Consider the following 72,089-nt stretch of genomic DNA (forward strand, 5'->3'; position numbering starts at 1 on the left):
CTGAGGCTAAGGCTTCGCCAAAAACGTAGGTGAATTTTTAAATCCTTGGGGAAACCTAGTCCAAGCAAATTGCCTCTTTTGACCTGTTACTGGATCTTCCCACACCAAAGCAAACAGTTTTTGGCTGTCTCTATGTATTTGAGATGGTGAAGAAGGTGTAGGCGGACAGACATGGCTAGAGGCTTTACTTGTATAATTATTGGTGCATGATGAGATGCATGGCCTGGTGGATTATTTTCTGCCCACAACTGGAGTACCTCGAACTCCTTCCAGGTATTGGGGATCTGGTTTTCTTGAACCACCATTACTCGCCATATCTCATCTGGGAGATTCCTCATCATTAGGGCCATTTTATCTTCCTCAAAGGACAGTGTAGCTCCTATTTTGCATAGGATATTATGACCCAAAAGAGGAACTTGGCATTCAGTATGTGCAGGAACTAATGTTCTATATTTCTTCCATTTAGGGAACATTTCAAAGGCTTCAACACAGGGCAGCTGTTTGTCAGACCATCAACCCCTTGGATATTTAGTACATTATTGGAAAAGGGAGCCATGGGTTTTGTAATTACTGATCTAGATGCCCCTAGAGTCATATTATTACCCCCTATCTGGTCCCCTTCAGTCTTCAGATCTCTCGATTCAATTGACCTCTGTCCTCTTCCTTGTCCCCTTATTCTGACTTCAAGTCTCTTGGGACATTCTTGTAGCCAGTGGCCTTTTTCCTTACTCCAATTACATCGACCTCTGCTTTGGGCTTTGGAATTATTTGACAACGCAACTGTCAGCAATTCAGCTTTACATTGCATCCTGTCATCTTTCTTTCTTTCTTCTACTTTTCACAAAGACCTTTCATGCAATTTCCATTAATTGTCTGGGGCACTCTGAGATATGAAAGCCATGGCTAGCATGCGGGCATTTTTGGAATCCAGGGGATTGATTGGGGTGTAGATTTTATATGCTTCAACCAGCCTTTGGAAGAAGGCTTCGGGACTCTCATCCATTTTTTGGTTTACAAGAGAAGGCTTGGACTTTTTCACTGGAGGTTTTGTAGCCTCTCTAAACCCTTAAGAATTAGTGCCTGATAGTCCCAGAGGGGGGTCATGTCTCCACAGAGATCCCATTGTGGATCTTATCTTGGAAACCATAAATTTAACACAGCCTGAAGGCTTCCTGTCTGTGGGCTTTAGGATTTTTCCAATGGCACTACATAATCTTTCTTTTTCTTCTCCATTAAGGAGAGTAGTAATTAACTGTTCCAATCCTGCCAGGTTGGATTATGGGTTTTGATAATAACCCTGTTGTTTCCCATTTGTAGTGGTGAACAGGACGTATTGAAATAGAGGCCAAATTTCTGCCTGTCCCTGTCCATCTATAACTCTTTGATTCATTTGGCGAAGTGGAGCTAGGAACTGACTTCTGGTTCGGGCAGCAATGGGAGAAGTCAGTTGGGTTGCAGGAGAGGGAGGTCTGCTAAAAGGACATTCCACTTTTTGCTTTTCCCTTTGGTCACTTTGTCCTACTTCTACTATTATGTAGCTGTCTTGTATGATGAGGAGCATATGGAGGGGGACCTTCCTCTTCATAGGGCGCGGTCTTTAGGAGAGGCTTTTTTCGGGATGACTCTTTTTGACCTTACATTTGCCATTTCCTTTTATTCAAGCCACACAGACCTTCATGGCTTCCTTTTTGCTAACTGGAGGGCTCTTTCTCTGACTAGGTGTGGGATTCTAACTACTGGCCCTTCCTCGACAATTCTTCTGGCAGTTCCCCTGGCCTCCCATTTTTCCCTGTCTAAGGGCCTCGGCGAGAAAAATTACATTTCTTCTTGCCCTTTGAAGTTTCTTCTTCTCTGAGATTTTGAGCCCACTTAATATACATTTTCTATGCTCGTTCCACAAGTTCAGAGATGCCTTTCCTGGCCCTCTTTTTTTGTCTTTTGTAATTTTTTTTTACCCTAATGATATCTGCAGAGTGACCAATGAAGATCATATTGACCATTCTCTTATTTTCTTCAACCTCAGGATCTAATGTGGTATATTGCCTAAAAGTTTGATAAATGCATTCTAGGAATTCCCCTGGATTTTCATCCTGTTTCTGTTGAATTTAATAGACCTTCCCTAAATTCTTAATTTTTGTTTGAATCCTAACAAAACTAAGGTACAATAGTTTTGCAGCTGAATGGACTAGGTTCCCAATCTGGTTCCACCAGTAACCAGTCCAGTCTGGATCTTTTGCATGATCCTTCTGCAAAGGCTTATTCACGGTTACCTTCACCAGTCTTCTTTACTCTGGGGTTAATAAAATTTCCATCAGACTTTGTATGTCAGCCCAAGTAGACTGGTGAGTTCAGAAAAATGGATGCAAAAAGGACATGCATCTCATCTGGATTTTCTCTATAAGCAGGAATTTGATTTTTCCAATTATATAAATCAGCCATTGAGAATGGAGCATATATCCACACCTTATGTAGCTCCCCCTCAGCTTCTGGAAATAAAATTCCCTTAGGGGCAATTTGAGTTTTTATCTCAACTGCTCCCTTGGACCAGGTTTGTGGTCCACTTGATCGATCCCTTCAATAACCTTTTTGGTTTTCTTCCTAACCAATATCTGATTCAACCATTTGTCTTCCTTGGTCTCCTACTTCTTCAGTGTCAACCATTTCATGTACACAGATACACAGGTGGAGGGCACTGATGTCATAAACTCTCTCTTTTCTTTCTTTTTAACAAAACAAAAAACACTTAAACAGATCATCAAGGACAACCATGCTAAACCAAGTTAAAACAGCACAGGAACTAAATGTTTCTTTCAGACTCTTTTTCTTTTTCTTTCCTCCTTGAGGTTTGTACAATGGGGGTGAGGATAATTTCTCTGCCAGAGACTTTACTAAAACTTTCTTAAAGTTTTTTTCACATGCATTGGAGGGGCATACGAGGAACGCTCCCTCCCCCTCCCATGTTCTATTTCTAACACACTTTCTGCTGACCTGGGTCATGGTCACCAATAGGAACTGCAGCAGATTAACCTCCCACACAAACCTAGAGCCTCATTAGGATACACCGGTTCTGTTTGGAAGGGACACTATCCCGGGCTCAGGGGGGTGATCGGGCCCCCTCTTCTACTCTTAACCAAGTGGGTCTACAATTTCCACAATACTTGCCTGCAGGCGTTTTCTTTCTCAGTCGGCATAATTTTATTAACTCGTCCTGATCCTGGTCAGATTCTTGGATCGGTGGTGTTCTCCGGATGCCCGAGAGAGGTTCATCAGCCCTCTTCTGGAGAAAGGTCTCCGTCGGCACCTGAAGACAGTCAAGATGGTCTCGATGGGGCACCAGTCGGTCCATTCTGTCCTCAGCGAAATATCGCTCTAAGTCCTGCTGCAGTCGCCAGAATTGTTGCAGAAAATGACAGGCTTAGACTTCTCAAAATACAGGAAGAGTTTATTTGGCAGCCAGGTTCAGAAAGCTAACACTTAGCTAGCATTGGAAATTCTGAACAACCTTCATTATCGGAGCACGCGTTCTTATACATTCTCAAAAGCGGCGCAACACGGAAATACTTAACTCATTTCTTATTGGTTATTTTGGGGGGAAAGCCTTATAAGTAGATGGGGGTCTTACTTCTCTTTTTGTTCTTGGGACACAGGTATGGACTACATTTCTTTAGCAAACTTTAATTGAACCTTGTGGTTTGGACTTTTGACGTAGGGATGTTGGCTGGAACATCTTTTGGTTAGAGGTTGATGACATTTCCCTGTCCCTTTAAGCAAGCTTCTAACTGTCCCTTTTATGCCATGTCTTCATTCATATTTTAATTCATATTTTATTCTACTTTAAAATAGTTACACATAACTGATTAGAGGATTCCTTTTATATTGATTTATTACACTTAAACTTGATATAGTTTCAATTCTTGGTTGCATCTTATAAGAATTTCTCCTCTAATTTAACTTGTATTTGCTTTATTTCATGGAGCTCTTATACATCTAGAAATGTTACATCTGTTCTCAAACAAATCCAATTCATCTTTCTGTATGTAGGTTCTATAGCTGTTCTCCTCCTACATAATTCAATTATCAGCCTCCTCCAGTACTTTATCTTCCTAGCTCCATAGAAATAGAAGTCTTGTGAATTACTTTCTACTCCTTCCTCCATCTGCATATTCCCCCAAAACCACTCCTTGATACTCCAAAACAGCCATTTTCTCAAAAGCTTAGGAAAAAAGTACTGCACAATTTCCCCAGGTCAGCTATGTGTACTTTAGGGTGATTGATCTCTAAGTGTAATGGCTATGCATCCAGAGACAATCTAGAAAGGTCCTCAAAATAACTCTACCATACCATCAGAATATTGCAGTTGGGTCAGTGAGATGTTATTTGCTCATGAGTCATGATTTACGAATTGCATCTCAAAATGCTTTGCACAATTTTAGTACTCCCCTTACATTTCACGAGTGACTGAAAAGGACACATTGGTTAGAATTATGATACAAGGTAGATGATGCCAATATTTTTTGGATTCTATTTCATTGAATTTTTGAGGCAATGTGGGACTTTTTATTTTTCTTTCTTGAACTACTTTAAGGCTTATACTATTTTTTTGCTTCTCATCCCAAAATTATATGTAATAATGTGATCAATTTTCAGCCACTGTAATTAGATATATCACCCAGAGTGCCAGAGTGCAAACAAAATAGATCTGGGAATTGTACATTCTTTGACATCCCCACTTTGGAACCTCAGATTGTTACCTTTGCATTATAGCATTATGTCCTTCCTACTGCTATTAATTTAATTATCATTGCTGTTCTTATAATATAAGGTCACTGAAACAGCATATCTTGTAATTCTTCATAGCACATATTGGTAACTTGCCTTTCTCATCAGCATATTCACCTGAATCTGAACACAGACTGTCCTGGCAAGCTTCAGAGAATGCAATTTGATGTCCCTGAGTGAAAAGTGATGTCTCTGTCATTGATTCTGCAACATGTGCAAATTACAATGTAAAGAGGAAAACCAGATGCAACAAGAATTATTCTATGTGCTATCCTCATCATTTAAATCATTCCCAATTAGCTGGACATGAGAAGCTATGTATGTATCACATATTTTCTTGGTGTTCATGCATTGGAACAGGGGTGGGTTTCAACCGGTTCGCAGCGGTCCCCGCAAACCGGTTGGTCAGCGAACCCGGAAGTAAGTAACTTCCGGGAACGGCGAAGGGCCCACCTGCCCGCCCGTGCTCCTTACCGGTCTTTGAAGGCTTCTGCGCTTCCACGCAGGGGCATGGCACATACAGCGCCTGCGCGAGTCTCCGCGAGCAGCTGGAGCATCGTGCAGGCGCTAAGACGCATGCGTGAACTGTGCGCGTGCACGAGGACGCCGCCGGCCCCATTCCAACCGAACCGGTTGGAACGGGATTAGCAACCCATCCCTGCATTGGAAATATATATAAAGATAGGAATGAAACATAAAAATACAAGGAATATCCTGCTGGATTGAACCCCTAGCCCACCTAGTTTGTTGTATACTACAAGCAAGCCCATAAGTCTATCAATTGGGCTTCAGAGGCAGTGATAGTGTCATTAAGGCTAATAATCATTGATTCTCATGACCACCATGATTTAGCCCAGCTTTTTTTTTCAACTAATACCACATATCATGATAGTTAATTTCAAAGTATGATTACATGTTCTGTAAAAACATGGTGCCTTTTTTTTTAAATTATTTTTATTTTTTTATTACACAGACAACAATGGGAAAAGGAGAAGATAGGGAAAGAAAGAAAAAGGGGGGGAGGGGAAACCCATCTTCACATACAATATGTCATTTGATCACAGGTGCATATACATCCCGTATCTCTCTGTTGTATATTTAATAAACACCACAATAAACTAGGGTTAAAAAAAAAAGGGTGGGGGGGGGAGGCCAAAAAGGCCAAAAAAAGAAAAAGAAAAAAAATCCAAAAAGGGGGGGGGGAAGAAAAAAAAACCATCATCACATGCAGCATGTCGTTTGGTTACGGTTGTTTTAACATCTACATCTTCAAATAATATTTACCATCTCAGATATTTCCTCTAATGTAACTAAAGGCCTCATTTTCCTTCTACAACATATATTCAGTTAACATTAGCATTGTTTTCCCCCAGAGAATATACTTCTATTCATTGTTAACCTTGCATTTCATACCTTCAAACAGAGATCTTATTCCTTCATTGTTCAACAAGTCATCGCTGCCTATATATACCAGTTTTCATTTGTTCCCCTATTAGAGTTGCCTTATCCGCAGCGTAATATCATTATAGTAAGTTCTTAACCTTATACATTATATCACCAGACCTTATATTAGTACTTCCTTATATCATTGTTAAATTATTTCACAGCATAATTATATCATCATTTACTTTTTCCAACTAAGGCATAAGTGTATCATTTTTCATTTCCAAAGTTTTGTTTTTTTCCCTTAGCCATTGATAAAACAAGTCCCATATCTTATAAAATTGTTCATGCTCTTGCTCTCTAATTTCAAATGTCAATTTACTCATTTCGGCACAGTCCATTATTTTTCGAATAACTTCTTCCTCTTTTGGTATTGTTTCATTTTTCCAGTTTTTTGCAAATACAATTCTGGCTGCTGTTAACACGTTTACAATCAAATATTTTAAGTCTTTGTTGTAGGTTTCTGGTAAAATTCCCAATAAAAAGACTGGTTTAAAGTCTATTTGTTTGTGTATCATTTTCTCCAACCACATGTGGATTTTAGTCCAGTATCTTTTGGCTTCAGTGCAAGTCCACCACATGTGGTAGTATGAGCCAGGTATCTGGTGACATTTCCAACACTTTTCTGATTTATTCTTGAACATTCTTGCGATTCTGGTCGGGGGTAGATGCCACCTGTAAAACATCTTATACAAGTTTTCTCTATATGCAGTAGACATTGTCATTTTGTAATTTTGAGACCACAATTTCTGCCAATTCTCTAAATCAATCCCATACTTAAAAAATTTTCCCCAAGCAATCATAGTTTCTTTAACTTGTTCTTCATGCAATTTAAACTCCAATAAATATCCATATAGTTTTTTAATTACTTTTTCATCAGTACCTGTTAGAATTTTGTCTAGCTCAGTCATTTTATTATAGAGACCTTTAGTTTTTCTATCTTCATTATATCTAGATTGTATCTGTACATATGAATACCAGTTCATTTCCATCCCTTCTTGCTTCAACTCTTGGCTAGATTTGAGCTCACCCTTTATATTCAATAATTCTGTATATCTAACTGTTTGTTCCTTTTTATGTATTATCGGATACGAAAATGCTTCAATTGTTGATGTCCAGACTGGAATTTTTGAATAATGTAATTTTTTAATCTTTTCCCAATTTAACAACAACGCCTCCCTTATATAATGTCTTCTAAAGTAACCATGTGGTTTAGTTCCCTTATACCATAAGAAAGCATGCCATCCCAACAGCAAATCGTGACCTTCTACGTTCAGTAATCTAGAGTTTTTTAATAATATCCACTCCTTAATCCACATCAGATTTGCTGCCTGATAGTATAACTCCCAATCGGGTAACCCAAAACCTCCTCTTAGTCTAACATCTTGTAGTAATTTAAGTTTTATTCTAGCTTTTTTCCCTTGCCAAATAAATTTCAAAACTATTTTATTTAAATCTAGAAAAAAATCCTTACCCAGTCTGATTGGGATTGTCTGAAACAGATATAGAATTCTAGGTAAAATATTCATTTTAATTGTGGAAATTCTTCCCATCATTGATAAATGCAAGTTTTCCCATTTCTCCAAATCGATTGCTATTTGTCGTTTTAATCTGATATAATTATCCTCTTTAAGAGTGCTACATCTAGGTGATAGATGTATCCCCAAATATTTAATCTTACTTGTGTTTTGAATCTGCAACATTTCTGACAACTGTTCCTTTTGTGTAGCTGGAATATTCTTTGTCATGATCTTTGTTTTATCTTTGTTTATTTTCAAGCCTGCTACTTCTCCATATTCCTCTATTCTTTCTAACAATTTGAGTGCGGTTTCTAATGGATCTTCAAGAATAAAAACTAAGTCGTCTGCGAACGCTTGCAATTTATACTCTTCTCTCTTAATTTTCATTCCTCCTATTTCTTCTTCTTCTCTGATCTTTCTATTTAAGACCTCTAGTGTTAGGACAAAGAGTAACAGTGATAATGGGCAGCCTTGTCTTGTACCTCTCTTTATTTCCATCGGTTCTGTTAGTTCTCCATTTACCATTATCTTTGCTGCTTGTTTCTGGTATATCATTCGTATAGTTTGGGTGAATTTCTTGCCAAAGTTCATCTGCTCCAGTTGCAAAAACATAAACTGTCAATTCACATTATCAAAGGCCTTCTGCGCATCGAGGAACATCAGTGCCAATTGTTTTTCTGGGTGGGCCTCATAGTATTCCAAGGTATTCAAAATTATTCTCATATTGTCTTTGATTTGTCTTTTAGGTAAAAAGCCATTTTGATCTGAATGGATGAAGCCATTTAAGTATTTTTTAAGTCTCTCAGCTAGTATAGATGCAAATAGCTTGTAATCTGAATTTAATAAAGAAATTGGTCTATAATTCTTGATTTGTGTTAAATCAGTCTCTTCCTTGGGTAGTAATGTGATATACGCTTCTGACCATGACTTCGGTATTTGGTTCTCAGTCATCACTTCATTCATGACTTGTAGGAGTGGGAGGGTCAATATTTCTTCAAATGTTCTGTAGAATTCCACGGGTAGGCCATCTGGTCCTGGGGCTTTCCCATTATTTTGTTTTTTAAGTGCCTCTGTTAACTCCATCATTGTTATTTTACTTTCTAACATTGTTCTAGTTTCATCTGGTACCTGGGGAAGATTGGCATCTTGTAGATACTTTTTGACTCGTCCCTCCTCCACCTTCTCTTGTTCATAGAGTTTAACGTAGTAGTCGTGTATAATATTTTTTTTCCCGGTATTTCCATACTGAATTTCTCCTTGTTTATCTCTTAGTTGAAGTATTTTCTTTGTTTCTCTCTCTTTTTTCAACTTACATGCCAACCACCTGCCTGGTTTGTTCGCATTTTCAAAATAATTCTGTTTGGCACCTCTAATTTTTTGTGCCAGTTCTTCCTTTTCTAATAGGTCCATTTTGTGTTTAATTATGTCCATTTTTATTTTAACATCTTTTTTTTGTGGTGCTCTCTGTAGATCTCTTTCAAGTATTTTATAGTCATTGTCTAGAGCTTTATGCATTTGTCTTTTCTTTGAGTTTCTCTTCCTTGTATAGTCTATTGTCAAACCTCTGATAACAGCCTTCATTGTATCCCAGAGATTCTGCAACGACGTATCTTCTTTCCTATTTTCTTTAAGGAAAATATTTTGTACAAACTCCATTTTTTGTACAAACTCTTTTTCTTTCAATATAGTGTTATTTAGTGTCCATCTAGATCTTGCCCTTTGGCCTTTCCATTTAGTTAAAATTGGATTGTGGTCCGCCCAGGTACTTGCTTCAATCTCAATTTCTTTTATATTGGAGCTCAACTCCGCTGAGACCCATATCATATCTATTCTGGAGAACGAAGAATGTCTATTTGAGTAGAAGGTATATTGTTCTTTTTTAGCATTTCTTTCTCTCCACATATCTTTTAGATTTAGTTCATCTGTCATCCTAAAAAAAGATTTCGGCAGGAGCTTCCTATTTGATTTTTTTGTTTTATGTGTTTTATAGTCCATATTTTGATTCACAATGCCATTAAAGTCTCCCATCATACAAATATCAGCATAGTCTAGTTCCAAAACTTTTTTGTGTAGTTTTTTTGTAAAATTCATCTTGTTTTTCATTGGGGGCATAGATTCCAATTAGGAGTGTCTTTTTGGTATCCATAATTTCCACCATCAAAATTCTCCCCTCTTCCTCTGCATAGACTACTTTTGTTGGGATATTGCCTTTAATATAAAAGACCACTCCTCTTTTCTTACAATTTGCCAATGATGAAAACATTTTCCCAAGCTTTGGTTGAGTTAGTAAATGTTCATATTTCTTTTGAATATGTACTTCTTGCAGACAGATTATATCAAGTTGTAATTTCTCTAATTTATGGAATACTTTCTTCCTTTTAGTTGCCGAATTAAGTCCATTAATGTTAATTGTGATCATTTTTCTTTCTTCCATGTTTATACTTTATATACAGGATTTATCGCTCTAGTAGATCTATGTTCTCATTTTTCTTTGCAGCTCCCATTCCCTGTCTCCCCTTCTTTCTCACTTCCACCTACTGCTCCTTCTATTTTTTCAGTCGCGGTTGCAGGTGGTTCCAGTATTTGTATCACTGCATCGTCTTTCCCTGCTTTCTCCGCCGTTTCTCTAAAGTATTCTTCGTAGAAAGCTTCTGCCTTCTCAGTTGTATCTATCCTGTATCTTTGTCCTTGACAAGTACATAGTAAACCTTCCGGTATGAGCCATCTGTAGTTAACACCTTTTTTTATCAATACTTTAGTCAGAAATTGATATTCTCTTCTCCTCTCTCTCACCTCTCTTGGAATTTGTTTGAGTACTACAATCTCCTTACCTTTATATTCTAATTTTCTATCTCTCATTTTCTGTAAGATTTGTGATTTAATTGTTTTCTTAGTAAATCTTACATGTACTTCCCTTGGAAGAGCATTTCTCATTGCATATCTTGTGTATACCCTAAAAGTCTCATCAATTGTTTCTTTTATTTGGTCCTGGGACATCCCCAGAACATCTATCAAAATATTTGAAATTATCTGAACTAAGTCCTCTCCTTTTTCTTCTTCTATGTTTTGAAATCTTAAAAAAAATTCAGACCTGTCCATCTCCCATCTTAGTATTCCACTGCTCTCTCTTTCTACATCACTTAGTCTGATCTCTAGCTTTTCAGTTTTCTTCTCTCCTTCTTGAATCTTATTTTCAATTTTTTGAATCCTATTTTCGTATTTCAGCATCCAGTTGTGTATACTTTCTACTTTTCCTTCCATATTATCAACTTTTTGCACTATGCTTTGGTTTTGTTGTTCCATTGCCTCCATTTTTTTTACAAGGGTATCGTTTCCTGCTTGCATCTTCTGCATCATTTGTATAAGTGTTTCAAAGTTGGCTTCCTTCTCTTTTTCCTGATGGGACATCGTCTGTGTTGTCCTCTGGCCTCCCGCAGGTGAGGGGGCAGGGGTTGATGTAAAGCCAGAGGCAGCTGCTTTTCTACTCATAGCCAATTAGTATTAAAGGATGGAGAGTTATAAGTATGGTGGATTAAGTACGTAAAGTACACAGAGAAGGGGGGGAGATAGGAAAAGGGGGGAGAAGAGAAAGGGAAGGAAAAGGGAGAAGGGAGAGAAAAGGAAGGAAAGAAAAAGGAACTTTTTTTGTTTCAAAGATGAAAGGAATGCAGTAAGAGTACAATAGAATATATATATATAAATAAAAGAATATGAAATAGTAAAAAAGAAAAAAAAGACACCCCCCCCTCCAAAAAGGGAAGAAGAGGTGCTTCAGCTACAAGTGAGAAAAGAAAAAAGCAGAAAAAATGTAAATAGTCAAGAGGTGATCCAAAGGTTAAAAAGAATAATCAAAACAGAAAAGAAAAAAAAATGTAAAAGATCAAAAGGTCGATGGTGATGCTCAAAAAAGAAAAACTCAATGTCGATGTCTCCACAGCAGATAATATGAAAATGGTGTTGGGAGATGAAAGGATGCCAACAAGCTAAAACAAATGATTCCGGACTCTTTCCCCCCCCCCCCTAAGATAAGAGTCTCTCCAAGGTCACACTCAGCTTGCTGTTTTATCTAACAGGTTCCCAGCTGCGTAAATACGTAAATCAAATGCATTACAGGGGGGATTTTAATAACAAAGTTCAAGTCCACAAGATGGCAGTGTTGGCTTGTAATTTGTAGTTTATAGCTTGTTTTACCGTTCCGTGGCGTTTGTTAATTACTAATTGTTAAAAAAAAAACATCAAAAGGGCTAGGAGGCAATGAAGAAAAACAAACAAAAAAAGAAACCAGATCTTCAAAGCACTTTAAGTTTAAAATTTAGTGCCCCATTAGATTCGAAGTTAAAGGTATCGACAACAAAAAGAAGGAATGCAAAAAGCCGATTTAAATTACAGGAAAGTCCAGCCCGGCTTCCAGGAATTAAAAAAAAGGAACAGAAAAATAAACTTCCAAATGGCAAACATTTATCACCACCGCTTTTCTCACTTATCAGCCTTATTTTAAACTAAGTTTCCAAATTTAGAGTGTTCTCTTTCCAACAAGAAAAAAGGATTTAAAATTCATACCAAACGACATGTCCATATCCAGCTCTCTGTCTGGGCTATTGCAGTTGTAGTCAGCCGAGCTGATCCGGAAGTCACTGGATTAGGAAGGCTTTCCTTAGGTTCCCAGAGATTTTGCAAACATCTCTGGGACCACTGGAGTTCCTCCCATGTCACTGTCTCTACGGGACAGCTTAGATTCAAACGAATCGTCCAAAAAAGACCCTGGTATAGATGGTCATTCAGGAATAGCCTGAAGGTCCGTCTTCTCACTGCTAAGCCCCGCCTTCTTTCCCAAAATATGGTGCCTTTTGTCTGCCTTAATGCTTTCAGGATTTAATGTCACTGGGTGATTTCTGGTTCTTATTTTTTTTTTTTAAAAAAAAAAGAATATACCTTTTCCTTGTCCACACCATGTATAATTTTTTACACCAAATCAAAGTATCCTTTCATTTGCCTACTTTCTACATTAAAAAAACCCCTAGATGTTGGCAACCTTTCCTCATATGGAAGCTGTTTCAGAAACGTGACCATCTTGGTAGCATTCTTCTGCACCATCACCATATCCTTTATTAAGTATGGTGACTAGAAGTACACAGGATATATTAGTCATACTATAAAAGCACTATGAAGTTGGTCTCTGAATTTTTAATTCCAACTATTATCCCTAACATGCTGGTTTTTTTTAATGGTGCTCACTCAGTATGTTGAAATCTTTATCAAATTGTTTAACATTATTCTAAGATCCCGTGATCCTATTGCTCTGTATGAATACTTAGGATTTTTAGTTTCAATGCACATCATTTTGCACTTATATTTTCAGTTTTGTGTTGAAAGATGGGACATGGGAAACATTTGTAGTTCACTGCCAGTAGACAGAATTGAAAGATTTACCAAGTATTGTTCTGAAACATTTTACAGAAAAAAATATGAAGAATAAAAGGAATAAAGCAACAGAATTTACTTAGAAGTAATGGAAGCTCTTGCACAATGTGAAAGATGAGAAGTTGCAGGCATCCTGACAAGTATTCATTGCTGCTTTGTTGCTTTTTTCCTGTTGTAGTTTTTGGACTGTCCCTTTCTATATACATCACCAATCTGCTTTCAAAAATCCACAAAAAAACCCTGACATTTCTCCAAAAGATGATTGAAACTAACTTTATATAATATTTACATTTCAATTTTTTGATCAGTTGTCTCAAAGGTAATTCTGAATAACCATAGGTTGACAACTACTGCTGCATTAGACTCAAGCCAAACTAAAAGTCCTGGATAGGAAAATGAGAAAAATAATGGTAATTAGTTTTGTCCCTCACCCATGCAGCAACATTGACATACTCTATTTACCAGTAGTGGGTTTCCAGTTTTTTTACTCCTGGTTCGTTTGTGCGGTTGCTTGCGCAACACTTCTGCGCATGCACAGAAGGGTCCAGACGGGTGGGTGGAGTCTCCCGCCGCTGCCACTACTGGTTCGCTCAATCTGGGCTGACCAGCAGAAACCCACCTCTGCTATTTACCAAGGAGAATAAGTGTGTAAGGAATGTGGCAAGTACACCAGACAGTGGACGAACAAAAGACTATTGGAAAGATGATGAGAAAGATGCATTAAAGCCAAATATACCATGAAGGGTTACCAAATGTCAAAGAGATCAAATAGGCCTATAAGGAAAACCAAATGAAAGAAAAAAAGACCAATATATTAAAAACCTAGCAGATAAACCAGTTAGCTATGGCTAAGAGCAAAAAAATTAAAGAGACAGAAGGGCTAATTCTGACCGCATAGAAGACCAAGCCTTAAAGGCCTTGGGTGAAAATAAGGGAAAAAGAAATGAAATTATAGAGAAAGAAGAACAAGATAAACTTGATCAGATCATCAAATAAAATATTTCACAGAGCTCACTAACAAGCTGAAGGCAAGTGTAAAAAAATAGAAGGGAGAGCTTGTGACTTCAGAATGCCAGCAGATAGCCAAATCTATAAGGATGGAAACAAAAAGGTTAAGGTTTAAAATAAGCTAAGACTTGCAACAATGCCAAAAATAACAGAAAAGTTTATTTCAATATTTAAGAAGCAAAGAAAAGTCAAGGAAAATGTTAGTCTTTTAGTGGGAGAAGATGATAAGAAGATGATGGGGAGCAAGGATAAAGTGGAACTGCTTAACTTATTTTTGGAATCTATCTTTACGAAAAAGGAGAAAATAGTTCAACCTTTCATCAGCTCAGAAGATTTCATTCAGTAGTTCATTTTTGGACATAAGAGAATACAGGTCAAAATAGGTGAGGAATTGGTTAGAGAACCAAGGTCAAAGAAACACCAAATGAAATTTGGAGATAGGGGAATGGAGCTGATGAATTAGAGTTCCTGGAACATAGGAGACTGAGCTGATGTGGTTCCAATATTTAAAAGGGGGGGGGGAATGAACACAGGCAATTACTGATGGATCAATTTGATAAGGAAAATCCTGGAAAAGTCAATTAAGCAGTACATTTGTAAGCACTTAGGAAGGACTAGAAGCCAACATGAGTGTGTGTGTGGGGGGGGGGTTCCTGCCTGTTCTAACCGGTTCACTAGAGGAGGTTCCAGAAATCTAGAGAGCCGTTTAGAACCAGTTCCACCAGTGAAACCAGCCCCGCCCCTTGCTCGCTTACCCCCACCTGTCCAGAGGCCACTCGTTCACTCGCTCACCACCGCCCATCTGGAAGCTGCTCCATCACTCACTCCCCCCACTTATCTGCACTCTGCTAGTCCCGCCCACCGCTCATTGATTGGCTGGCTCACCAATCGCCCCACCCGCCTCTAAGAGCCCTATCTAAACCCACTTACCTTTTTTCCTGCTTGGCTCTCTATTGCTGCCTGCTGACTCCGAGGAGGTAAGTAAGCTGCAACTAAGCAAGGGGTGGTGGTGGCAGGCCAGCTGCACTATAAGTGAGTCCCGTGACCTTTTGCGGCCTTGCAAGGATCCCGGGCTTGCTTATAGTGCAGGGCCACATGGCCGCCAGGAAGCACGGGCGTAGGGGTGGGGATGGTAGCAGCAGCTTTTTTTTTTTTATGGTTAAAATGTTTTTATTTTCCATTTTTCATTTTCATACACTCACATATATACTGTGCATAGCCGGGGCCATACAACATTAAACAATAATCACAGCAATTCCTCTTGTCAACAATACCCCCCAAAATGGAAACCCAATATACCCCTTCCATACACCTCTTTCTTCCGCCCCCCTCCAACTTTCTATCTTCCCTCCATCATTCCCCTCTACCCTACTTCCCCACCCCCTCTATCACTCCTCTCTCCCAGTCCACTCCCTCCCTTCCTTCTCACCCTCCCTCCCATCCTCTCTCCCACCCTCTCTACCCATCTTTCTTCTATCCCACTCCTCCTCCCCTTGGTGTATTTCTACTATATGTCTATATACTCAACTTGTCCTATTTTTACAGAGAAATTAAAGAGAAACAGTATACATGTGAAGTCGCATTACATTGAAATCTAACACATGGTATATATCCCCCTCCCCCACCCTCCCCCCCAACACTCCACCTCCCTCCCCTCTGACTTCCCAGAGCCCGTACACGGTATAGATTTTTAACAAACACAGTCTAAAATATATTGCAAAAAAAGAAATAGAAAAAAAGAGGTTAATAACATCTCTACATTGATCTTAGCTTCTTCTTGCTACACTAACTTTGAACAGTTTAAATCATTCCTGATCTTAAACATAGGCTATCTGGAATTTCTTAGTCCTGTATTTATTTTGTATATAGTCAATCCATTTTTTCCAGTCTCGTTTATATCTCTCATTTGAATGATCTTTGAGATATGCTGATATTTTAGCCATCTCGGCTAAGTTTGTAACTTTCAATGTCCATTCTTGAGTTGTAGGCAAGTCTTCCTTCTTCCAGTATTGCGCCACCAACAGTCTTGCTGCCGTTATTAGGTGCAGAATCAAGTTAGTCTCTACCACTGTAAAGTCAGTACATATACCTAGTAAGAATAACTGAGGAGTAAACTTTATCCTTCTTTTAAAGATATTTTGCATAATCCACCATGTTTTTTTCCAAAATGCCTTAACCTTTTGGCAGGTCCACCATATATGAAAATATGTAGCATCGAGAGAACCACACCTCCAACATTTAGGCTGTACATTCGGATACATAGAAGCCAGCTTTTTAGAATCTAAATGCCATCTATAGAACATCTTATAAAAAATCTCTCTCAGGTTTTGAGCTTGTGTAAATTTCACATTTCTTACCCATATTCTTTCCCATGTATCCAACATTATTGGTTCTTCAATATTTTGAGCCCACTTTATCATACAATCTTTAATTCTGTTTCCGAATCCATCTGTATTAATACATTATATATCCTCTTTATATGCATTAAGCTTTGATCTCTTATTTGTTTAAATAAATTATCTTCAACTTGGATAAAACCAATTTTTGATCTATTTTCCACCTGGCCTGTAATTGCCCATACTGGAACCATGTTTGAACTACCTTCCCCTCTTTTAATACCTCTAAAGATTTTAGTTGTAGTACCCCCCTTTCCAAAATGAGAAGCTGTCTGTAGGTAGTTCTATCCTGTTTTTGTGCTATGTTCATATTTTCAATTGCATGTCTAGGAATTGCCCACATGGGTATCTTGTCATTTAATTTATATTGGTATTTTTTCCAGACCCGCAGTAAAGCATTTCTTAAAATATGACTTTTAAAATTCTTATCCAATTTTTTGTTGAATAACAGGTAAGCATGCCAACCATATACCAGATCCAGGGGTGGGTTTCAACCGGTTCGCAGCGGTCCCCGCGAACCGGTTGGTCGGCGAACCCGGAAGTAAGTAACTTCCAGGAACGGCGAAGGGCCCACCTACCCGCCCGTTTTCCTTACTGGTCTTTGAAGGCTTCTGCGCTTCCACGCAGGGGCATGGCACATACAGTGCCTGCGCGAGTCTCCGCGAGCAGCTGGAGCATCGCGCAGGCGCTAAGACGCATGCATGAACTGTGCACGTGCACGAGGACGCCGCCGGCCCCGTTCCAACCAAACCGGTTGGAACGGGATTAGCAACCCATCCCTGACCAGATCGTATCCCTTGATATTCAGTATTCTATCATTAGTTAAATGAGTCCAATACTAATTACAGATAGTGCCACTGCATCATAATATAGTTTTAGGTTAGGTAATTTCAAGCCTCCTCTCTCCCGTACATCTTGCATTATTTTCATCTTTACCCTCGGCTTCTTTCCTGCCCATACAAATTTGTTGATACCCTTCTGCCATTCTAAAAGATTCGCATCTTTTTAAAGTATAGGTAACATTTGGAAGAGAAATAAAATTTTTGGTAAGATGTTCATTTTCACTGCCGCTATCCTACCCAGCAAAGATAAGTGCAATTTCTCCCATTTTTTCATCTCTATCTGTATACTATGCCAAAGCGGTTCATAATTATGCTTATATAATTTCCCGTTTGAGGTTAAAATATTAACTCCAAGATATTTGACTTTTTTGACTACCTCACATCCTAGCATCCCTCCTAGTTCTTCCTTTTGTTTAGTATTCATAATATTTTTGTTTTTCCTAAATTTATTTTAAAACCAGACACTTGACCATATTGATTAATCATATTCATTAAAACCATACTGGATTCCTGCGGTTGTTCCAATATTATGACCAGATCATCCGCAAAAGCATGCACTCTGTATTCTTGCTGCCTAATCTTGATCCCTTTTAGACCATCCAAACCCCGTATTTTATTCAACAATATTTCCAAAGTTATAATAAACAATAGTGGGGACAAAGGACAGCCCTGTCTTGTACCTTTTCCAATTTGAAAAGAGTCTGTTAAACTTCCCATTGACTATGATTTGTGCTGTTTGCTGTTGGTATATTACTTTAATTGACTGTAAAAAGCTATCTCCTATCTGCATTTTTTGCAATATCTTCAACAGAAATTGCCAGTTAACTCGATCAAAGGCCTTCTCAGCATCCAAAAATATGAATGCAGTAGAAATTTGGTTGTTCTTTCCCAAATATTCTAATGCATTAATAATTAATCTAACATTACTTTTCATCTGTCTTCCTTGTATAAAACCTGTTTGGTCGGTGTGTATCAATTGTTGAATAACCAGCATTAACCTATTTGCTAGTATTTTAGTAAAAATTTTATAATCTACATTAAGTAATGAGGTAAGTCTATAATTTTTTGGTTGGGTAGTATCTTGATCTTCTTTGGGTATCAAAGATATAAACGCTGTCTTCCAAGATGGAGGCACCTTACCTTCCGTTTGAATCTTATTAAATAATTCTCTAAGAGGTTCTACTATTTCTAGCTGTAAATTTTTATAGCAAACCGCTGTCAAACCATCTGTACCTGGTGCTTTCCCTGACTTTAGTTGCTTAATTACCTGCAAGATTTCCCCCAAGGTTATTGGTTGGTTCAATTTTTGCCTGTGCTCTTCACTAACTGAGGGTATTTTCTCTTTATCTAGATATTTGTCTATATCTAAACCATTAATTTTGTCCCCTTTATACAATTCTGTAAAAAATTCCCGAAATGCCTTTTGAATCTCCTCCTGTTGAAACACCTCCTTCCCTCTATAAATCAGTTTAGATATATTTCGAGTTTTCCTTTTTTTCCTAATCTGATAAGCTAACCATCTGCCAGGTTTGTTTGCGTTACAAAAAGTATTGTGTTTTGCATATAATAAACTAGTTGCTACCTGGTCAGAGATCAACATGTCAAATTGAGATTTTAATATGGTAATAGCTTCCTTAACCTTTGTATCACCTGGATTCATTGTTAACTCCAACTCTTTCCTCTTAATTTCCTCTTCCAATTCTATTCGTTTTAGCCCTTGCTTATGTCTATGTGTTTTATTTATATTCATCAGCACTCCTCTCAAATACGCTTTGCTTGCATCCCATACGAATTCCATAGGTGTACCCTTATTCATATTGAAAACAAAGTATTCAGATAACAATTTTTTACAATCATTAATGTACTTTTCATCTCTGAATAAGTTTTCATTCAGTCTCCAAGACCTTCTTGCCTGCACTGCCCTTCCCAATTCCATCCAAACTGGGTTATGATCTGAAAGGACCCTAGCTGCAATCTTTGTCTTCTTCACCCTAGAAAGCAAATCATTAGTGATTAGTATAAAATCAATCCTTGAAAGAGATTGATGTCTATCAGAAAAGAAAGTGAAATCATATTCCTCTGCGTTTCTTTCTCGCCAAATATCTCTCAATTCAAAGTCATCCATCATGTCAAAAAAAGGTTTGGGTAGCTTAGCTCGCATTTTAGTATTTGGGCGAGAAGTCTTCTTATCTCTTTTAGTATCTATCACACCATTCCAGTCACCCAATAGTATACAAGACTTATAGTCCCACTGTACTAATTTAGCATGAATATTTCTATAGAATCTGTCTTGCTGTTGATTAGGAGCATAAATTCCCCAAAGTAACATCTTTTTCCCTTCTAAGATTAGATCTAATGCGATATTATCTTCCAAAGGGATCTGCTTCAATTAGTTCAGCTTTGATGTGTTTTCTTAAGTATACGACTATACCATTTTTCTTTTCCTTAGCAGAAGTTACAAAATGTTGACCAAGTTTTGGGTTAAGCAAATATTTTTGATCAGTTGATTTGATATGAGTTTCTTGCAAACAAATTATATCATTCTTAAACTGTTTAAGATAGTGAAATATTTTCTTTCTCTTCTGTGGAGAATTCAGTCCATTGACATTCCATGTTAGAATCTTAGTTGTCATCTTTGGTTACCTGAAGCTTTTTTAGAGCCTCCTGCATGGCCTGTTTAACCTTTGGCCTAGCTCCTCCCACGGCTTCTGAGCTTGTTGCTGTAACTCCTTGATCGATGGCCGATAATTGTTGAGGTTGTTGCCTTTTAGCTTGTTTTTCCATTCGTCTAGTAGTCATACGGCTAGGTGTTTGTTCCATAACACCTTGCCCTTCCAGGGAGGAGAGATGGCACATCTTGTCTGGTAGTTGTGTGGTTTGCTGTCTGTCTTGTCCTTCTTGTGGTCTTTCTCCAGATCCAGATGGTGCAGAGTGTCCCGCCTTCAGAATATTGTGATAAAAATCTCGAGCTTTCCATACGGAGTTGAGACGATATCTTTGCCTGTCAAATGTAAATATAATACCAAATGATGCATCCCATCTGTACTGTATCTGATGGTTTCTGAGTTCTTCCACTAAAAAAGCATAGTCTCTCCTGGCTCTTAGCATTTGAGGTGGTATTTCTTTCAAAACAATCAAATCCTGGCCCCCAATTTGAAGCCTAGTGTTATAGGACTCTTGTAGTATCATGTTTCTGAGCTCTCTTGTGAAGTATATAACTACGTCTCGGGGAAGTTGCTTCTGTTTTGCCACCCAAGAATTTGCGCGATAAGCTTTATCGATCTGCCAGTCAAAGTTGGACCCCGGTCTTCCCACCAGACAATCAAAAGCTTCTGAAAATATCTGTTTCAAGTTCTCCTGTTTATCCTCACGCAACCCCCTGACTCTTAATGCCAGCTCCATCTATCTGTACTGTATCATAATAATTTGTTTTTCAGCGTTTTCAACTTTTTGTTGCACCACCTCAGTTTTGGATGTCAAATTGGTATTAGCTTTGTTAAGTTCCTCTAGGTTATCTTCAATTCCAGAAACATGTTCTGTCAATACAGTTACAAGTCCCAGCATATCATCTTTCACTTTAGTAATCCTAGTATCAATTTTATCATATAGATCCGCCTTAAGCTCTTTTATCTCCTCCTTTATCTCCTCTCTAAGTTCTCTAAAAGTTTCTAAATTCTCCTCTCTAAATTCTCTAAAAGTTTCCAAAAAAAGTTCTTTCGTTAGCAAATCTCCAGTAGGGGGCATAGAGGGTGGAGGCTGCAACTTTGTGCCAGGTATTGGAGATGTACTTCTAGGAGGAGGTTTCAGCCCAGGATTTAGTTTTGAGGCTATTATAGGTCTTATCTTCAAGCAATTAATCAAACTCTACTGGCCCGCTGTGCAGCTACAAAAAAGGTATTAAATCACCTAAGCTCCTTAGGACTTTTCAGAAGGTTTCAGAAAAAAAAAGCATTGTAACGAAGCAGCTCAGCATATTCAGCGCCATTTTGGACTTCTCTATATCAGAAATATATATTAGCAAAGTGATAACAGGAAAGTCTTGTAGAATCTTGTAGAAATAAAACTAATTAATAAGAAGCTGCTGGCCGGCTGTTCCCTCTCTTTGAAGTTTTATATCTGTTCTTTGCAAAAAGATTAGGGAGATGAGCATTGTTCCGGAGAATACACAATCACCATTTTAGGAGCTTTTTTTTTTTTTAGATAACCAAATTAACGAAGGAAGCTCTTGTAGGAAAATGAAGCTAGGATTTAAATAAGCAAATGAGGTTCTCAGGTACGGGCTCTGGTAGCAGGAGCTTATGCGGTGCAGCTGGCATCTTTGGCAAGTTTGGGGACCTTGCAAAGCCTTTGCAAGGTCCCCGGACTTGCCTAAGATGCCTGGCCACCAGCAAGCATGGGCGCGGGGGTGGGGATGGCAGCGGGAGCTTACACAGCGCGGCTGATCTCTTAGGACTTCCTAGGTGCCAGCTGTGCATTGCAAACTACCATCCATCTCCCCGTGCTCAGAAAAGCAAGTGCAGAGAGGTCCTTTGGTGGCGGGCAGGCATCCCAGAAGCTGCCCGCCAACAAAGGAATTACACAGACTTGCTTTTCTGAGCACGGAGAGACAGATGGTTGTTTGCGTCGGGCGCATCACGCAAACTATCACCCATTGCCCCATGCTCAGAAAGCAACCTCATAAAGTAATGAGGAAAGATCTGCATTTAAAGATAGGAGCCTTAATCACCACCGAGGCCTGCTGCTCGAAGAAGCGAGCAGAGGAAGCAATCGCTTCTTCTTCCAGTTCGGTTTGGCTGCAGTGCTTACACAGTTTCCCACCCATTAGGCTTTTGCCAGGCTCCATTTTTGCAATAAACCTGCAAAGTTGACCAGTTTCCACGTGTGTAGGTGGCCTTGGGTCTTGGGTCTAACATGGAGGAGGAAGCAGCTTGGGAGGATTTTCCACACAGGGCAGTCGACAGTGGCTCTCGTGGTGGGGATCAATCATTGACCACTATACAGTCATATAAGGTCCATATGAGTGAGGGATACCATCGTGGTAGCGACGGTGAGGGGCGCTGTCCACCAGGTTTGGCAGAAAGTCTTGCAGAACAGGGGGTTTTGCAAAATGGGGAGTTTCCCCTTAAGGCTCCACTGTTTTCCCACATTCTGTATCTGGATGGGTTCACCAGTTCGCTCCTTGCCTTGTTCGGGGCCTGTAGTGTACACGCAGTGGGTGAAAGGAGTGAGGGGGGAGGGATACTGGACAGGGAAATCCATTGGAGTTGGCTGGCTAATAAATTCAAATAGGTAAATAATTAAAAAAGAAACTTTGGGGGCTACTGAACTTGGGATCCTGGGATCAATCGATAGATTGCAAATTGTGTTTCCGGGGTTTACTCAACCAGCAAATTGGGGTTTACTCAACCAGAACCCAATCAACCCTATTGTGGTTTAGTGGGACAGATGAAAACCAGGACTAATGCTAAGATTGTTTAACTCTTGCATGACTCGTACTCCTGCAAGTGACGATCGGCATCTTTTGCAAATTCAGAGTGTTAAAAGGGTCTTTATCAGAAGGAACCTAAATGTACTTGCAAGTAAAGTAAAAGCCAGATTATATGCAAAGACAACATCCCCACCAGTGTTTTTAAAAAATAAATATTCTTGAAAGGGTAACTGATAGCTTAACTGATTCAGGACAGCTTACAATGTCATAAAAGCTAATAGACAAGCATTAAAATTAATAATTAAATGAAGGCTAAAAATCCATGAGGATGAAACATTGCAGGGATGATCTTTTTATGTTTGTCTCTTAGGGACAGCACCACACTCCATATTTTCTCTCAGCCCCTGCTTTGATTTATTTATTTGATCAAATTTTGAAACCAACCATCTCTCTCACAAAGGGACTCCGGGCAGTATACAAATAAAACATTAAAATATTTTTAAAAGCCTATAAAATTTGAAAGAGGCAAAGAAGGAGAAGGAGAAAGAAGAGGTGGAGGATAGTGGGATCCTTACTGCTCTTTGAGCTTGGTGGTTTTCTTACAGAAATTTCATTACCAAACTAAATAACATAATCAGTGCTAGAAGAGAATGGGGTTGTGGGGAAAGGAGGAGGAGGAGAAGTAAGACAAAAAGGAAAAAGTTAAGGAGGGAGAGGACTGTGGGGTCCTTTGGTATTCTCTGAACTTGATGGTTTTCTTGCAGGCATCTCATTACCCAACTAGGTGTCATCATCAGTGCTAGAAAAAATGGGGTACACAGGGAGGAGGAGGAGGAGGAGGAGGAGGAGGAGGAGGAGGAGGAGGAGGAGGGTGACTACTGTGTAGTCCTTGGTGCTCTCTGAGCTTGGTTGTTTTCTTGCAGATGTTTCATTACTCAAACTAGGTATTATCATCATCATCAGTGCTAGAAAGAATAGGATATCTTGAGAGGAGGAAGAGGAGTGTGGGGGAGGAAGGAGATGACATAGGGGTCTTGGTATTCCCTGAGCTTGGTGGTTTTCTTGCAGACATTTCATGACCCAGCTAGGTATCTCATAGCAATCACAATAAAACATCTGCAAGCAAACCATCGAGACCACAGGGCATTTATTTCTTCATTTATTAAATTTATATGCTTCCTGCCTCGTGGTCATCACGAACTCCTCATCAGGACCATCCACAATGACCGGCCTCAGAATTACATCTCCACAATCACAAATTGTATTTATTGTGTATAGAATATTTTAATGGTTTTATTTTAATTTATTGTTTATAGAATATTTTTTAAATTATTTTTAGGGAATTTGTATTTATTTATTGTTTATAGAATATGTTTATTACAAGAAATGTTATTCTATTTGGCAAATGGTTTATTTGTGATGCAATATGTTGCTTTTAAGTGTGCAGGTTGGTGCATGGTTTATGTGTCTCAAAATGGCTGCTTTTCTATGGGCAGGACAGGTTGGTGGAAGGCAGCTTTGCCAGATTTTGTGTGTTTCTGTGTGATACCTGGTTGTTTAGGTAATTGGGAGGTGATTGCTGGTTCTGTGAGCTTCCTGACACTGTCCTTTATAATTTCCCACAATGTCTTGATGGTTTTATTCCAGTGGCTTTGTCTTTCCTGTCCTTAGGGTTGGGGAAAAAAACTGGTTTCATCTGCAGTCTTTTGGGGGGGAAATTGTTATTTTTTTGGTGTTTTCCTGGCACTGTCATAGTTTGTGGGCGTGGGTGTAATAGCAATAGCAATAGCAGTAGACTTATATACCGCTTCATAGGCCTTTCAGGCCTCTCTAAGCGGTTTACAGAGAGTCAGCATATTGCCCCCAACAATCTGGGTCCTCATTTTACCCACCTCGGAAGGATGGAAGGCTGAGTCAACCCTGAGCCGGTGAGATTTGAACCGCTGACCTGCTGATCTAGCAGTAGCCTGCAGTGCTGCATTTAACCACTGCGCCACCTTGGCTCTTAGCTGTATAATGTATAATGTATAATCTTGGCTCTTGGCTGTATAATGTCCCGCAGTTATCTACACATTAATAATGATCAAGTACTAATAATATTTTAGTGATCTTTCCTTACATGGTGCAGTGGTTAGGGTGCAGTACTGGAGGCCACTTCAGCTGACTGTTATCTGCAGTTCAGCAGTTCTAATCTCACCGGCTCAAGGTTGACTCAGCCTTTCATCCTTCCGAGGTGGGTGAAATGAGGACCCAGACTGTGGGGGCAATATGCTGACTCTGTAAACCGCTTAGAGAGGGCTGAAAGCCCTATGAAGCGGTATATAAGTCTAACTGCTATTGCTATTGCTAATTGGTGTTTTCTTTCATACTTTTAGATTTCTAATTTCTGTTTCTGCAATTGATAAAACATTCCCTCGAAGCCTTCTTGATTTTAATTGTCAATTTATTCATTCTTGCACATTCTAATATTTATTCATTTTCATATCTTTGTTTTTCCACTGTTGTGCAAACAGAATTCCAGCAGCTGTTAACATGTGTAAAATTAAATATGCATTATGTTCCCTTTGAAATACATAGGTCCACCATAAATGGTAATATGTTCCGTGTATTGATTCGCATTTCCAACATTTTGGGGAGGTATTTGTTAAGATTTTAGCTAACCTTATTGGTGCCAGGTGCCATCTGTAAAACATTTTGTACTGGTTTTCCTTGTATGCAACTGATAGTGTCATTATATCTTCCATGGGAATCTGCTTCAATTAATTCAGCTTTCATGTCCTTTCTTAAGTAAATAACTATACAATTTTTCTTCTCTGTGGCAGAAGCTATAAAATGTTGTCCAAGTCTTGTATTAATCAAGTATTTTTGATCAGTTGATCTAATATGAGTCTCTTGCAAGCAAATTATATCATTCTTGAATTGTTTAAGATAGTGGTTCCTTTTCTGTGGGGAATTTAAGCCAATGACGTTCCAAGTTAGGAACTTAGTTGCCATCTTTAGTTCCCTGAAGCTTTTTTTTTTAATAAATGTTTTTTAATTTTAGTTTAAAACAGGTACAGCATCTTTCTTTACATCTGTAGAAAATGTGTCAATCAATTACAGATAAATTTTGGTACATCTCCTCCATAGTCAACCAACATAACTCATATTAACTCAAGCATTATTATATATCCATTTTCATTTAACTGTAATTATTATTTAGAAATATTAATAAAAATAATAATCTTGAACAATACCTGCCCACACCGGGGGAAAAAAAATCAAAAGAAAAAAAGGACAAATAAAAAATAAAAATAAAAATAAAAAATAAAAAATAAAAATAATACAAAAAAAGACAAAAACGACAAGTGACAAGGCAGGAAAACAAAACAAAACACAGGTGTCTATTATGAAAAAAAAAGGAAGTATATCAACTGGTTACAACATGCTTTGGTGCTTCTCTTCCATTAACTCATATAAATTCAAATATCTTAACTCGAATATTTACCATATCAACATCATTATACCTCCAGTTTAAATTACCTATGGTTATTTAAACATCCTTCATCCTTAGCTATGCTAAAGAATTAATCCATAACACATGCTGACAATTCATTTACTTATTTGCAAAATCCTCTATTATCATCAAATCCTCATATCCTATTTTAGCTGGACATCCATAATATTTAATTATATCATATATCATAACATTTTCCCAGTATTGATTAACATTTGATTGTATGTATTTTATTTAGTTTTTTTAATAGTGATAATTATTGTAGTTAATACTCTTTATGTATAATCTAAAGATGTTTTCTCATATCCAATTGTTAGTTATCATATCAACTCCACATTATATACATTACTATCAATATCAATTATTATTCAACTATATCTGTTACAAGAAAAAGCAATTAGGTTTAACTAGTTTTCAATTGTATTCTTCAATCTATCAGCCAGTTCCAAATTATATATATTACTATCCATATCAGTCATTATTCAGCTATATCTATTACACATTAAGGTAATCAGATTTAGCTAATTTTAAATTACGTTCTTCCATCTGTCAGCCAGTGTCTCTCCAATAGCAAAAACTTCTCAAGCCAATTGCCACGCGTTGGATAAATTTACCAAATGTTTTCATAAGCAAATCCAGACAAAGATATTTTTGCACCTTTGGACTCTGAATGTCAGTGATGAAATAATAATGTTGTCCTGGGCTTGTAAAATTTTCCAAATTAACTTTAATTCTCAAGGGTGGATTTTCCATTCCTCCTGCACTCTGTCTCTTTAAATGAGACTTCTTTATAGCTCCCCCCCTCCTTTCTTCCTCTGAGATAGACCAGACACCATTTCTCACATTTTCCATTTGTATTTCAGGAACATTTAAACATTCAACGATCTCAGTTTTTACTTCATATTTTAAGATCAGATGATCCAATTTTCTTTCCAGCCTTTGATAAGAGTCAAAAAGCCCTCTAATGCGGAGAAAAGAATCTGAAATGAAATCTTAGAGGTATTTTGAGACGCCATGATGTGTCGTAGTTAAAAATTGCAAGCTCTTTTTTTTTTTCCACAGACTTCGAAGCACTTTTCTTAATCTCTTACAGGCTGTGCAATCTTATCTGATCGTAAACAGAGCCGAGTAATAAAGTAATAAAAATGTCGAATCGTGACGGGCTAATTAGTAGAAAATAAATTTTACAATCCACTTAGGGAGATTCAGAGGGGGGAGGATGTCGAGGAGTTTCTTGAAGCATTTAAGAAGTAAAGTAACCACCAGCCATAAATCCATTGAAAAAAACCAATTCGCCGCTAAATTTCCCTGTTCTTTGGTTTCAGTTAACTTAAGTTTTTAACGCGAACAGTCTCTCTTGAATGATAAAATCAGCTTACCAGATGACATCACTTCTACCATTCTTAGGGGCAACCTGCAGTTTCAGTTAGCACGCAGCTAATCCAAAAAGGAATTGGCACGAAAAGTTAATACCCCCCCCCCAGAGATTTGCAGGTGTCTCTGAGGTCCTGGGTCTCTCCTCACCTTCACTGTCGTCTACGGGACAGCTAGAGTTCAAAGAACCCGTCCAAAAATCCTTCGGTATAGAGGAATTTCAGGAGTAGCCTGAAACTCCATCTTCTCACTGCTAAGCCCCGCCTTCTTCCCTCCCTGAAGCTTTTTAAGAGCCATCTGAACATCTTGGAATTTAATCTTTGGCCTGGCTCCTCCCACTGCTTCTAGAGTAACACCTGTAGGTTCTTGAATGGTGGCATGTGTTTGTTGCTTTTTTAATTCCTGTTCCATTCACCTGGTAATCACACAGGTTTGTCTTTGTTCCTTAGCTTTTTGTACCTCTGAGAGAGGAAGCTGATCTGCTCTTGTTGATGCTTGAGTGATTTGCTCTCTGTCATGTCCTTCTTGCTCTCTTTCTCTGGGTCCAGGAAGGGGGGAGATATCCAGCCTTCAATATGTTACTGTAGAAATCTTGGGCCTTCCATACTGAATTAAGACAGCATCTTTGTCCAAGATAAGTAAGTGCAAGGCCGGCTGGCGCTTCCCATCTAAACTGTATCTGATGATTTTTAAGCTCTTTGACTAAAAAAGCATAGTCTTTCCTATATCTCAGCATTTTAGGTGGTATCTCCTTCAAAACAGTCACCTTCTGACCCCCAATTCAAAGCTTAGTTTTGTAAGATTCCTGTAATATTCCTCATATCTCTAGTAGCAAAATACGCCACAATATCTCTTGGTAGTTGCTTTTGTCTTGCAAGCCAGGAGTTGACATGATAGGCCTTTTCAATTTGCCATGCATAATTCTCTCCTGCCCTTCCCATCAGTAGGTCAAAGGCTTCAGAGAGAATCTGCTTCAAGTTTTCTTGACTTTTCTCTGGGAGGCCCCTTATCCTTAAAGCAAATTCCATTTGTCTATACTGTAACATTATAATTTCATTTTCTGCATCGCTAACATTTTGTTGAACCACATCCATCTTTGTTGCCAAATTAATATTAGAGTCACTAAGGTCTTCTAGCCTGTCTTCAATTCCCAATACGTAGCCAGATAGGGAATTAAAAGCCATCAGGAAATCATCTCTAATTGCTTGATTACATGTCATAAGCTCTTCAGACAGTTCTTTGTTAGCAGCAGATATCTCTTCCTTAATTTTTACTTCCATCGCAGCTGCATGATTTTTTAAAGCATCAATTAATTCTTTCTGCAAAATTTATCTGGTCAGAGGCCCCCCTGCAGAAGTAGGGGGAGTAATGACTGTAATTTAGTAGTGGGAGCTGGCGAGCTCCCGGCACTTTTTGACGTAGTGGGGGGAATTTTTGCTTAGAAGCCATCTCAGGTTTAATCTTCTTTAGTCAGTTAATAAGTCCAGGCAAACCAATTATCCAGCAATTGCTATTTAGTTTGATAATAAATCACTTCTGGGCTCTGTAGGAATGCTATCAAAGTCTAACCCCTCGGCGCCATTTTGTGTATCTTTCAGCAAGTAATTGTCAGAAGGAATTCTTTACAAATGGAGCTAAGGATTTATACATACAATTAGGAGTTCATGAGTATTGGTTCAGCTAGTCTTGAAGTCAGCAGTAAATCAGTCTTTGTGCTGAGGATGAGCAAAGACCTTCATTCTGCAGCCGGGTGCCCCCCCCTTCCTTCCCAGATTTTTGGACTGGGAGGATTAGTTGGAGCGCTGCCCAAGCATAGTTTCTCGTCTTCTCCTTCTAAGCCCGAAGGAGAGGTAAACAAACTGCTAAACAGTTGATGAATTGCTGTTTAGACAGTTTAATGCAGCCAAGATTCCGGAGCTGTTAAAAACAACAACTCTCTGTCACGCCCCGCCCACCGGACATTTCACTTTAATGTCTAATGGAAGATAGCCATTGGAATGTGTCCTGCCCCCCCCCTCCATACACCAAGACACTCCGAGACAAGATTACTGCTAGACAATTTATTCACAGTAAATTAACACACTGACAAGATTTTGGGAGCAATCCAGACTTCCAAGATAAGAAATACACATGAGAGCTTCTCCAGTGTTGGTATATTAGTTGAATGTTGCAAACAGCCTCCTCCCAAAGTCTCTCCTTATATATTCTCTTGGGAGGAGCCTAATTACAATCACCTGGGTCCAATTATCTTTTGTATCTGGATAGTTGCTGTCGTCGCTTATCTGCCCGCCTTTGCCTGGCATCCGGAACCAACTCCCTTAGCTCCTCTCCACTGCTCCAAGGCCTGACGTCTTCACCACTGCCCCAGGGCCTGATGTCATGAGCATACTCCCTTTGGCTTTCACCGCTGCTCCATGCCTCAGGCACCTCCTGGTGACCAACCAGCCTCTCTGGTCCCTGCTCAGAGTCTGAACCCTGTCCAGAGTCCTCCACATCTTCCAGAGCCGACTCATAGGGCCACTCACTATCGGAGTCTGTTTGCAGCTCCAACGGCTCCTGCTGGGCCACAACAGGAATGTATGTTTATTCTGCTCTCAGGGCAATTGATAAAGAAAACATGTTCACACTTGTGTATTGGTTAGAATATGCATTCTAACAAATCGGAGGGGTCTCTACTGCTTTAATTCTACTTGCATTGCCTAAGGTGCTTCAGATGTTGCTTTGACTTTAATGTCTTCCATTCTTCTTAATAAAAGGTTTCTTTTGAAATACTCCATTTAAAGAGTCTTCATTTTCTTAAGTTAGGAGAGGAGCCCTTACATACACTCTCTTTCATGGGATGAATAGCAGTGATCAAGATGAATATTCTACCAAAATTATTATTTTTGTTTCAAAATATTCCCGTAAAATTAGATAAAAAGTATTTTGGAAAATTGAATAAAATGACATTGGAATACATTTGTCAAGGAATGTAACCAAAGATTAAATATAAACTTCTGCAAGATGTAAAAGAAAGAGTAGGATTTGGTTTACCAGAGTGGGAATTATATCACCAAGCAACAATGCTTATCTTGGTAAAAGAATGGATAGAATTAAAAAATAATAGACCGCTAACACTAGAGGGCCACAACTTACATTTATGATGGCACATATTTCTGTGGTACAGGAAACAGGTAGCACATCAATATTTTCAGAGATACTTTATAAGACAGGCGTTATTAGAAATATGGAATACATTCAAGAGGAAAATTTACAGCAAGGTTCCGATTTGGCTGTCGACATTAGAAGTGTTAATGCACCCAAATTTTATTAACCAGGGAAAACAGGTCACCTATAAAGATATAGACAAAGAAGGGAGAGTAAGATCGAGACAAGAGTTAAAAGAGCAAGGGATAGAATTGGAATGGTGCTCCTATCTTCAAATCCAATCACGTTACTTGAAAGGTATGAAAGAGTGAGGCCTTAATAGGGAGTTGATGGCAATAGATAAGATCCTTTTGGGGACAAATGATAAATAGATAAAAAAGATTTATAAATTTTTATTGGAATATAAGGTGGGAGAAGAGCTGGTTAAGGAGACAATGGTAGCATGGGCGATGAACTTGGCTACAATATACATATGAAAAATGGCAAGAACTATGGGAAAGGAATAGGAAAATAAATTGGCAATACAGTATAAAGAAAACTTATATAAAATGTTTTATAGGTGGCATCTCCCACCCAGAAGAATAGCCAAAATGTTTAGAAACTTAGCTCCAAATAGTTGGAAATGTGATTAGGAATCGGGTACATACTACCATATGTGGTAGTCGTGCCAAAAAACAAAAGAATATTGGTGGAAAAGTCAAAGGTGGCTGATTGAGATCACCGAAGAGGAAATAGAATTAAAACCAGAACTATTTATTTTGGGAATCATAAATGATAAACATAACAAGGGAGTAATCTACTTAATAATACATATTATGGCAGCAAGAATGGTCTTTGCCGAAAACTGGAAAAACAGGGAAATTCCTCAAGAAGAGGAAGTAATTAGGAAAATTCTGATTTGTGCTGAAATAGAGAAATTGACATGGGAACTGAAGAACAAAGATGAATCAGAATATTATAAGATCTGGGATAAATTTTATCGATGGTTGGAACAAAAAAGGAAAGACCCAAATAAGCACTGACTAAGATTTATAGAATGGAAATTAGAATTATGTATGAAATTATAACAGTGAAAATGTATAAGACAAGAACAAAGCAACATGGTTGGAAATATGATATCTTTATATTTGTAAATACTGAATAGATCAATTGTAAATAAGCATGATGGTTATAATATTTAACTTAATATTTTAGTATGTATGGCAAAGACATTGTCAGGATGGTTACACTGTGTCCAATGTTTTAATGTGTATTCAATAAAAAACTTTTTAAATAAAAAAGAAAAGAAACTCAATGAGCCTATGAAACTAATTCAATTTGTTGAAATCTGAGATAGATTTATTTGAGCCCCTCTGAGACTCAAACAAATCTATTATCAGAGTATGTAAGCAGGAAGATTGTGCCATTACCGCTTACTTAATGAAGTTTGAATAAACTAATGTTTGATTGATTGACTGAAATACTCAATTTGTCATATTATGATCACACAATTTGTGCTGGTTGAGAAAAGTATACCCATAAAACATATAATACTGATATAACTGTATCATCTTCACCAAACACTCAATTTTCCTCATACAGGACAAAATATTTTCAAATATAGATTAGAAAAATACAATAATTACAGCAGTAAATTTTATTCTAAAATCTATGTCATATTAAATTACTGAGTTAAACAGAAATTAATATATCCAAACATAAATGCGAACAATTGTTAAATAATTGTTAAATAAATTTAGATAAGAAATTATAGTATTAAAGAAAATGTTTTGGTCCATTCTTTTTTCCTTATCTACTGTAGCACCAACTTATATTATTAATATTGTTATTATCTAGTCATTTTTTCACTTCTAAGCCCAATTTTGTCCAAACTCAGTCAAAAATAGTTTATTTCATATCTTAAAAGCTCATGCTTGTATCACCATAATAATATAATATTTAGCGAAAACATCTATCAGCTTTTTCAAGTATCTTTGAATTTTTCCAGGCATCATCTTCATCAGAGATTCTCGCCTTATTATGTTTTAAATATTTTATCATTATTAATAATAAATAATCTTTATAAATAATTAATAATATTATAATTATTAAGGAGGGCAGTTTTATATGTTTTGGCTGCCAGAGGCATCATGGGCCAGTCCTTTGCTATTTCCAGGCAGGCCCCACATGCCAGATTTACCGTATTTACCGTATGCAAAAATAGATGTGCAGAGGGTTTAGGAGGCTTGCAAAGTGCTCCTAAGAGCTGGAAAGGGCAAAAACAAGCAAAAAAACAGGATGTTTTTGCTCTCCCCAGCCCCCAGGAGCATTCTACAAGCCTCCCAAAGCCTCTGCGTGCTTCTTTTGGTGCAAAAAATGGTCCATTTTTGCTTTTAAAATGGGCCATTTTTTTCCTTGTTTTTGCCCCTCCCCAAGCCCACAGGAGCATTCTACAAGCCTCCCAAAGTTCTGCATGCCCCCCTTTTTTGCAAAAAATGAGGTGTGGGAGGCCTGCAGAGTGCAAAAACTTTTCTTTATTTACTTCTTCAAAAGCATGGTGCATCTTATACTCTGGTGTGTCTTATAATCCAAAAAATACAATAAGCACCCCATGGACCAGCCCAGGTGAAATCCTCCAGTTTGGCCCAGTTTGGCCGAACTGGTACAATTAAGGTGACCAGATTTTCAGATTGGTAAAGAGGGACACCTTTGACGGGGGGGGGGGTTGATTAAAATTTTTATACGGAGCAACAAAAATTTTCATATAACACAAAAATAGTATTGTAATATTTTTTTTATTTAAACATAACTACAATTTACAAATATAAATTGTAACTGTTGCCAAACATCAAAATTTTGATCACGTGACCATGAGGATGCTGCAACAGTCACTAAGTGTAAAAATGGTCGCTAAGTGTGAAAAATGGTCATCAGTCACTTTTTTCAATGCCATTGTAACTTTGGTCACTATACCACCTTTCTTGCCACAGTTCTTAAGTGAATAACTGCAGCTAATAAGTTAGTAACATAAGTGAAACTGGTTTCCCCATTTGATTTTGTCAAAAGGTCACAAAAGGCGATTACATGACCCCAGGACACTGAAACCATCATAAATACGAATCTATTGCCAAACATCAAAATTTTGATCACATGACCATGAGGATGCTGCAATGGTCACTAAGTGTGAAAATGGTCGCTAAGTGTGAAAAATGGTCACAGTCACTTTTTTCAATGCCATTGTAACTTTGGTCACTATACCACCTTTCTTGCCACAGTTCTTAAGTGAATAACTGCAACTGGTATTTTGTATTTTGGATAGAATCTTTTTTTAAATAGTCTAAGACAATTTAAAAAAAGAATCCACACAGAATAAAACTATTTTAAAAAATCCTATGCACAATAAATAAAATATTATTTTAAAATACATTAAAAAAATAAAAGAAAAAAACCCAGCTCACTTACCAGCAGGCAGGCACTCCAAGTCAATCCAGAATGATGTAGATGTTAATACAAAGAACTGAGCAAATTAAAATGGTGAAATTAGTCCCAGGGAAATATTTTTCAAAGAAACCTTGCCACACGAGCTGACCTCCAACCTCCGTGCCCCTCCCCTCTGGGAAATCCAGGAAGGAACAGTCACTACTTCTCTAACCAAAGTATTTCCTGGAGCTCTATGGTACTGGGTCATCTTTTCTTATAAAAGGAGGTAAAAGGGGCGGGGTGTGAGTGTTCCGTTCCATATTGATTTAACATTTTAATATCTTCAATGAAAGTACTGAGACATAGAGAGAGGTTAGACAGAGTGTGTTTTGTCTTGCCCCGCTTAGGATTTCTTAAGCAAATCCACTGGGCTTTCAACATGAAGCCAGAAAATCGGGACTTTTTAAAAATGCTGTGGGACATGGGACAAATTGTTAGAAATCGTGACTGTCCCACCAAAATCAGAACGTCTGGTCACCTTAGGTAGAATTGTCCCTGATTCTGCAGAATTGGTAGTAAAACAAAGCTTCCAAGGATTGCGCAGTTCAGCTGTGAGCTGAGTGATGGTGGGATGCTTTCCCATCACCTTTTAAAGCATTTTTTCTCTGCCTATTCACTCAAATCATCAGGAGAAAAATGCTTTAAAAAGCAAAAATTATAATTTCTGACGATTGCACAGCTCACAGCTTATCCATGTGATCGTGGGAAACTTCCCTCCCCCTGCTTTTTAAAACATTTTTTTCCTGCCGGTTCAGGCAAATAGGTAGGAGGGCTTTAAAAAGTGAAAAAAGATCTTCTGAGGATTGCGTGGTTCAGCTGTGAGCTGTGTGATACTCAGAAGATTTCCTCCCACTTTTTAAGGCATTTATTTTCTGCCTATTCACCCAAACCAACAGGAAAAAATGTTTTAAAAAGCAGGGGGAAGAAGCTTCCCATGATCACGCGGCTCACAACTCAGTCGCGCGATCCTTGGAAGATTTCCCACCACCACCACTTTTTAAGGCTTTTTTCTGCCTATTCACCCAAACCGGCAGGAAAAAATGCTTTAAAAAGCGGGGGGGGGGATTTCCCATGATCATTTGGCTCACAGCTGATCCACATGATCGTCGGAAGCTCTTTTGTTCACTTTTTAAAGCATTTTTTCCTGCCTATTCTCCCAAACCGGCCGGAAAAAAATACTTAAAAAAGTGGAGGGGAGTTTCTGATGATCACGCAGCTCACAGCTGATCTTGGGAAGCTTCCCCCCCCCCTGCTTTTTAAAGCATTTTTTTTCCTGCCAGTTTGGGCGAATAGGCAGGAGAAAAATGCTTTAAAAAGTGAATAAAGACCTTCAGATAATCGCATGGCTCATAGCTGATCCCTTATTAGCAAAGTACTTCATTAATGCAGGCTATAATCCTCACAAAATGCCTAAATAATTATTACAGTTCAGAAATTGAGAACAACAAATAACTTACTCCTTCCCGAAGACACCATATAACCACAATATAAGTAACTGAAGGAACAATCCAGCACTCTCCACGTTGCTCTTTTTTTCCATCCTGTTATTGAAAAATCAAGACCAGAAATACAATTTTAAAGCAAAACTATATTTTCCTTTACTGTAAAAATTATAATATAAAAATGTATCAAGTTCATATATTTCTTTACATACGTACGTACGTACGTACGTACGTACGTACATACATACATACATACATACATACATACATACACACACACACACACATATATATATATATATATATATGTGTGTGTGTGTGTGTGTGTGTGTGTGTGTGTATATCTGTGTGTATATGTATGAATATGTATATGTGTGTGTGTGTGTGTGTGTGTGTGTATGTATGTATGTATGTATGTATGTATGTATGTATGTAATTCAATGCTCACTCATTATCTCTGTCTGACCAAGCCACCCTAACATACTTCTTTCATACTTGTAATTGAGCAGTATGTATACCTTTATCTTGGTCCTTGAAACATTAATATTCCAATAATATTCTCTACTGTATCATAACATTTATCTAACAGTGCAGAGCACCTGAGTTGTTGGATTGTCTGAATACCAAGCAGTGACGTGCAGTCCGGTGAGGCAAGTGAGGCACAGCCTCACCTTCCATCATAAAAAGAAAAAAACATAAAAGGAAAAAATAAATTTACCCTTGAACTAGTCAGGCGAGAGTTTGCGGTGAGGCTTTAGCCAGCTCAGCCTCTCAGGCGACAGCTGAGGTGAGGCTGAGCTAGCTGCTGATGACTCTTCCTAACTGTTAAAAAAAAGCCTCTACTATGAGGCAGGAGAACTGCATGCCTCCCTTAGTCTGACTTTTTAGGCTTTTTATGATCGCTATGTGTGGAACGTGTTTCTTGTGCTGAGCGATCATAAAATGCCTAAAAATTCAGACTAGATGAGGCAAGCAGTTCTCCTGCCTCATAGTAAAGGGTGCTCCTTCTTCCTGTGACTCAGCAGGGTAAGTGACAGCCACAGAGCATGACTCATTACGGATTGCTGATGGTGGAGGTGTGGACTCCCAGCCGCTTTCGCAGCTTCCTAGAGTGCTGACAACCTTCTCACTCTCCTCTCCCATTAGCCCCCAAAGCCACCTTTTGACAAAGAAGCCTAAGCAAAGGAGGGCTGGGCGGAGGAAGAGGGAAACCTTAGTGAGGGCTGCTGGAGCTGCATTGCCCCACTGGGTTCAGGGACTTCGGCCTCTCATGCCATGCTTTGTAGCCATTGCAGCCCCACACAGACCTCTTCAGGGTGCTGGGCAATCTGGTTCTGGGGATTTCTCCCCCCCCCCCGCACAAAACTGACTGTGGCGCTGGAAGCCGGGCTGTGTGCGGAGGAGCCGGAGGCCGGGGCGCCCTAAAGCAGCGCCAGCCAGCATGTCCCACAAGAAGAGCCCCAAGGGCAAGAGCTGCAGTGCTGTGCCCTCCTCCTCCCTGCCCGCTGCCCAGCATACCTTCGGAAAGCCCCCCCCCCCATTGCCCAAACTTGTGTGAATGAAGGAGGCAGCAGGGCAGGCTCATTTGCCTCAGCTGTCTCCTTTTGTTCTCTGTCTGCCTCACGAAACGAGATAGCCTAGCTGAGACAAATGAGTCTGCTCTGCAGCCTCCTTCATTCCTTCCTTTTCTCAGCACCCACCAAAGCGTTCCCAAAGCATTCTCCAGGGACGTGCAGTCACTAGAGGCAGGAGAGGCGTGGCCTCACCAGTCATGAGGAAAAGGAAAGAATTTTAAAGAATTTTTTAAAAATAATTAAAGCCAAGGTAGTTGCTACCAGATTCACAGTGACTTGGAACAGTGCTTTGTGTCAACCATAGGAGGAGGCCAGAGAAATAGGGGCCTCCTGTGCATAAGCAATTTTTTGCCTTTTAAGAGTTAAGCAACGGTTAACAAACAAAAAATTTCATATGCAAAGGAGGCACGTGGTTCTCTCGCCTCCTGTAGAGGGCATTTTTAGAGGCTTTTTAGAGTTCTCTGGGAGCAACTAGCTCAGTCTGACTCAGAGCTCTGACCTTTCATGAGAGGAGGGCAGGGCAGGGCAGGCAGAAGCAGAATTGAAATCGTCTCTGAAACAGCTGGAAAAGGTGCGTGTGTGGGGAGGGGGGAGGAATTCAAAAAGTTTGATCAGAAGGCAGCAGGGGAAGGGGGGGTATGGCAGAGGAGCTGCTTTCAAGCCTTTGGAAAATATATCCAATCCAACTTCTGTGTTTGTGTTTGAGAGTGAGTGAGTGAGAGAGGGATCCAAGTTCTCTGTGTGCATGTGTCTGTTTGAGAGAGGGGGGGGAGGGAGAGAGGGAAGAAGGAGGGGGAGGGAGAAGAAAAAAAATGGGAAAACTTATTTTGCAAGGGGGAAAAATGCTGTCACTTTAAATCGGAACTGAGCATGCCTGGCTCTGGAATTCTGGGAGTTGAAGTCCACAAGTCTAAAAAGTGCCTCACCAGCCCTAAAGCTGACCGCACATCACTGGCATTCTCATATCCCAGATTAGGAGATCCCAGATGATTGCAGACAGAATGAAGAAGAAGAGAAATAAATTCCCCCTGCAATCTCTTGGATATAACTCTAAGCTATTGTCCATGTGACTGGCTTGATTGGCCAGTGGGATGAGTGGATTCCAAAAAGAATCTGTTCATCCATTTAGACCCTGGATAGATAAGATTTATCCCTAAGCAGACATAGTTTTCATAGGGTTAAAACAATTCCCTCAGTTAGTTGTATCAAGGGGATTTTTGACCATGGGGTTAATTAATCAGTTTTCTGTCCCAAGATGACATTGAAATTGTAGAGAAGCCAAGTAGAAATGAAGCCACTACGGCTGTTCTTTTCCACCTCCACCCCCAACTATATGAGCATATGACAAAATGAGCAAAACCAAATCTACCTTAGACTGGGAAAACAGAAGGAATATTAAGCACAGCAAGCATCAGCATGGATAGCTGGGGAGATATATAAGACATACTTTATTGCAGCTTACTATTCTCTACAACGTGATGGTAAGATATGTGAGATATCAAATTTTGACAAAGCGTTTCCCCTACTCGGCTGCTGTCACTGTTGCCACACACACTCTGCATGCTCGCCCAACGCCCAGACATGGGCCTGAGTGGTAGCGAGTGATGCAGCACCTCTTGCTCGCAGAACCGAGGTGGGGAAGAAGATCGTGAGACGTAGAGCCACAGACTCTCATTCCCAATTTCAGTGGTGAGCCTAAATATTATGTGTGTGAATTTCACTGAAACCTGCCTTTTAAAAAAGTAATTTATTCATTTATTTAAAACTATTCATCATTTTCATCACTTAAACAATACCAAAATGACTTCCTGGGAGGAGCCTACTGGTGGGGGCAGCAAAAAATCAGCTGCCTCCGAATTCCTGGCTACGTACCTGTTTAGAGGATCTTCCATCTGACGTCTTATCAGGTTTTCTTATCCTTCAGGCAAGAAGGAAAGAAGAAACTGTTTTGCTGGCAAATGCTCTTCGATTTTTGCAGCTTTTGTGCTTGCAAGGAAAGGGGGGCTAGCCCAAGGCAGAACGGCTGTCCGTGCTGGGAACTTCAAACTGCCTTGTGCAGGACAAAGTAGGTCTCTCCCACTCTGCTCAAAGTTTTGTTTGATTTATTCTTATCACGAGCTGAATCCGTTTACTGTGGACAATAATTGCTTATCAACATTTTAGCTTCTTTTCTTTTTCTCCTCCGAAAAATTATTTACTCAGAGGCTTTTAAAATGGCGCCGAGCAGGCTGGTTTCTCCGGTAATAACGAACACTTTTTGCTAATCCTCACAAGAATTCAAAACAAAAGAGATTGCTTATCATTTGTTTTGGTTTCACAATAGAAGAATTTTACTCCTTCATTAACCTTGCTTATTTGGAAGTTAAATGGTGATGAATCTGCTGAATGGTCTTGTTACAATGTTTACTCACTGAAAGTTTTGCCAAGCCTTAAACTTCAAAATAAAAGCCTCTTTACTTAAAGCTGCATATTCAGGCAATAGAGTTTTATTAACTGCAGGCAGCTAAATTTTGAAATGGCCTCAAAACCAAATATTAACCTGAAGTCGTCACCCTCTACTTCCAGGGGCACATCCTCAGTGCCTGGCACAAAGCTGCAGCCTCCGCTTCCTACACCCCCTGCTGGGGATGTGTTAACGAAAGAATTTTTCCTGAGTAATCTAAGCGAGGCTCTTAATGCACAGACAATTAAAATGGAAGATAAGTTTAGAGATAATAGAGAGGAGAGAAAAGAGGAAATAAAAGAAATGAAAGAAGAAATTAAAAGTGAAATAAAAGGACTTAAACAGGAGCTGTATGAGAAATTTGATGCTAAGGTTGATAAAATTAGAGACGACATGCTGAGTCTTGTAACTGTATTAACAGAACATATTTCTGGAGTGGAAGATACTCTAGAGGTTCTTAATGATGCCAATGCTAACTTGACATTGAAAACAGAGGTGGTGGAACAAAAAGTGGAAAATGCTGAAAAAGAAATTATTATGATACAGTACCGACAAATGGAGTTCGCATTAAGAGTAAGGGGGCTGCGTGAGGAGAAACAGGAGAACCTGAAACAGATCCTATCGGAAGCTTTTGACCGCCTGATGGGAAGACCAGGGACCAATCAAGACTGGCAAATTGACAAAGCTTACCGCGTTAACTCCTGGCTGGCAAAGCAGAAGCAGCTTCCTCGAGACATCGTTATATATTTTACTACAAGAGAGTTTAGAAATATGGTACTGCAAGCATCTTATAACACTAAGCTTCAAATTGGCGGTCAAGACCTGGCTGTTTTGAAAGAGATACCACCTCAAATGTTAAGAGCCAGGAGAGACTACGCTTTTTTGGTCGAAGAACTCAGAAATCGTCAGATACAGTATAGATGGGATGCACCATTCGGCATCATATTTACATTTGATAAGCAAAGATACCGCCTCAACTCTGTATGGAAAGCCCGAGATTTTTATTATAATATATTGAAGGCCGGACACCCTGCACCATCTGGACCTAGAGAAAGACCACAAGAAGGACAGGATAGACAGCAAACTACACAACCACCAGACAAGATGGAGCATCTCTCTTCTCTAGAAGTGCAAGGTGCTATGGAACCAAGACCTAGCCGCATGACTACTAGATGTATGGAGAAACAAGCTAAAAAGCAACAGCATCAACAATCATCGGCCATCGATCAAGGATCTACAACAACAAATCTGGAAGCAATGGGAGGAGCTAGACCTAAGGTTAAACAGGCCGTGCAGGAAGCACTAAAAATGCTTCAACCAACCAAAGATGACAACTAAGATTTTAACATGGAATGTCAACGGACTGAACTCTCCACAGAAGAGGAAGAAAATATTTCATTATCTCAAACAGTTTAAGAACGATGTAATTTGTTTGCAAGAAACTCATATCAAGTCAACTGATCAAAAATATTTGATCAACTCAAAACTTGGTCAACATTTTGTAGCTTCTGCTATGGAAAAGAAGAATGGTATAGTTGTATACTTAAGAAAAGATATGAAAGCTGAATTAATAGAAGCAGATCCCTTCGGAAGATATATTGCTTTAGACTTAATCTTAGAAGGGAAAAAGACATTACTTTTGGGAATTTATGCTCCCAATCAACAGCAAGATAGATTCTATAGAAATCTTCATGCTAAATTAGTACAGTGGGACTATAGTTCCTGTATACTATTGGGTGACTGGAATGGAGTGATAGACACTAAGAGAGATAAGAAGATTTCCCGCCTAAATACCAAGATGCGAGCAAAGTTACCCAAATCTTTCTTTGACATTATGGATGATTTTGAATTGAGAGATATTTGGCGAGAAAGAAATGCAGAGGAACGTGACTTCACTTTCTTCTCGGACAGGCATCAATCCCTCTCAAGGATTGATTTTATTCTAACCACTAATGATTTGCTTTCTAGGGTCAAGAAAACAAAGATTGCAGCTAGGATCCTTTCGGACCATAACCCAGTTTGGATGGAGTTGGGAAGGGTAGTGCAGGCAAGAAGGTCTTGGAGATTGAATGAAAACTTATTTAGATATGAAAAGTATATTAATGATTGTAAAAAATTACTATCTGAATATTTTGTTTTGAATAGGAATAAGGGTACATCTATGGAATTTGTATGGGACGCAAGCAAAGCGTATATGAGAGGAGTTTTGATGAATATAAATAAAACACATAGAAATAAGCAAGGGTTAAAACGAACAGAACTGGAAGAGGAAATTAAGAGAAAAGAGCTGGAGTTAACAATGAACCCAGACGATACAAAGGTTAAGGAAGCTATTAACATATTAAAATCTCAATTTGACATGTTGATCTCTGACCAGGTGGCTACTAATCTATTATATGCAAAACACAATACTTTTTGTAATGCAAACAAACCTGGCAGATGGTTAGCTTATCAGATTAGGAAAAAAAGGAAAACTCGAAATATATCTAAACTGATTTACAGAGGGAAGGAGGTGTTTCAACAGGAAGAGATTCAAAAGGCTTTCTGGGAATTTTTTACAGAACTGTATAAAGGGGATAAAATTAATGGTTTAGACATAGACAAATATTTAGACAAAGAGAAAATACCTTCAGTTAGAGAAGAACACAGGCAAAAATTGAATCAACCAATAACCTCGGGGGAAATCCTGCAGGTAATTAAGCAATTAAAGTCAGGGAAAGCACCAGGTACAGATGGCTTGACAGCGGTTTACTATAAAAACTTACAGTTAGAAATGGTAGAACCTCTTAGAGAATTATTTAATATGATTCAAACGGAAGGTAAAGTCCCTCCATCTTGGAAGACAGCGTTTATATCTTTGATACCCAAAGAAGATCAAGATACTACTCAACCCAAAAATTATAGACCTATTTCATTACTGAATGTAGATTATAAAATTTTTACTAAAATATTAGCAAATAGGTTAATGTTGGTCACTCAACAATTGATACATACAGACCAAACAGGTTTTATACAAGGGAGACAGATGAAAAGTAATGTTAGATTAATTATTAATGCATTAGAATATTTGGGAAAGAACAACCAGATCCCTGCTGCGTTTATATTTTTGGATGCTGAGAAGGCCTTTGATCGAGTTAACTGGCAATTTCTGTTGAAGATACTGCAAAAAATGCAGATAGGAGATAATTTTTTACAGTCAATTAAAGCAATATACCAACAGCAAACAGCACAAATCATAGTCAATGGAAGTCTAACAGACTCTTTTCAAATTGGAAAAGGTACAAGACAGGGCTGTCCTTTGTCCCCATTATTGTTTATTATAACTTTGGAAGTATTGTTGAATAAAATACGGGGCTTGGATGGTTTAAAAGGGATCAAGATTAGGCAGCAAGAATATAGAGTCCGTGCTTTTGCGGATGATTTGGTCATAATATTGGAACAACCGCAGGAATCCAGTATGGTTTTAATGAATATGATTAATCAATATGGTCAAGTGTCGGGCTTTAAAATAAACTTAGGAAAAACCAAAATATTAGCTATAAATATGAATATTAAACAAAAGGAAGAATTAGGAATGATGCTAGGATGTGAGGTAGTTAAAAAAGTCAAATATCTTGGAGTTAACATTTTAACTTCAAATGGGAAATTATATAAGCATAATTATGAACCACTTTGGCATAGCATACAGACAGAGATGAAAAAATGGGAGAAATTGCACTTATCTTTGCTGGGTAGGATAGCGGCAGTGAAAATGAACATTTTACCAAAATTTTTATTTCTCTTCCAAATGTTACCTATACTTAAAAAAGATGCGAACCTTTTAGAATGGCAGAAGGGTATCAACAAATTTGTGTGGGCAGGAAAGAAGCCGAGGGTAAAGATGAAAATAATGCAAGATGTACGTGAGAGAGGAGGATTGAAACTACCTAATTTAAAACTATATTATGATGCAGTGGCATTATCTGTAATTAGTGATTGGATTCATTTAACCAATGATAGAATACTGAACATTGAGGGACACGATCTGGTATTTGGTTGGCATGCTTACCTGTTATTCAACAAAAAATTGGATAAGAACTTTAAAAGTCATATTTTAATAAATGCTTTATTGCGGGTCTGGAAGAAATACCAATATAAATTAAATGACAAGATACCCATGTGGGCAATTCCTAGACACGCAATTGAAAATATGAATACAGCACAAAAACAGGACAGAATTACCTACAGACAGCTTCTTACCTCGGAAAGGGGGGTATTACAATTAAAATCTTTAGAGGTATTAAAAGAGGAGAAGGTAGTTCAAACATGGTTCCAGTATGGGCAATTACAGGCTAGGTGGAAAATAGATCAAAAAATTGGTTTTATTCAAGTTGAGGATAATCTGTTTAAACAAATAAGAGATCAAAGCTTAATGCATATAAAGAGGATATATAATGTATTAATACAGATGGATTCGGAAACAGAATTAGTTAAAGATTGTATGATAAAATGGGCTCAAAATATTGAGGAACCAATAAGGTTGGATACATGGGAAAGAATCTGGGTAAGAAATGTGAAATTTACACAAGCTCAAAATCTGAGAGAAAATTTTTACAAGATGTTCTATAGATGGCATTTAGATCCTAAAAAGTTGGCTTCTATGTATCCGAATGTACAGCCTAAATGTTGGAGGTGTGGTTCTCTCGATGCTACATATTATCATATATGGTGGACCTGCCAAAAGGTTAAGGCATTTTGGATAAAAATATGGTGGGTCATGCAAAATGTTTTTAAAAGAAGGATAAAGTTTAGTCCTCAGTTATTTTTACTAGGTATATGTACTGACTTTACAGTGGTAGAGACCAATTTGATTCTGCACCTGATAACTGCAGCAAGACTGTTGGTGGCGCAATATTGGAAGAAGGAAGACTTGCCTACAATCCAAGAATGGACATTGAAAGTAACAAACTTAGCTGAAATGGCTAAAATATCGGCATATCTCAAAGATCAATCAAATGAGAGATATAAACGAGACTGGAAAAAATGGATTGACTATATACAAAATAAATACGGGACTAAGAAATTCCAGTTAGCCTATGCTTAAGATCAGAAATGATTTAAACTGTTAAAAGTCAGTTCAGTAAGAAGAAGCTAAGGTCAATCTAGAATGTCATTAATTTCTTTATTTCTTTTTTCTCAATAGATTTTAGACTGTGTTAGTTAAAAATCCATACCGTGTACGGGTTCTGGGAAGTCGGGGGGGGGGGGGAAGGAGGAGGGGGGGTGGGGGGGTGGAGGGAGGGAGGGGTACACACAACAAAAAAAATTGTACTTCAATGTCTTAATGATTGACAAATGATGACATATTTGTGTTTTTTTTAAAGAAAAATAAAAAGAACAAACTTAAGTTAAAAAAACAACAATACCAAAATATGTTTTTAATGTAGGATAAAATAGTAAATAATAATAATTTATTCATTTTTATTAATACTCTGCCCTACCTTGTCAGAACTCCATAAATAAGTAAATACATACATACATACATACATACATACATACATACATACATACATACATACATACATACATACTCAAGGTGGTTTCTAACAACATCCCCTCACACACAAACATAAAACAGTTTCAACTGGCACAGAGCAGAACATATGTGTATAGAATAGAGTAGACCTAGGAGTATATAAGAGAACATGGAGATAATCTAGTCCAACCCCTTCCCAAGGCAGCTATCTCTTTGATAGCTGACAGTGGCAGTCTGGCAGACATGAGGGAAATGGTGTGTGTGTGTGTCTGTGTGTGTGTGTGTGAGAGAGAGAGAGAGAGGGAGGGAGAGGGAGAGGGAGAGAGGGAGAGAGAGAGAGAGAGAGAGAAAGAGAAAGAGAAAGAGAAAGAGAAAGAGAAAGAGAATGAAAGAATAAGAAATAAAGTTGGAGAGAGAGAGAGATAAGAAAGAAGGAAGGAAGGAAGGAAGAGAAAGAAAATAAGTTGGGGAGAGAGATACAAGAAGGAAAGAAGGAAGGAAGGAAGGAAGGAAGAAAGAAAGAAGAGAGAGAGAGAGAGAGGGAGGGAGGGAGGGAGAAAGAAAGAAAGAAGCCCAAAATTTTGGTTGCTAAGCAAGAGTGTTGTTGTGAGTTTCACCACATTTTCCACCTCACCCAGTCACATAGCCGGTAAGCCACTCCCACCCGGTCCGATTGTTCTCTTCAGAACAGCATCCAGAGGAGAACTATTCTTCCGGTAGGTTCTTGATAACTAATAATCATCAAGAATAATCTACTTCTATGGGACATGTACAGCCATATGGTTTAGTATTGGAACATCACATAAATAAGATTCAAATAAGGACTAAAAGTAAAGAAAGAATGTTCCAATGTTGTTATTTTGAATGGCCAAGAAATCCTATTAAGGGCACTAATGATTTTTGGCCTAAATATGGAAGCTTTGAGGATTGGTTGTATCAGGCATTGAACATACATATTAATAGTAGAAGTCATACAACTGAAGAATCAGAATATGCTGCCTGCTGGATCTCAGATAATATATTAATGGTCAAAGAGAAGAAAAATGGGGAGGAGGATATGAAATCCCAATGGGGCCCTATGAACAGTTTACCACCTCCATATAATTCACAGATAATGTCTGTGGGGGTGAACATTTCAAACTGGATGCTGACAGGCACCAGCAGAAAGACCCAACAGAGAAATAAGAGAGGAATTATATCCAAATTTACAGAAGGAAATATAACAATGCCAGAAAGATGAGACAGTTCCCCCTTCCCAATGGAAATGAAGATAGAGATGACTTATGGTTGACGTCACAGCATTTTTCAGACACAGGGAACAGATCTCCGCATCCCCTGTGCTGAGTTCTTCATGTTTGTGAGCTCCAGAGGGAGCCAAAGCCACCCTGTAGGGTAGTGAAGCAAAGAGGGGCACCCTGTGAGGTCAAGGAGAGTCACAGCTCTCCTGTCTGACCTGGGGTTGTTTTTCTCTCTCAGCCATGGCAAGAAGAAGAGACAGATTAAAGATGACTGCCACAAAGCTGGGACAACCGAAGAACAACTAAGATTGGTGCTGGAGCAAAGTAGGTGAACTGTGCTGGAACTGTGGGAGAGGATTTTTCTTTTGCTTTAAATCTAACCCCAAGAAACAATTTAGAACTATTTTCTCAGAACTATGTGTTAAAGTGGTGTCTAAGCATTTTGAGGCATTATGAGGACATATCTAACCAGAAATGAAAGGCACAGGAGAGTAAAATAATAGATTTTTAAATATACAGAAAATTGGACTCCTAAATTGGGAAGACGTGCTACTGGAAAAGTATTTTAAAATGCTGGAACTATTTACTTAGAAAACGTATTCTGCTTTTATAACTGTTTTACAACCAAAATGACAATTGATTAGTAAACTGAAATTTAAGTTTAGCCACCTGCTAATGAATGAAAAAAATTACAAGGAATTTGGGAATATCTATATGAAGGACAGTAACAATATCCATTGGATTATTTTCAGCTATCCCATAGTTACTGGAAGTTTAAATATGGAAATGAGGGAGCTATTTCATTAAAGAGACACCTGATTTCTATGGGAATGGGATGATGAGTAAAGACCAAGACACCCAGGAAAGGGAGGAGTCAATAGACGAAATGAAGGAGGAAGAAGACAAAGAGGAGATAACAATGAAAATAATAGTGATAGATGAATTAAACTAGGGGAAAATATATTAAGAGAGTTTTTATTTATTTCATGTTTATTTATTTATTTTGTCAAGCATGTATTAGATAACGCATTTAAATATAAACATGATTTGAATACATGAAATGGATTTGAATCAAAGGGAACATTAGGACAGAGATGGTAGGCATGTTGGTGCGCTTCTGCACTCCCCTTACAGACTTCTTAGGAATGGGGTGAGGTCGACAGTAGACAGTCTAAGGTTAAAGTTTTGATGGTTTGGGGAAGAAACCACAGAGTCAGGTAGTGCATTCCAGGCATTGGCCACTCTGTTGCTGAAGTCGTATTTTCTGCAATCGAGTTTTGAGCAGTTTACCTTAAGTTTGTATCTATTGTGTGCTTGTGTATTGTTGTGTTTGAAACTGAAGTAGTCATTGACAGGTAGGAGATTGTAGCAGATAATTTTATGTACTACGCTTAGGTCAGATCAAAAGTGGCATAGTTCTAAGTTGTCTAAGCCCAAAATGTCAAGTCTGGTGGCATAAGATATTTTATTGTGAGCAGAGTGGAGGATTCTTCTCATGAAATATCTCTGGACTCGCTCAGTTGTATTAATGTCTGATATACAATGCAGCTTTCAGACAGATGAGCTGTATTTGAAAATTGGTCTAGCAAACTTGGTCTAATATGTTCTGGTTAGCAGTACAATATTACCAGAGAAGAAGCTATGTAAGATTAGGTTAACAACTCTTAATGCATCTTTGGCAATGTTGTTACAGTGGGCCCTGCACTTAGATCATTAGATATGAGTACTGTAAGGTCCTTGACAGAATGAGAATCATCTATAAGATAGTGTCCACACAGCTTGTATTTTGTGTTCTGATTTTTTTTTGCCAATGTGTAAGATAGAGCATTTGTTGGTTGAGATTTGAAGTTGCCAATTGTTTGACCATTCTGACACATAGTCAAGATCTTTATGAAGGGTACCAGCATTGTTGGTGGTGTTAAATAGTTTTACATCATCAGCGAAGAGAACACTTTCTCATAATATGATCGCAAAGGTCATTTATGTAAATTATAAAAAGTGTTGGTCCTAAAACGCTGCCTTGGGGGACACCACTGTTAACAGGTACAGGATTTGATAGGGCGCTCCCCATTTTGACCACTTGTTGCCTATTTGACAGGAGCACAGCTATCCAATTATGCTGGGGTCCAGAGATACTATAATATTTTAGTTTCAGAAGTAGTTTGCCATGTACCACTGAATCAAAGGCTTTACAGAAATCTATGTAAATTGCGTCTATTGCGTTGCCTCGGTTGAATAGTCCATATGTTTTTGCAGTGTAGGAGTTGCAGATTACTGGATAACTTTTTTTCTGAAACCAAATTGTTTGTTAGAAAGCAGGTTGTTTATTTCAAAGTGCAGGGTAATGGATTGGTTATGATTGATTTCATGACTTTTAGCAGTGGTGGGCTCTGGATCCTGCTGCAACTGGTAGAATGCAATGGGGCCCAGCATCCTCCACATGAATGCACACACTGCGTGCGCCCACACGCGCATCGCTGACATGCATCCTTACCTCCTGTGATGCTCTGTGATGCCTCTGCGATGCTCCAGCTGCTCGGCAGAGCATCATGCAGGTGCCGTATGTTCCATGAGCAGAAGCCCCGAAGAGCTCAAATATAAGTAAGGATGGTGGGCGGGTAGGCCCTTCAGAGCACCGTACCAGAACAGTACCCGGTGCTCCTGGCAGGAACCAGTAAGCCTGTACCGGGGCATACCGGTCGTAACCCACCATTGCTTTGTAGGTGATGCAACATAAAGAGATTGGTCTGTAATTTTCAACTAGGCTGGGGTCTCCCTTTTTAAAGATAAGGATGACCATAGCTAGTGACACACCAAATTGTAATCCAAAAAAGGCCCACCAAAACACCAAAATAATAACTATAATCCACCAGGACAATCAGTTTATACTCGGATACCCAAAATCTTTTCCACAAATATTATCTTCCTTCTTTTTCTTTTCTTCTTTCAGTCTTTTCTTTTCTTTGTGATAGTCTCAATATTGTAATCCATCAAACAGCATAGCATAGCATAGCATAGCAGTTAGACTTATATACCGCTTCATGGAGCTTTTAGCCCTCTCTAAGCGGTTTACATAGTCAGCATATTGCCCGCACAGTCTGGGTCCTCATTTCACCCATCTCGGAAGGATGGAAGCTGAGTCAACCCTGAACCGGTGAGATTTGAACAGCCGAACTGCAGAACTGCAGTCAGCTGAAGTAGCCTGCAGTGCTACATTTAACCACTGTTAATTATAATCCACAAGGGCCCACAAAAACCCTCTAATTATGTTCAACCAATTATACATCCCCAAGGAGAGGAGCAAAATTATAGTTCTTCAAGTTTTTCTGTGCAGCCTCTGTTATTTATCAATTCCAGTTGCACAGCTATTAAGTTGCTGGGAAGTATATCTGATCCAAGAACTAGAATGTTTATAGCTTACACTTTTTCTGCTCTTTCTTGAATACTTCCTTCTATCAGCAATTTCTAGGTACAGGCAGCTTATCTAAATCTTGTAACAATGTTCCAATAAGCGGTCTCAAGGTCAAATGTTCCACACTTTTTCCATTACCTATTTTCCCCATGGTTATCATTTGGCCAGTAGATGTCGCTGTTATTTTATTCCTCTCCTTAGACTTCAATAGTAAACACCATTTTTCCTTCTTTAAGTATTCGGACCTTTAAGTATTCGGATCTTTAAGAGTCCGAATTTTACAATCCCAAATAAAGTTAAACTTCTACAAAGTCCGATTGACTGTTCTTTAGGTTAGCCAATCTGATTTTCTTCTTTTAGCACTAATGTCCCAAGTTGTCCACTTGCTTCAAATTTCTAAGTTGGATCTATTTCCAGCTACCCCCCTTTTTTTTCCAGCCCCACAATTCTCCAACAGGGATAATTCTCCTTTTTAAAGGGATAATTTTAGCAGAAGTTAGCAAATTTAAAGAATCTCACCCAGTCACTGCACTGTTCTTTCGTTCACTCTTTTCATTCCATTCTCCTGCAATTGAGCTGCCACAGCCTTGGATAGCACATAAAGTCCATCTTTTCTTTCTGCCAGGTTGAGAGCTTCCCTACTGTATTCTTGAAGATGATTGAAAACTTCAGCTGATGCAGAATGCAGCCACATGGGTTGTGGTAGTCAGCACATGTAACAGCATTGCTTTGTGGGCTGCAGTGGTTGCCAATGTGTTTCCAGGTGAAATCTTCCCTCAACAGATTTCAAAGGGCTTTGATAAGAACTCAAAAAACTCCAGAGGTTATTTCCGGATTATAATGTGATGTAATTAATGCAATTAAAAGTAAAATTAATTTAAAAAGATGATCAGAGAATAATCATATTAACAATTTATAACTTTCATTAAAGTAAAATAAAATAAAATTGTACCTTCTTATTCTGGCCCTAACCATATTTTGGGATGTATGATGTCAAAAAGACCAAATGAGCCCCTTAGCCTGCAAAATATTGTGTACTTTATCTTATAACCTCAACTTACTAGAATTTACAGACAACAATCAAATATGCTCTCAATGACTTTGAGGTGACTTGTTCAGTAAATCAGTGAAATAGGAGACTGTTCTTATTAACATATTCTTCCTGCTTTCGTAATATTTAATGGAAGCCTAAGGCAAAGATTATCTTTTCACTTAAAATGCAGCATTAAAACATTATAGGTAATCCTTGATTTACAACCACAATTGGGACTGATTTCCAGACATAAGTCATTACAGTTGTAAAATAAGATACTCATATATGACCAGACTTGATTTTATATTTTGTAATAGTTTATAAATGAATCACCATGATTGTGACTCCATGATCATTAAACAAAGGCTACAGTCTTAAGTAGAATATTCTTCCAATTAGGTGGAGGTTGTTGTTGTTGTTGTTGTTTTGGCTGGAAACTGGTTAAGAAGTTGCAAATTATAGTCATGTGATTGCAAGACGCTGCTCAGTTGTCAAGATGAACGGTTTCCAAATGCATAAACTGTATCATGTGACTATGGAAGCAGGTATGGCATGACATTTTGTGAAAGTCAGAAGTGCTTTACAGGCCATATGGTTGGTAAACATCTGGTCATCAATTGAGGACTACCTATATAAGCAAACAAATTAACTAAAAATGTCTCTCTGTCATAAAACGTGTGCCCAACATGAATATATGGAAAGATGAGTTCCTAGCCACCAAAACAAAAGTAAAAATACCCCCACATTTTGTCAATATAATATGGAGGAGACAGAACAGAAATCATCATCAAGAACTCAAAGCATATACAAACATGATTAACAATCATTCTTCCCTTTAACCACTTTATTTGACCTAAAATTAACAATGAAATTGAATTCAAAATTGTTATTAATATTAGATTTAGTTTAGTTTATTGATTATCCCATAGGCCATTTCAAAAAACAGAGTACCAAACACAAATTATTACTAAAATAACAAAAAAAAACAATTTAAAATGATATTGGAATAAAATATAATTTAAAATGAAATTGGAATAAAATACAATAATTTAATATATAAATAAATAAAATTTTATTTCAGTATCACCCCTACAATCTACTCCAATCACTCCCACATATACCGATCTCAACTGAACCATTTCACTCAAGTATTGTGCTGTATTAAATGTTGTTTTCAAATTCTGGACACACATAAGTTGTCTTAATATGGGATTTCCAGTGAGTCATTCATTTAGTATATGTACCAAAGTACCTGTCTCTCACCCTCTTATACAGGCAACAATCAAATAGTATGTGAGCCAGGTCTTCTACTTCTGCCGCTCTGCAAATGCAGATACGTGCATTATATGGTATAGAATGGAATCTCCTATATCTGATCATTGTGTCAAGCTGTTTGAATTTTGCTCATGTAAATATCTCCCTAAGATGTTTTGGCAATTATAACTTTAAATAACTATTTGAAAAGTACATTTATATTTACTCAGCCATTTCAAGTTACCAGCCTTACTAAGGTTAACTATATCATTTTGTGCTTCTTTGTCCATGATTCTTTGAGTAGCTCTTTTTTAAACATGTTCTCCTATTACAAAAGAGACAGGAAGGCCACTGCTTCTTACAAAATTTATCAGTTTAGTGATCCAAGAGGTTGTAGTTGTGATTTTATCTGCTCTACTAAACATAAGTTGGAGAGTCTATCAGTCTCCATTTTGTGCCAGTAGTTATGTGCTCTGATTTTAGACCATGCATGAATTGTATAAATTCCCAATTCAGCTCTAACTGCTGCAACAGATGTCCTTAGCAGAGGTGGGTTGGTCCCAGTTCAGCACGGATCAGGAAAACCGGTAGGGCAGCGGTGGGAGGCTCAGCACACCCACCCAGACACTTCTATGCATGTGCAGAAGCTTCACACATGTGCACAAGCTCGCATGAGCATGAGCGAACTGATAGTAAAGGAAATGGAAACCCACCCGTGGTCATTAGATCTATCCCCAAAATACATACCAGGTGCTGTGACTCAGGGACATGCAGTCAGGGGAGGCAGGGGAGGCAGAGCCGTACCACTGTCATCATGAAAAGAAAAAAAAATGTAAAAGGAAAAAGGCTGAGCTAGTTGCTGCCAGAATCACAGTGGATGACTCTGCTTAGTGTTTAACTGCTTAAAAAAGCCTCTAAAAAACGCCCTCTACAGGAGGAGGCACAAGAACCATGTGCCTCATCTAGTCTGACTTTATGATCACTCGAGCAGAGTTAAGCAAGGGTTAAAAGCCAACAAATTCCTGATGTAGATGAGGCACATCGTTCTCTTGCCGCCTCCTGTCGAGGGCATTTTTTTAGAGGCTTTTTTAAACAGTTAAGCAGAGTTATCCATGGCGACTATGGCAGCAACTAGCCTAGCCTGACCTCAGCTCTTGCCTTTTTCCTTTTACATGTTTACATTTTCATGATGGCAGGCAAGAGCAGAGTTGAAATCCTCTGTGAAACAGCTGGAAAAGAAAAGGTATGTGTACATGTGGGTCAGAGGGAGGGGAGGAATTCAAACTTAACCCTCCTGGTGCAACTGTGTGTGTGTTTGTTTGTTTGAGAGAGAGAGAGTTTATTTGAGTGAAGAGAGGGAAGGGGGTAGGAGAGGCAGGGAGGGCAGTCTGCCAGCTCAGGCGGGCGAAAGAGACTTTCTTTCGCCTGCCTCTGTGTCTGCAGCAGCCTGCCAGCTCAGGTGGGTGAAAGAGACTTTCTTTCACCTGCCTGTGTCCGCGGCTGCCGCGGACACAGAGGCGAGCAAAAAAAGTGACTTTCGCCAGCCTCTGCTGGCGGGCTGCCGTTTTCTTTCACCCGCCTCTGCTGGCAGGCTGCCACGGACACAGGCAGGTGAAAGAAAGTCTCTTTCACTGGCCTGTGCTGGCAGGCTGCCACGGACACAGAGGCGGGCAAAAGAAAGCAGCAGCCCGCCAGCACAGGCCGGCGAAAGTCACTTTCTTTTGCCTGCCTCTGTGTCCACGGCAGCTCGCCAGCTCAGGCGGGCAAAAGAGACTTCCGCGGCTGCCGTGGACACAGAGGCAGGCGAAAGAAAGTGACTTTTGCTGGCCTATGCTGGCGGGCTGCCACTTTCTTTTGCCCACCTGTGTCCGCGACAGCCTGCCAGCACAGGCGGGCAAAAGAAAGCACTTTAGTCAGTGGGCTCAGGCATTCTCTCCTCTCCCCCAACACCACTGTTCCCTCTAAGGTGTGTGCCTGCGCGGCCGCGCACGTTGCAGGAAAACCCCGCGCAGAAGTTTTTATCTGCCGCGCAGAGATTTCTTAAGGAAACGTGTGGAAGTCCTGGCGGCTACAACTGAATCCGGCAGTGCTGTTGCCTGTTGGAGAAGGAGGAGGCGAACTAGCCTGCCACCACCGCCCACCACCAGCCCCGCTGCTCTTCCCACCCCCTTCTCAGTCCCACAGTCCAGCGGTCGCAGCAAAAGCAGCCCTGGGTCTCCGCTGCCGCTCCCCGCATTTTCTGGACGGGGTCTCACAGGAAGGAATCCCCTCTCCAAGGGGTCCCCGTCCAGAATATGCGGGGAGTGGCAGCGGAGCCCCGGGGCTGCTTCTGCTGCGACCGCTGGACTGTGAGGCTGGGAAGGGGGCGGGAAGAGCGGCGGGGCTGGCGGTGGCCGGCGGTGGCAGGCTGGTTCGCCTCCTCCTCCTCCTCCAACAGCACTGCCGGATTTCCGCCTAACGCTGCGGGGGCGCCAGCGGGAGCTTTGGCGGCTTCACCTCAGCCGCAGCGCTGGGCAGCAAATGTGTTGGTGCTGTTGGAGGAGGAGGAGGAGGAGGAGGAGGAGGAGGAGGAGGAGGAGGAGGCAGCAATAGCACCTGAGGACAGGACAAGAACCAATTGAAACTTGTCAGGAGACTCAAGCTGGAAATAAGGAGAAATCTGACAGTAAGAACAATTAAAATCAATGGAATCTTAATTCACTTGCTACAGGTTTTCAAAAGACTGGAGGGCCATTTGTCTCAGATGATATAAAGACTCCTGCCTTGGACAAGGGGCTGGACTAGAAGACCTCCAGTATCCCTTCTGATTCTATGATTTTAAAAACCACAAGCTTTTTACAGCTCGCTTGCAACTTTACCAAATTTAATTCAACCATTTCCTTTTGTTATTAAATGGGTATTGCTAGTTCAATGCACATGCACTCCACTTTTAAGATGCTGAAAAAATCCCCATGACCTGCAACAAAATTCATTCTTCTACTCTTATCTTGCCCTAACTTCTGATAGGTTCCTGAAATATAGATCTATAAAATTTAGTGAAAATATCTATTTTAATACAGACTCGTAAAACAGATTGGGACAAATGACATTAGTGCTCTGGGATAATAGCAGGTTTACTCTATTTGGATTTTCAGATAAAAGGTATCTTTTGTGCTAAGTTCTAACAATGTAGTTCTCTAATGTAACTGTGAAACAGTCCAAATATATAATTCCCCTCAGGGAGGAATTCTGGGAGTTGAAGTCCACAAGTCTTAAAGCTGTCACGTTTGAAGACCCCTGGGGGGGTTTTTTCCCTAAAGGGTTAGGGGTGCAAGGGTCTTGTAACAACAGCTTTAAGACTTGCGTGCTTCAAATGCCAGACTTTCTGAGCCAACATTTTGGTTGCTAAGCAGGAGCGTTGTTAAGTGATACTGATATTATATAACACTTTTAATTAAGCGGGTACCTTGAATAAACATAACTTTGAGTTTCAAATAACACTGATTTCGTTGTTGTCTTAGGTGACATATGTGAAAAAAATTCAGGTGCTCAGGCATGAAAATATGCCGCTCAAACACTATACTTTTCCGCTCACACTGAAAAAAAATTAGAGGGAACATTGCCCAACACTCCACTGTCTAAAGTGCTTTCTTTTGCCCACCTGTCAGAGTTCAGGCGGGCGAAAGAAAGAAAGTGCTTTAGTCAGTAGGGTGTCGGGGGAGAGGAGAGAATGCATGGGCTCTTGCTGGACAGGGTTGTCAGAGCCACTGTAATGTGAGGCAGTTGTCAGGGCATGGATGGCCTGGCTGTGGGAACCCTGAGTTAAGCCAGTGTGGGGCATATGTGGCAGTTCCCACCGCCTCACCATGGCCACAGCACCAGCGCATCGCTCAGCTTCCTGCTCTGCTGCAACCTCAAGCAAGCAGAAGTGGTCCAGCAGCCATTTGGCTCCTGCTCCAATGGCTGCCAGTGCCGCCATGAGGCAGTTGTTGGGGGATGGATAGCTGACCCCGGGGGTCTTGAGGCAAGCTTGTGTGCTCATGGGGCAGCTCTACCCCTCCTCGCCTCACCTCATGTCTGCAGCACTGTGAGGAACCAGACAGAATGGGCGGGTAGACGGCTGCATTCACTTAAGTAGGGTGTATTTTGGGGGTACGGCTTATATTGGTCACATGTGCAGAAAACATGCCAGGGCTTATTTTTGGAATTGGTTTTATTTTCAGGGAAACATGATAGAAAAAGGTTTTTAGACAATGAAATATAATTCCAATATATATTACTAATGGAGCATCTCCAGTAAAATAATCATTTTCCTAGTGGCAGCTTGCTTCATTTGGTTAGATTGTCAGATAAAGAATTTGGATTTAATTGAAATGATCCTTTAGGTAGGATCCTTTGGTAAGTTGTTAGAGTTTGATAGGTAAATATTAGTACTCTGAAACAAGGCAAAATGGCTGTCATCTAGTACACTACTGGCATATGATAATGTCAACCAGTCCAGTATAAACAATCTATCTCTTTTTTTATGAAGGTTGTGAAACATTGTTTAAGTCAGCTTTATGTATAATAAATTTTGGTAGTATAATTACTTGATGTTACAAATTCATCAATGCCCAGTAATAGAATAAGAGAGTTAGCAAGTTCTTTTGAGGTCTTCTAGTCCAACACTCCTGCTGAAACAGAAGGCCTATATGTTATTTTAAATGTTGTCCAATCTCTTCTTAAAAACCTCCAGGTCTACAATTGGCTTATCAAACTGATCAGGAAATACAAACTGAGAAAATGTGATGTAGTATAATGAAGGATGGAAGCTATATCTAGATTCACTCAACATTATGTCTGACTAGCTGGATACCTGTGCTTCACTATGAAACTATGTGATTTGGCTTGATAAATTGACATTTAAAGATTGAAAATTAATGAGTAGTTATGATCGGGGTTAATAAATTGACACTTAAAGCTTGAAAATTAATGAGCAGTTAAGTCGAGGATGCTTTACATTACTCTGTGGAGTTCTTGTGCACTCTCAATCCACCAGGATTACCACCTCATGTCCTCTACATGAAGGTTGCCACTTCAATCATGCTGTTATGCAATCTAAGCCCTCTGAAACTGGGCAAAAGCACCAGGCTTCAAGGGAAGACGCTGTACAAACACATAATGATTTTCACAAGTGTCAATCAGGGGGAAACCATTTTCATCCCCCAAATTCCTCTGATTCCATCAGACTACCACCGAGTTCAAGCATCTACAATTTCCCATTAAGGTGTGCCATCATCATCAATAAGGCACAGTGACAACTTTGAAAGTAGCTGGTGTTCATCTGAGGAGTGACTGTTTGTTCCATGGCCAGTTGTATGTGGCGTGTTCCAGAGTCAGTTCACTTGACAGCCTCGTCCTCCTCCAGCCAGAGAGCAAAACCGGAAATGTTGTTTACAGGAAGGTCCTGAATAATTCATCTGAGGGAGGAAATGAAAGTCTATGCTATGCAAGTTATTAGCCTGGCTACATAGACTAAAAAGCCAGGGGTGCTGGTGGCATCCCGCCCCCATTCCCTTTAATTAGTGTTACAGTAGAAGGAACAGATTCATCTGAACTAAGGAGTTCAGTGTAAGAAGTGAGTTGGGGCTGGGACACTATGCAGGATAAATTTGGTTCACAATCCATTGGCTCAGTGGTGGTCAGTGATTGAAACTCATAAGGGAATATCTCTCCCGCAGCCTTGAGTTTGGGCACAGTTCCATAGGTGGAAAATGTAGACATTTTGGTGAGGTACCAACGTTTAGTACTATAAAGAGGCCCAGGTCAGTCCTGAGTGAAGGAGTGGAATGTCTGCTAGTTTGAACTGAGGTAAAGGAATGTGAGGCAATTGGCAGTTGTAACAGAGTTCTTTTCAGGTGGGGAGGGGGAGTAGAATGTCTAACTCCTTTGCATCAAAGCATGTTAATCTATGTGCTGTTGAAGCCATTTTTGTGTTGACTTACTTGTATGCTTTCGGTCATTGTCCTGTTGCATCATCCATCATCTGCGGAGCTTCAGATGGCGGACAGATGGTCATACCTTTTCCTGCAAAATGTCTTGATAAACTCTGGAATTCATTTTCCCATCAATAACAACAATCCGTCCAGTCCCTGAGGCAGCAAAGCAGCTCCAAACCATGATGCTCCCTCTGCCATGCTTTACAGTGGGGATGAGGTTTTGATGTTGGTGTGCTGTGCCTTTATTTCTCCACACATAGTGTTGTGTGTTTTTCCCAAACAACTCAATTTTGGTTTCATCTGTCCACAGTATATTTTGCTAGTAGTGCTGTGGAACATCCAGGTGCTCTTTTGCAAACTTCAAACATGCTGCAATTTTTTTTGGACAGCAATGGCTTCCTCCGTGATGTCCTCCCATGTACTCCATTCTTGTTTAATATTTTCCTTATTGTAGATGTGTCAACAAAAATGTTAGCATATGCCAGAAATTTCTGTAGGTCTTTAGCTGACACTCTAGGATTCTTCTTTACCTTGTGAAGCATTCTGAGCTGCGCTCTTGCAGTCATTTTTACAGGACAACCACATCTAGGGAGAGTAGCAACAGTGCTAAACTTTCTCCATTTGTAGACAGTCTATCTTACTGTGGACATATGAACATCAAGGCTTTTGGAGATACTTTTGTAACCCTTTCCAGTTTCATGCAAATCAACAATTCTTGATCGTAGGTTGTCTGAGAGCTCTTTTCTGTGAGGCATGGTTCACATCAGACAGTGCTTCGTGAAACCAGTAAACCAAAACAGATGTGTGTTGGTTTTAAAGGGCAGAATAGCTGTCAGCAACACATCTAATATCATCACACTGATTGGAGTCAAGGTTGGCTCACTCCTGGCTCCAATTAGCTCTTGGAGAAGTCATTAGGCTAGGGGCTCAAATACTTTTTCCTCCATGCACTGTGAATGTTTACGTTATGTGCAATTAAACCATGGCAATATCTAATGTTTGTGTAGTATTATTTTCAGCAGACTGTGTTTTTCTATTGTTGTGACTTAGATGAAGTTCAGAGCACATTTTATGACCAATTCATACAAAACTCCACGTAATCCCAAGAGGTTCACATACTTTTTCTTGCAACTGTATCTATCTATCTATCTATCTATCTATCTATCTATCTATCTATCTATCTATCTATCTATCTATCTATCTATCCATCCATCTAAATACTGTATAAGAAATACTAATGATCTGATGGTCATTTTGAAAAATCCTTTCTTAGTGAGCACCTAGAAGCCAAAAGGAATCCACATGCCAAATTTCAAGTTTGTAGGCTTTACAGTTCTGGATTTTGTGATGAGTCAGTGGATTTGGCTTATATATATAGACAGAGAGCTCATTTTTTGTTGGCAGAGTGCTCAGACCACCACAGATGCCCCGACATGAGTGACATTGAGCTGGTCATGTCCTCCCAGGCGCTCCAAAGTCAAACACAATGCTGATGTGGCCCTCAATGAAGTAGAGTTTGATACCCCTGAACTACATACTCAGATGTTGCAAAAAGATTGCACAAACTGACCTATAAATGACATAATGCAGTTATAAAATTGCACTAGAACATCTATAAAAATTATGATGTGCCAGTGATGAAAAATTGGTGGGAACACAGAGTTGAAAAAATAATTGAAAATGTGCACATTGAAATAGTGTCAAATTTTGAATATAGTCTGATAAAGCCTTGATTCATAACATAGCATTTAACTAAGGTTGAAAAGAAAAAGAAAAATGTGTGGATATTTGATATGGCAATATCAGGTGATCATAGAACAAAAGACAAAGAATTGGAAAAGATCATAAAGTAGCAAAATTTAAAAATCAAAATTGAAAGATTATGGCATAAATTGCCTACGGTGGTCCCAATGGTTCTTGGCACACTGGGTGCCATGCCCAAAAATCTTGAATGTCACTTATAAAAACTGCACAATGACAACATTTCCATCTGTTAATTGCAAAAAGGATATACTTCTTGGATCTGCACATATACAACACCAATACATTATGACCCTAGGTTTTTGGGAAGAACTTGCTGTCAGGCCTGCAATTATATTCCTTTTAGAATTTTGGCCTGCCACACTTTCTCTTATTTCATTATGCTGTTTCATTAGTATAGTTGGTGGGAGGGGGGAATAGACAGGAGTAGGATTGTGGAATGTATTGCTGTAATTCTTTTCTAGAAGACCAAGGTCATCTTTTGTCTCCGTACTTTTACACCTGACCGGAAGCAGCTGGGTGAAGACGCCAGCATGGAAGAAGAAGATTGGACCATGTGATGGATTGTGGGTGTGGGGACAAGATCATGAACTTTTAACTGGGTGGGATTCTGATGTAATTTCCAGAATTGAGATTAACACATATGTGCTAAGATGTCTGCTTCATTAAATTGGAACTTTAAAGATCATTTTGCCTTGGACTCTGATTTAATTCTATACGATACTTGGAACGCTGACACTTGCCTTATGAAGGACAACACTAGTTAAAGTACTGGCAGCTGTGACTTCATATTGTGATGAACAGTTTGCAGTAATATAATATACATTAACAAAATCATCAATTGCAAAAGGCAACTTTATTTGGAACAGCTTACAACCTGTGATGATATCCTTTAATATTATTGTAGAATATCTGCTTATTCCATGTTCTTGGGAAGGTTTGCAGACAAAAGGGATAAAAATGGCAATTCAGGCTAAACATCTGGCTGAATGTGTGATCATCCATAACAATAGAAATTCAGTACCATAAATTGAAATTACCATAGAATAGAGACTGGTTTTTTTCCTATAACATACGTCAAGTTTCTATTTTGGATGAAAATCATCCTGTCTGACCAAACTGCATTAAGAAGTGAGGTTATTTTTTAAAAAAATCAGCAAAAGTTTTCAATAAAAATTGTGATTAAAATTTATATCCTAAATTTGCTTTGATTCATAATCAAGATCTCTTCATCAAATATATTAACATCATGTAGTAGAAGAAACAAACATATTTTACAATAAACTCTTAATGTTGATAAATGAAGATGTCTTCCAAAAATAACATTCTTATCCAGTTTGTGATTTCAGCTCTTTTACATTTATCAATACACAATATGGCCACAAAATTAATAGTCCTTTTTTTTCTGCCTTTATAAACAATAGTCTTGTTCCCTCTTCCAATTTCTTCATATAAAATAAAGTTCTCCATAATGCAAACCATATGGCTTATATCAGTTTGGAAGCAGAGATTCTGTCAGAAAATGCCACCTTTAAAAGAAAAAACAACCTGGCTTGACATAGTAAGAATTAATATCTAATTATGAATACATTAGGGATGAAAGGTTACAGTTTAGTAGCTGAATACATGCTCTGAATGCTGAAGCTCTAAGAAATCCACAAACAATGGCCCAAAACAATGAGGGCAACAACACATCACAATTCAACTTCCTAAACAAGAGAACTCAATGTCATTATAACCATTTAATTACCGAAAAAAGCCCCATCCTAACTTAATATATTTAGGAAAGAATGAAATTTAGTTATTTTTTGTCATGATCAATCTGGATATTATAGCTTGTAAGCATTGGCTGATATAACATGTGTGAATCCAGGCAAATGAATCTTATTCAATCATCTACGATGAAAAATATAGCAAAACATTTTTTGTAAAAGCAGCCTTTTTTTTAATCAATGGAAACCATGGAAATACCACAACCAAGTACTATAAAACCAGTTAAAGAAATACCCTGATATTTTTTTTCCTTCTCTGTCGTATAATTGGGACAATTATAAGGGAAGAGACTGTCCTGTTTAATCTGGGATTAAAATGAAGCAGAGGAATCTTCGAAAAAATACACATACTTCCCCTTCCTTCCAAAGCGTCCATGGATACACAATACATATCTAGCGGAGGGGGGAAGGTAAGCTGAAGCGGTGGCAGTGGCGCTAGAGCTCTGCAGCAAATTCAGACTCCGGTGGCCTCTGCTGTCGCAGGTGATGGGACGTGGAAGTCCAAAGCTCTGGCTGCCTCTGTTATTGCCGAGATCTTGGGGGAAGTCAGCTGGAGCTGCAATACTACTGAGGCTCTGCTGAGGCCCCGGAATCTGCATGTGCAGTACCTGATTGGCGCTGTGGGAAACTGTTAGATTGGGTAATGGACAGGCACACACAGGCTTAATGGTAACAACAGCTCTTTATTAAGTACAACAAGTGAGAACAATCCAGCGAAGGTTGAGTCTGACAGCAGCCCTTTTATAGGGAGCTGTTAGACCCTTCAACCAATAGGATTAAATCTCTGTTCCCGCTGGAACAGAGGACCTTGATGGAAACCACTGTAGTTAGAACAATTATCTAACACCCTTCCCCTCTTGGATGGAATAATCCTACTTGTTACGTAGTCACGCAGATAGGAGGGCAGTCAATGCGGAGGACTGTCTCGCGGGTAGGGTCAGCAAGAAGTTCAGGCAGCAGGCAGCGGCTCAAAGCATCAGCGTGCCCCAAAGTGGAGCCTGGGCGGTGGATGAGATGGTAGGAGTAAGCAGCTAGGATGATGGTCCATCTGGTCATTCATGGTGATAACGACACTAGGGTAGGTTGGTCCCCAACCAGTAAGCCCAATAAGGGCTTGTGATCCATAATCAGTTTGAAATCATGGCCATTCCGACCACTGCAGCCAAAGCTGGTCCAGATGGCTGTAGTTCCACTCGGCAGCGGACAAGGTCCTAGAGTAAAAGTCTATGGGGGCCTCGGTTCCGTTGGGCATGCGTTGGCTGAAGACGGCACTGACGCCAAACAGAGAAGTGTCGCAGGTCAGCACCAACGGCAGGGTCTGGCTGTATTGTACTAGAAAAGTGTCTGTCGACAGGAGTCTTTTTACTGCGGCAAATGCGGCAGCTTCAGCTCTGCCCCAGCTCTGCTCCAGGACTCCTCTGCCAGGAAACGGTGTAAGGGCTCAGCAACAGTGCCTTCTGTTTAAGAAAGACGCTGTAGAAATTAAGGATCCCAAGGAATGCCTGCAGCTCGGTTTGATTGCGAGATGTACGGGCATCCTGGATTGCTTTATTTTTTTTCATGGTTGGGTGAATCCCAGAGCTGTCAATTAGGTACCCTACAAATTCAACCCGTGGGACATTAATTTGGCATTTTTCTTTTTTGAGACGGCGGCCTTTGTCTCTAATTCTAGTCAAAACTGTTTGCAAACATTTGAAAAGTTGTGCCTCATTTGCAGCTGATACCAAGATGTCATCGAAATAGGTGATGACTCCTGGAATCCCCTGCAAAAGCTGTTCCATAATGCTTTGGAACAGTCCTGGGGCGATACTAACACTGAATTACAGGCAGTGACATTTGAATGCACCCCTGTGCGTCACAATGGTTTGGGCCTCCACCGTAGGGCCATCTACAGGCAATTGTTGGTATGCCTGCGCTATGTTCAATTTAGCGAAAAATTTTCCTGGGCCTAAAGAATGTAATAGATGCTCTACAATGGGTACAGGGTAAGCGCTTTGTTGCAACGCTTTATTGATTGTGTATTTGTAGTCCATGCAGATGGGGACAGACCCGTCATATTTGACAGGTGTCACTATAGGGGTCTCCCAGTGTGCTTGATCAATCAGCTCTAATATTCCCTGGCCTACGAGCTTGTAAATTTCCCTATTAATTTTGGGGTGGAGAGCAAAAGGTACTCTCCTGGGTTTTAGCCTTATGGGGGCTATATTGGGGTCCAAATTGAAGGAGATTGGAGTCCCCACATACTTAACCAGACCGGTGCCGAAGACGTCCTCAAACTCCTTAAAAATGGCTTTGGCGCCGTCGTCTTTCAAGGCGTTGTTACCGGTCACTTCTAGGCCCAGGGCTTCGAACCAGTCAAGCCCCAGGAGGCTCTGCAGGTTGCCGCTGACCGCCGTCACTGGGAGTTGGCCGCTATAATGCTTGAATTTCACCCAGAAGGTGCCTTGGCCCATGATGGGGACCTGGTTTTCCTGGTAATTGTGTAGGCGGATGTCAAGGGTACGTAGATGTTGTTTCTTCAGGCTAAGGATAGCCTTCTTGTGGGTAGACCATGGCATGATGGTCAGTGATGACCCGGTGTTGATCTCCATCTCGCATGGAGAGTCCTCAATGAGGACTGTGACCTTCAGCTCTTTTGGCCACCTAGTGTGGAATTGGCTGATTGACATATGGTAGGTGACTCTAGTGTCGACCTCAGAGCACTGTGGTGGCTTCTGCAAGGCCCCTTGGTTGGGCCTCTGCTGGTGGTTTGGTGTGCTTCTTGGCTGCCAGGTAGTAGCAGGGAATTCACTCTGGCACACTTTGGTGATGGGCCCCTTTTGCTCGCAGCGTTGGCAGATTGTATTGTGGAAACGGCAAACCGATCTGGCATGGTCTCATTCGCAGCTAGTGCAAGACAGGAGGCACAGTTTGAATTTGTGCACTGGCTGGGCACGGCTACTGCACATGTGGCAGCTGTCATCTTCCTTGCCTTCTGAGCACTCGGACTCTGCAGCCTCGTGATGTACACATGTACTTTTTCACGTGTCTTGTGAAGTGCTTTGGCACTGCAGAGTTTCACTGGATTTGACGGCCAATTCGGACGCCCTGGCTTTGTCCAAGGCAATCTGCAGAGTGAGGTTAGATTTAGCGAGTAACCTCCTCTGTAAGTTAATGTCCCGCACGGCGCAAATTATGTGGTCAAGAATGAGTTCATCCACGTCTTGGAACTCTCAGTACGCTGCAGCTTTTTGTACTGCCTCAACATACTCATTGATCAATTTTCCCTCTTTCTGCTTTCTGATGTTAAACTCATGCCGGCAAACGTGCTTGGACAGCTTGGGGGTATAGTGGGTCCTCATTGTCTGCTGGAGCATGGACCAAGTGACTGATTGTAGTGGCATTGGTTCAGAGAGGTCTTTCGCCGTTTCAAACACTTCCTGGCCACATATCTGAGGAACATGTTCTTCTTGCGGCCTTCAGAAAGGCCCATGAGGTCATTGGCCTTGAGGAAACAATCAAACCGTAGCATATACGAGTCCCAGTGCTCAGTGACTAGGTCATACAGAGTTGGTGGGACGTGCATGGCTATTTTGTGTTCTGAGGGCATTTTGAGTTTGCTGCTCAAAAATGGCTGCTCGAAGTCGTGCTGAGCTCTGGGCTGGATGTACTTGCTGGATTGCTATGCTCTTTTTGGTTGCCTAGTTGCTTTCCAATCCCACCCTTGTCTCCAGTGTTAGATTGGGTAATGGAAAGGCACGCAAGGCTAAAAGGCAACAATACCTTTTTATTAAAGTACAACAAGTAAGAACAATCCAGTGAAGCTTGAGTCTGACAGCAGCCCTTTTATAGGGAGCTGTCAGACCCTTTGATCAATAGGATTAAACCTCTGTTCCTGCCGGAACAGAGGACCTTGGTGGAAACCACTTTAGTAAATACCAGTATCTAACAAAAACAATAAAGTCAGCTACTTACAGAGGAAAGATTACTGCCTTGCCGATCTTCTGCACACCACCCCCTCACCATCTTGCTCCAATAATCTGCACAAAGAAGAGACACAGAAAGGAGGACTTTAATCACATGCACTGCATTAGGATGAAACAAGCACGCAAAATAATAGAAAAGGAAGGTTACTGTCCTTCTGTTTGTTGAAGTCACCCACTGACCACCTTGCTCCAATAAACGGCCTGCACAAAGAGATACAGAAAGGAAAACTTTAATTGCTTGCACTAGTATATTAAGAATGGAACAAGCACACAAAGCAATAAAACAGCTACTTACATAGGAAAGATGACTGTCCTAGCGGTCATACTCTGTTGCCTCTTCATCCTGTTAAATAATACTAACTGCAGAAGAAATAAAATAATATTGGACTCAATTGTGGTTGTAAGCTGAGGACTACACTACAGATAACAGAAGGGACCTCTGTTTTCACCCAACAATGTACAGTCTTTTCAGGAAGGATGTCCCCCAACAAACAGGAAAGATATAGTCTTTCATCCAAGAAGTTAGATCAAGAATGAATGTCATAGGTAGATTCATAGAGCAATACAGATTTCTTTTTCTGAAATTTAGTTCTCAGTTCCAAAAAACAGTAATATATGAATTACGTTTAGTACTTAGGTGGGTCCAAGTAGCTATTCAAGAGTTAGTGGTTGGAAGCAATGGTAAAGCAAGATATGGATTTAAAACCAGAAATATTTTGTTGGCTATTTCAAAGGGAATACAATATATATATTTAATTGTACACGTTAGCAGCTGCTGGAATTGTGTTTGCACAACAGTGGAAAAACAAAGATATGAAAATGAATAAATATTAGAATGTGCAGGAATAAATAAATTGACAATTAAAATCAAGAAGGCTTTGAATACTTTTTCACGTGGGATTTGTTTTAGCAATTGCTAACTAACAGAAACAGAAATTAGAAATCTAAAGGTATGAAAGAAAACACCAATTATGTAAGGAAAGGTCACTAAAATGTATAAGGAAATATTATTAGTACTTGATCATTATTAATGTGTAGATAACTGCGGGACAGTATCCCCCCCCAAACTATGACAGTGCCAGGAAAACACCAAAAATTAACAATTTCCCCCCAAAAGACTGCAGATGAAACCATTTTTTTCCCTAATCCTAAGGACAGGAAAGACAAAGCCACTGGAATAAAAACCATCAAGGCATTGTGGGAAATTATAAAGGACAGTGTCAGGAAGCTCGCAGAACCAGCAACCACCTCACAATTACCTAAACAACCAGGTATCACACAGAAACACACAAAATCTGTCAAAGCTGCCTTGCACCAACCTAGCCTGCCCATAGAAAAGCAGCCATCTTGAGACACATAAACCATGCACCAACCTGCACACTTAAAAGCAACATATTGCATCACAAATAAACCATTTGGAAAAAAGGAATAACATTTCTTGTAATAAACATATTCTATAAACAATAAATAAATAAAAATTCCCTAAAAATAATTTTAAAAATATATTCTATAAATAATTTAAAAAGTCCTTTAAAATCATTAAAATATTCTATATACAATAAATTACAATAAAACCATTTAAAAATATTCTATCCACAATACTTTTAAATGTATGAGTATAGAATATTTTTAAATTGTTTATTTTAATTTATTGTTGATAGAATATTTTTTGAAATAGTCTAACACAATTTAAAAAAGATTCCACACACAATAATTTAAAATAAAACAATTTCAAAGTATTCCACACACAATAATTTAAAATGAAACCATTAAAAATATTCCATACACAATAAATTACAATAAAACCATTTAAAAATATTCTATACGCAATACATTTAAAAGTATTGAGTATAGAATTTTTTAAAATGGCTTATTTTAATTTATTTTTGATCGAATCTTTTTTTAAATAGCTTAAGGTAATTTTAAAAAAGAATCTACACACAATAAATTGAAATAAACCATTTAAAAAAATTCTATACTCAATACTTTTAACTAAAACGATTTTAAAAAATTCTATACACAAAAAATAAAATATTCTTTTAAAAAAACATAAAAGCATAAAAGAAAAAAATGTGTCACTTACCAGCAGGCAGAATCAGCAGCTCTCTGTTGCGATGGATACAGCAGGTAAGCTGGACTGAAGGGACAAGGGACAACCAGGTCAGCTAGGCCCACTGCCTGGCAGGCTTAGACAGCCAGGCGAGGCTGGAGACGGAGGGGGGGCTAGCAAGAAACCCCCTTTGGGCCACACGGAGTATGCCAGCTCGCGGCTTTTGCAAGGCAAGGCCTGAAGGCCTTTCCTCGCAAAAGCTGTGAACTAGCGTAAGCTAGCCTCCCGCTGACGCTGATGCCCCGCCACCCCTCCTCGCGCTTAGTTGCTGACCTGAGGGAAGCAGCAAGTTGCTGGAAGGCGAAGCAAAAGAAAATGAAATGAAGGGAGGACCTGCTGCGCTTTTAAATGGTTAGAGGCAGGCAGATCAATTCCAGCCCGCTCACTGATTGGCTGGATTCCAACTAATCAGTGAGTGGCGGGCTGGGTTAGTTTAGTGCAGACGGGTGGTGGAGCGAGTGAGCTGCGACAGAACGGGCAGGGCGAGCGAGCGACACCCCAGGATAGGCATTCCGGAACTTACTTCCAGGTCCACCGGTGGAACTTTCTAACCGGTTCAGTAGATTTGACGAACCGGTTCTACTGAATCGGTGTGAACCAGTAGGAACCCACCTCTGCCCGTCCTTCTTTTCATTAAACTAGATATATCCAGTTCCTGCAACCATTCTTCATATGTTTTAGTCTCCAGTCCCCTAATCATCTTTGTTGCTCTTCTCTGCACTCTTTCTAGAGTCTCCACATTTTTTCTCCATCGTGGTGACCAAAACTCAATGCAGTATTCCAAGTGTGGCCTTACCAAGGCATTACAAAGTGGTATTAACACTTCACGTGATCCTCTGTTTATGTAGCCTAGAACTGTGTTGGCTTTTTTGGCAGCTGCTGCACACTGCTGGCTCATATTTAAATGGTTGTCCCCTAGAACTCCAAGATCCCTCTCACAGTTACTACTATTGAACAAGGTGCCACCCATGTGACCGGATGGGAGTGGCTTGCCGCCCATGTGACCGGATATGAAATTATGAATTAGTACTTAGGTCGGTCCAAGTAGCTATTCAGAAACTCTGGCATTGAAGCATGCAAATCTTAAAGCTGTCAAGTTACAAGATCCTTGCCAGTGGTGGGTTCCAAAAATTTTTGGAACCTCTTGTGTAGGTGTGCCCTGCTTTCCAGGTCTGCTGGTGGACCTCTTCTAACCAGTTCAGTAGATTTGACGAACCAGTTCTACTTAATAGGTGTGAACTGGTAGGAACCCATCTCTGACCTACACCCTATACTGTACCTGTGCATTTTGTTTTTCTCCTAAATGTAGAACCTTACTCTTTTCACCATTGAATTTCATTTTATTAGATAGTGCCCAATGTTCAAGTTTGTCAACATTCTTCTGTATCTTAAGCCTGTCTTCTGGAGTGTTGGTTATTCCTGCCAGCTTGGTGTCATCTGCAAATTTGATGAGTTCCCCATTTATTCCCTCATCCAAATCATTGATGAAGATGTTGAAGAGTACTGGGCCTAAAACAGAGCCTTAGGGTACTCCACTGTATACTTCCCTCCATATAGATGCAGTTCCATTGAGAACTACACGTTGAGTGCGGTTGGTCAGCCAGTTATGAATCTATCTGGTGGTGATGTTGTCTAACCCACATTCTTCTACTTTATCTAGTAGTAGGTTATGGTCTACTTTATCAAATGCCTTACTGAAGTCCAAGTAAACTATATCAACGGCATTCCTCTGGTCCACTAATTTTGTCACTTTCTCAAAGAATGCAATAAGATTAGTCTGGCACGATCTGTTTTTGACAAACCCATGTTGGCTTTGTTTATTTCTAGGTGTTTCTAATTCATTGCTTGATTATCTTTTCCAGAATCCTTCCTGGTATTGAGGTCAGGCTGATTGGTCTGAAGTTTCCTAGATCTATTTTTTCCCCATTTTTGAAGATGGGAACCACATCAACTCTTTTCCATACATTCTATTCAGGGGTGGGCTTCAAAATTTTAGCAAGGGATTCTCTGCCCAGTTGTTGGGTTGGGCGTGGTCATGATGGATGTGGCCTAGCCAGCCTCTTGCACCATGGACGGGGGACATTTTTGCCCTCTCTGGGCTCTAGAGGCTTCATTCTGGAGAGTGAAAATGGCCTCCCCAGGCTCTGGAGGCCAGAAACATATCCAGTTCCGGCATCCCCAAATTTCCAGTAAGCAAAGAAAGAAGAATTCATGACAGAAGAACCATAACTTCCTAGGCCATATGTATTCCTACACTGTTGACATAATTTGGCTTTGTTTTGACTTGTTTTCTATGTTATTGGTTTCAAGATTAGGAAAACAGCGACTTCCATTGGCACCGTGCAGCCTGATAAGCGTTTCTTTTGAATCGCTCCAATCCCGAGATCGCGTTACACTGTTTGGACAGCGTATATCAAATGTCTGACAGTTTGATAACCCCTTCCTTGGGTGAAGAGGAAAGGGGGGAGCTGCTGAGTGTGGGTAGAGCTCCATTAACCCCCCCAGGAGATAATTCTGGGGTGTGGAAGGTGTGAGCCCCCCTGTAGCTCGGCACACTCCGCGTCCGGGATTCATTCTGCTCTTCGCAGAAACAAAGGGTCATGACCACGCCTGCATTAATGTTTGATTTACATCTGAGCAAGAAGCAGGCAGAGCAAATATTGGAGAGTCCACAACTGCAGGTACATTTAAACTTTAGCTCCGTTTTACAAAACTCCTTCTGTTAAATCTAACGAGACAGAAGTCAAAATGGTGCCGGAATTTTGAAGGTGGGGCTGAACCAAAATTTAACAAACTACTACAGAGATTAAGATCACTTTAAACAGCATTGATTTATTAACAAGTTTCAAGAGTAATAATTGGAGTAAGCGTTCTGTTTGGACTTAACAACTTGGTGGAAGATAAGCTTAACTGAATACTAGAAATGGCCGCAAAACAATTTAAAACAACAATGACTTCAAAGAGTGCTGACAGCTCTCCAGCCCTGACAAATAAATTACAGTCATTATTACCTTCCCCCTCCTCCTGTTCCTGCTGTTCCTCCTGTCGAGGTTTTAACTCTGGAGGTGCTGCAAAGAGCCTTAAAGGACGCCTTAACAGAACAGGCTGCTACTTTAGAACTTAAGATTGAGGAAAAAGTTATGTCTACCTTTAAGGAGGTTTCGGAGGAAATTTTGGGGGTCAAAGAGCTAATCCAGATTCGCAACCAGTAAATAAGAGAAGATATACTGGAAGCATTTAAAGGTTTGTCTAGCTATGTATCATCATTGGATGACAGAGTGGAAGAAATTAGCCAGTCCAATGTCAATTTAGTAAATAAAGTGGAAGAAGTTCAAAACAAAATTGATAATACAGAAGCAGAAATTACAATGATACAATATAAAGCAATGGAATTTGCTTTGAGAATAAGAGGCCTCAAAGAGAATAATCAAGAAAATCTGAGGGAGATTCTTTCAGAAGCCTTTGACCAACTAGTTGGTCAACCGAGAGCGGACTTTGACTGGCAAATGGACAAAATATACCTGTTAATTCATGGATTGCCAGACAGAAACAACTACCAAGAGACATTGTAGTCTATTTTGCTATGAGGAACACAAGGAATCTGATACTACAAGAGTCCTACAAAACCAAGTTGCAGATTGCGGGCCAGGAGATGATAGTTTGAAAGAAATTCCACCAAAAATGCTGAGATCTAGAAAAGACTATGCATTCCTAGTGGACGAACTTAAAAACCGCCAGATACAATACAGATGGGAAGTTCCAGCTGGATTAGTGGTCAATTACCTGGGACAAAGACACCATCTTAACTCAATTTGGAAGGCCAGAGATTTTTATAGCAACGTATTAAAGGCTGGTTATCCTTCATCTCCAGGACCCAGAGAAAAGGAGCAAGCAGGGGAGTTAGACAGCAAGATGCCCAAGGATAAGGTCACCAGATTTTAACATTGGTAAAGAGGGACACCATTGACCGGGGGGGGGGGGGGGTTGATTAATTTTTTTAAAAAAAATCAGGACTTTTTAAAAATGCTGTGGGACAAATTGTTCAAAATCGGGGCTGTCCCACCAAAAGTGGGATGTCTGGTCACCTTAAACTAGAGGTGCTGACTGAGGAGGAGGAGGATAAAGATGTCTCCTTCAAACGGAAGCATGTGACTGACAATTCTATATATAACTGAACAGCAGCTTGGGATGTGAGGTGGGAAGGTTCTTGGAGTGGGGCTGAAAATTTAAAAAATTGCTTTTCAAACACTTGAAATAGAGTGATGCTGTATTAAACACTGCTTGTAGGAATATAAACATC

The sequence above is a fragment of the Thamnophis sirtalis genome, unplaced genomic scaffold, assembly GCF_051295495.1.
Source record: "Thamnophis sirtalis isolate CommonGarterSnake01/CBP01778 unplaced genomic scaffold, rThaSir2_p1.2 scaffold_4, whole genome shotgun sequence".
In the NCBI taxonomy this organism is placed as follows: domain Eukaryota; kingdom Metazoa; phylum Chordata; class Lepidosauria; order Squamata; family Natricidae; genus Thamnophis; species Thamnophis sirtalis.